Source organism: Cibotium barometz, chromosome 46 (assembly GCF_041138505.1).
Source record: "Cibotium barometz isolate CiBa-2024 chromosome 46, ASM4113850v1, whole genome shotgun sequence".
In the NCBI taxonomy this organism is placed as follows: domain Eukaryota; kingdom Viridiplantae; phylum Streptophyta; class Polypodiopsida; order Cyatheales; family Cibotiaceae; genus Cibotium; species Cibotium barometz.
The window spans coordinates 23243250-23315338 of NC_141091.1; the positions used below are offsets into that span (position 1 = coordinate 23243250).

Here is a 72089-nt window from a genome sequence, read left to right on the forward strand (position 1 = left end):
TCTAGGCCTACAGCCATCGGAGATCTCGGCTGGAATCCATACATTAACATGAATGGTGTAAATCCAATCGCTGAGTGTTTGGAGCTGTTATAGGCAAACTCCAATAAGGGCAAGTACTCTTCCCAATTAGATTGCTTCTTACTAACATAAGAACGCAACATATCCTCTAGAATTTGGTTAACTCTTTCAGTTTGACCATCGGACTCCGGATGATCTGCCGTACTCATACTCAGAGTAGTATCCAACTTTTTGAAGACTTCCCTCCAAAAATGACTATTGAACTTTCTATCTCTATCCGACACTATATCTGCGGGCAGGCCATATAGCTTGTAGAGATGTTCAATAAAGAGTTTTGCCAACTCTGGCATTTTTATAGTTTTCTCGTGGCAATAAACTTTGCCATTTTAGTTAACCTGTCCACTACCACCCACACCAAGTTTTCCTCGACTCGTCTTGGGTAAACCGGTAATGAAATCCATGGGAATGCTTTTCCATTTCCCTTGAGGAATCTCCAGCGGATGGAGTAGTCCTCCAACCTTAAGATGTTCATGTTTATTGACCTGGCACTTACTGCATTTTAGCACATAAGTCTGGATGTCCTTAAACAAACTAGGCCAATAAAACTATCTTTTTACTAGTGCATAGGTCTTCTGAATCCCAGGATGACCCGCACTTGGACTATCATGACTTTCTTTAAGAATTTGGGCCTGAAAGTCACCAATAGTTGGTACACATACTCTACCCTTGTAAAGTAAGTACCCGTCGTCAATGAAGTAATTAGCATATTTCTCCCCCTGACGAAGTTTAGCATCATGTTTTGAAACCGTGTAGGAAAACAAAGGTGATGAAGGGCCTACGTCTAAGCTCTTCGGCTCAAAACTATACCCCGAAGACTCGGCTAGCCTCTCCGGACTAACTCTCGCCTCGCTACCCGCCGCACCTACGGCCAGTCTCTCCGGACTAGCATTACGTGCCGGCGAGGAAGGTGGGCACGGCTGTGACAAAGTGCGTACGCGTACAGTGCGCCAGACCTCTGTAAAGACAGGATCATGCTCACACAAGCCATGATTTGGTATTTCAACCAAAACCTTAAGGCAAATTTCATGCCTTGATTTTGCATCATGTCATTAGCACAGAAGCTAATGTACTGGAGAGCATTTTAGTAGCGCAAGTTCTTAGACCATGCTACTAGATATTTGTAGACTACGCTACCATGTTGCATCACCAACTTGTTAAATCTTCTCCTTGGAAAGCTCTACGGTTATAGGAGAAATAAACTAGAGCCAATCTAATCATGCATCACAAGGATTAGTTCCAAAGTTGAGAGATACTTTCTCTTTTAGAGTAACATCTTTGCTCTAGAATCTTGTTGAGTTTCTAACTACCATCAATCTACGGATGGTTAAACTCCACTCTAACTCAGAGTAAATGTAACTTTTGAAAATTTCCCTTCAAATATAACAATCAAACTTCCTATCTCTTATGCAATACTATATCTGCGGGCAGATCATATAGTATGTGGAGATGTTTGATAAAGATTCTTGCACCACTACGGGTGTCTGGAGTTACATCCAATCACTTACAACTCTTTGTTGCTATTACCAGACACATCTTTTCAAGTATTGTCTGGACTCACACAACTATTCCAGTTTATGTGATATTTGAGGATATTTCTCCTTTCCCTTAAGAAAGGTTTTTGTCCTCAAAAACTCTACTCTCAAGCGGACTACGCGCTAGTGTCATAGGTCCAAGAACAAATCTAGACCGTGCTTAATATCATATGTTATATTCTTGAGTCCTTCCAAGAAACTTTTAGACATCTTGCAACGAAGATGTGGTATAGTGTCTACGCACATATGGTGGTACTATTGATAAACTGCTTTGCAACAGATCAGTGGTTTCACACTTGTAACAAAGTGCTTCATTGTTGCATATTATTACCCTTCATAAGCGGTTACACACTTATGAATCATTTGGGTGGGTTGCACCATCTATCAAGAAAATTTCAAACTACTAATAACCACATTATCAATCCACAGATAATGACTGAGCTTGCTGCGAAGCCATAGGTTGCTAGATAATTGATGGTAATTACACAAGCCCAATGTCTCATTACATCATACATTCAATATAAATGCAAACATCACAGTACTTCATGATGATAAACTTAGGAATTTCATCCTATCCCTGTTTGGTGTTGGTATGAAGTATAACTATGAGAACATTATTTGCTGCCTCCTCATTATAGCGGCAAAGCTACCTACCCATCACACAGGTGGCAATCTCTACCAAGCTATAATCAATGACAAGCAAATAAACGAGTACTCTTGTAAGAACTTCATAACCATATCTCACACCAAACTCATAATCACTACGGATTAAATGTCAGGGCTTGCAAAATTGAATGTTATCTGATAGGTAGAGGGGATCATCAAACTACGGATGACCTCAACAACTCACTAGGACTAGTGATGTGTAACTTTTAAGTTACTCCACTCTCCTTGCTTATTCTATACCATCGAACAAATCGGTCCCTCGATTTGAGCAACGTCAACATATTTATGAGTACCTCGATACTCATGGATTATGGTTCGGTAATTTAAAATGTTGATCTAGAGTATCTTTCACTCGAGGATCTTAATGTTATTAGCAGTTCTGTATTAGTAGTGAGTAACTACGTACCCACTATCATCACACTAGTAGCTCCATACTAGTCTATGAGTAACTCCGTACCCATGGCGTATCTCCCCCGAGTGGGAGTACCATATACAACCATCTATAACAAGATGATTAAGTCACTTGCTGCTAAGAAGTGACTACACAAATTGACCCCTCCATTGCACATTGCAGTACAATATCTGGTATTACAACACAAATGTTTGGACGTCCTTATCATAGAGGTCAACTTAAAAACTAGTGCATAGGTCTTGTGGAGTCTCGGCTGACCTAACCACACCACTGGTGACTTCCTACAAAAAATGTGGCGCCGAAGTCACCACCTATGTACTTTAACTCCGTAAAGTACATGGTCTTCATCTATCATCTATGGAAAGTTGTAAAACATTCCTGCGAGATGGATTTTTATCACCCTAAAATTATTGTGCACTATTTTAGTGTGAAGAGCTTTTTTCCTGGGTACCATGGTTTACCCCAAGCTCATCTTTTGCTAAATTCTCCGATTTAACAAAAGATGTGTCTGCCTCCAAACACTCCAGTTCAGCCCCAGACTTTGAGTTTACTTCTTAACACTCCGGTTAAGTCAAAACTCACCAGATATAGTAGGATTTACCACTAGGCTCTCCGGCTTAGCCTCCTATCCTAACTTAGCCTGAGTTTATGTACACTACATATGTCGGATCCGATACTAACAACAACCAGGCTCATCTGGAGTGAGATACTACTATCCTAACTTAGCCTCCTATCCTAACTTAGCCTGAGTTTATGTACACTACATATGTCGGATCCGATACTAACAACAACCAGGCTCATCTGGAGTGAGATACTACTCACTATTGCCATGTAAAACCTTATTAAATCCATGGAATGCTCCACTCATTCCCAAGGGGTCTTACGACTTATAGGGTTTACACGCACATGAACTTTGTAAGCAAAATAGTCTGTCATGCAATATTACAATTGCTTATGTAGGAAAGTAATATATTTCCCAAATTCATATGGTAGCAACTAAAATGTGCTCACAATCGCACACTTATGTTGAACATAGGCAAGACTACGCTTGCAAAATGTTATAGGGCGTCCCCCATGCATGAAACTGTCCAACCAAACTAGTCTTACTGCTAACCTCTAGATTTAGATCACTTCAGAACTAAATCACTCTGTTAGCACTAGTACACAATCATGGTCTTGCTACCTAGAGCTTCTCCGAACTCTGTAACTGGGTTTTATCCCAACTTATGGCTATATTTGGTAATTTTCAAAGTTCAAATTTTATCTTGCACACTTTATCACTGCAGACAAGTGTACATACAGACCTGCCAAAGAGTCAAGTTACATGCACAAGCCTTGGCGTCCCATTCCACCAAGACTACAATCAATTCCGTGAGAGCCACCACCATTATCTTACATCAAGGAGTCATGGTAGATACACCAAGGGTCATACATTCAAGATATGAAGCAATAGTGTCCAAAGCTACAACTTGGACGTGCGCCCATAATGGTATGATGGCGTATTTAAGGCGATTCTCGCTTTAAGAGCGTGTGGTGGCAAGTTAGGATGAAGTCATAAGTGATGTACTTTATGGATATATTATGAGAGTAGTCATTGTAATAGCATTAGGCCTCTTATGAGCTTAAAGTGCCCGGTTGGCCATAGTTTAAGTGAGTGTGAATACTTATGGTCATGTATATAAGTGAATTTCTCTCATAATACAACACGCTCTCCCATTGTGCAATTGAGTCTTGCTCTTGCTAATCCTCTTGCTAATATCTCTCCCTAATGCATGCTAGTGAGTGTGTGAGAATGAAGTGAGGTGGAGGAGGGACGAGGACCCGTAGTGCAATGTAGCAGTGTAACAACGTTCACGGGAGATGCAGTGGAATTGCTTCTCAAGGAGTTGTAGAGCTTGGAGACATCAAGGGTTACGAGCTCGGCCATTGGAAAGATTCTCAGTAGTTGCGGTTCACCATGTAATCTCTTTTTGGATGTGTTTCAAGGAGGGTTAGTGTGAGCCATAGCAGTTGGAAATAAGAATTGTGACATTTATGATCAGTTACTACTTCCGCAGAGATGGAGGAAGACTCATCCAGTCCACATAAGTGGGGGAGTATACAAAAATTATCATAGATGATGCAAACCCCAAGCTGGAGGATTTTGGCATACAGCTAGATTGGAGAAAAGAGTACCTCATAATCCGAGAATATAGCTAGATTTTGGCATACAGCTAGATTGGAGAAAAGAGTACCTCACAATCCGAGAATATAGGCATGAATATACGTGTGTGACACCAACTCAAAGAGTGGATGTAAGATTCCTCCTTGGGCTGAATATTGATTAAGCCTCTACTTCAATCCCCTGTAATCATTCTATGTTTCTGAATACAAGAAAATATTAATTTTCCTTGTTTTGGCCTAGTGAGATAAAAATTTCTAGAGAGTGGTGAATCAATAATGGGATATTTTTGGATAAATAAATTCTACAGATATCAAAAAAAGGTTTCCCTGAAACAGAAAATCAAAATAGATTTTCCAAGGTGCAATTGGAATTAATAAAAATTGATTTAGAAGACCTTAGTCTAAGGGTCAAGAATTTTGAATTTTTTTTATTATGGTCCAATTAAGGTTCCTATGGACCAATACGATTAATCCAAGTGTTGGGATAAGATAAATCCAAAGAATAAAAGAAAATACCCAAAAATGAGTAAATACCCACATAAGATGAAGAGTTGACTAAGTACTAGGTTTATTAGTTAAAAATTATGAAGTATTAATAAAAAAATGAGATATTTTGGAGTAATCATTCATTTTTGACACATGGGTAAGGAAATGGGAGCCCTTCAAGGAGGCGCCTATTTCACATGTGTGGAAGAGTTTTAAACTAAAAAATAATAGGATATTTAATCTCTCCTCTCTCCTAAATCAAACCAAAAGGGAGCCAAACTGGTCCAAAACTTGTCCAAATTCAGCCAAACTGAATTTGAAAAATTCTAGAACTCAGTTGGACTCAGTTAATGGCCTCCCTCACCTATAAATAGACCCTCATTCCTTTGTATTCTCATCTGTGAACTAAACTATGCCGGTATTACTCTAAGTTAAGCTTATTTTCTATTATCCTCTAAAAAACCTCTACAAATTGAAGAGATTGGAGCTTCTCTCTCTCTTCAATCTTCCTTGGAGACTCCAACAACATACCAAACCAATTGATTGGTTGGGGGCCTCTACTGTGAGTGATCAAAGAATCAAGAAATTTTGAAGGTAAAGTGTGGATTATTGTCTTCTTTTTCTTAAATCTCCAAATGTTTCTCTTCTCAACCCCTCTCAAGCCTGAGAAGCATTAATTTGAATATCTTTTGAATACTATTGAAGTTCTTTAATGTATTGTAATGAAGAAATACACAAATTTTCATTTATGCTTAATTTATAATGGTTTTTTAAGCATTTCTCTCTCCCCCCCAAAGAATGGTCATTCCTATGACCTATTCTCAATTCAAATGAAGCTTCTCCTCATGAAGCATTTCTCTAATCTAAAAGTAATTTCTATGCTTGTCTAATTGGAGGCCAAAATAATAGCTTTTTAATGCTTTTATGCTATTTAATTTATGATAAAATTAAGAATCAATCCATAATTGGATAATGATCCAATTAGTGGTTATTCTAGTCACATGAATAATACTAAACTTTATTCTTTCAAACTTATTGAGAATTATCAGTAATAGCAGCGGAACTATGGTAAAATTTTTGAAAAATAAACACATAAATCATTTTCATTTATATTATGAAAAGAGGACTTCCTACCATATTCTAGGATTAATCATCCTAGATTAGTTGAATGATTCTCATTGTAATCACTCACAAAAAAAAATTAATTTTTATGTTTATACATAAATAATAAATTAGAAAAAGAGGAATTTCTAGTAATCCATTTTTATGTTAAAAGAGTAATTCCCATGATAATGAAAATCCATGTATTCCAATGAATTAAGAGAAAAAATTGGAATGCTAAAATAATGTATATTTAATTTAAAAATTAAGGAAGGATTTTAGTTAAATTTATCTTTTTGCATAGATAAATTTTAAATGATGAAAGAGGAATTCCCACTATATTGGAATTCAAGTATTTAAATGAGGAAAGTGTAATTCCTAGTGTAAAGAAATTAATGGAGATTTTTATTTAAATTTTAAGAGAAATTTATCTTTTTGCATAGATAAGTTTAAATGATGAAAGAGGAATTCCCACCATATTGGAGTTCAAATATTTAAATGAGAAAAGTGTAATTCCTAGTGTAAAGGAATTAATGATGGGTAATCTATCCATCATTAATTTATCTTTTTGCATAGATAAGTTTAAATGATGAAAGAGGAATTCCCACCATATTGGAGTTCAAATATTTAAATGAGGAAAGTGTAATTCCTAGTGTAAAGGAATTAATGATGGGTAATCTACCCATCATTTTGTCATCTTTTTGCATAGATAAGTTTAAATGATGAAAGAGGAATTCCCACCATATTGGAGTTTAAATATTTAAATGAGGAAAGTGTAATTCCTAGTGTAAAGGAATTAATGCAAAAAGATAAATTTAGTGAAATTTATCTTTTTGCATAGATAAGTTTAAATGATGAAAGAGGAATTCCCACCATATTGGAGTTCAAATATTTAAATGAGGAAAGTGTAATTCCTAGTGTAAAGGAATTAATGATGGGTAATCTACCCATCATTTTGTCATTTGTCCTAGCACTTCACTCAGGGACCGCTTCATCGGTCCTCGCCCATCGTACCCTCATGAGAGATCAAGGATCCTCATTATGAAACTGGGAATTATGGAAAAAAGGGTTTTTGGAACCGATCTCAAACTGGAATTTTACTTGCATTGGAACCTCTGTTTTTTCATTCAAATAACTGTTTTACGCCAGAATGTTGGAGAAAGCATTTGGCTTATGTTTTTCTAAGAGAAGGTTCGTTGGAACAGCTGGCGGCGGGGAGTTGTCAAGGGACGTTGCTCGCGGCAAAGCATATCGAGGTCTTGACCAGCCTCGATACGGTTAAAATGGTGCACTTTCGGTACGATGGGTGAGGACCGACGAAGCGGTCCCTGAGTGAAGTGCTAGGACACCCAAGGAGGATCCTAGAGGGTTTTGACTAGGCGATGCACGAGCTCGCGGTTGCTAGGACACCCATGCGTACGTCGAGGAAGATTTTGTATGGACAAAAAGGAAAGATTTTTGGGAACCAAATTTTGATACTGGATCTCGTTGGTTGGCCAGCTGGTCTTCAACAGAGAGCTCAGAGGATACATTTTTGTAATACAATGGACTCGGAATTTTGGAAAATGATGATCAGAAATATTATGATTTCTATTGAAGGATTGTTTTAAAGCCAGTCGAATCTGGTAATCTCATATTGGGTGTGTACATGGTATGCCTACCTTCATTTTTACATGAATCGTCAGCTAGGGGGCCTGGGAACTCTTTTCCTCAGTACCCGGGCAAAATTGGGAACAAAATCTTTATAAAGGAATCCCACCAATTCAGTGGTCGGTCGGCGGGTGGTTGGCCAACCCATGGGCCGGATGGGGTTAGGCTGGATCGGAGGATTCCTGAGAAACAACTAGATATGATTAGTTACGTTATTTAGTTTTAAATCCTGAGAGAAGAACTCTTCCCCATCTTCATGCCAGCCACATTTACAGATATAGGAGAGCAAAGGAAGTAGATGCTGAATTGGATACATGCATGGCACTGTATCCCAGACCCGGCAATAGTAGCCATCATTTGATTCTTAAAATTGATCTTGGTCCTAATAGATCAACCCAGGGAAAGGTATGATGGATATGATGCTGAGTAGCTGTAGTTCGACATGAATCAAGGACCCTCTAATAACAGATGCATGATGTTGTAAGGTGTTTACCAGCCTATATGCATGTCACATTCGAAGACTTGGTCGTCCGGTTCTGGAGATCACACGACATTCAGAAGAACCCTAAAAAAGCTTCAGTCACATCGTAACTTCTATTGTCATGAGCTCGGCAACCAAGTCATTCGACCTCGGTAACAAGTTCTGACAAAACCTACATCAAGTAGGGGGGATGTTAATCCCATTTTGGATCAACAAATATGCTCCTCCATTTGAGGACATTAATAAGTGTCATGCAAAGGCATTATAAAAGTTGTGCATTATGAGATATTGGCCACCCCCAAGGCCTTAGTTAAGTAAGTTTTGGGTGCCCAAGTGTGAATAAGGGCCAATTGTATATAAGGCATTTTCTCATAATGAATGGACACAATCCCCCTTTGTGCTATTGAGAGCTCTTGCTTTTGTCTTGAGAGAGAGATTGAGAGAGAGCATTCTAGCACTTGTGCCTCTTCTATACTTGTATGTTGCATGCTTGTGTTGAGGAATGAGAGAGAGTGATTGCCTTATGTGGTGGTGTGAGCGACTCTACGCTGACAGTGTGGAGGTGGAGCTTCTCAAGTGAGGTTGGAGACCTCAAGGAACACAAGTTCGAAGCATTGGTAAGTGCCCTATGATAGTTGTGTTCTATTGCTCTTCCCTAAGGTGAATGCATTGAGTTCCCTCTTGGAGGTGTGGTAGCCCATAACAGATGTGGAGCCCTAGGAGGATGCTCAAGTGTTGAATCCAATCTAGGAAGTTCCTCCCTCTTTACCCATAGGAGAGACCAAAGTTAGTTGAGAGTCAATAGTAGTTAAAGACGGAGCTGATCTTGTCTGAATTGTGCGGTCTCATTTCAAAGGTATTATGGAAGCTACAATAATTGGTAACCTAATGGAAGATCCCCAACGGAGTAGAGGGTGAAAGAATGCCTTGTAAAGAACTAGAATCACACCAAAGTGTGCTAAAACTCACTATGAGTGGCATATCATTAAAGCCCTATAATAACACCCTTGGTTGGTGGGCGGCACCCCAAGATAACATCATATGCTAGAGGCCACTCAATGTGCTTTTTCACTTGTGGTTTTTGCCTTGTGCATCACCAACCCCACTCCTTTTGCCAATGAAAAGTCATGCCCTTGGGGACGGTAAGTCACATACGTGTCCTTGGGAGGCCTCACCTTTGAAATGAACTTTGTCATACTAGACTTGCTTTCTCTGGAAACTAAGCTTGTAGCATGCTAATTGGTAGGCCATGGCTAAGAACAACCAAGGTAGTACATGATCGGGGTCAATATATTTGTGAAAGGTACATTCACTCTACCCTCTATAGAAGGGCATATATACAACCTCTAGAGGAGTTAATCCCACCAAATAGGACCATGAGGGAAATAAGGTAAATGAAGTTGATGATGAGGATTTTTCTTGGCTCACTAAAGTGCATAGAATTGGTTGGATTTTTACTAAGGATTTGAATGCAGTAATATGGTTGATATTATGGAGATAGATCTAAACCCTCTTCGGGAGGGAGAAGAAGGAATTGTACTTATTTATCTTGGTTCACTCAAGGCTTTGAATGCAATATGGTGGATAGGTCCCTAGGTGGACTAGGCATCCTCATTGCACACTCTAGTCTACTTTTAGCTTTGGAGGAGCTAGTTAAGGTGATTTATCTTGGGGAGCTAGAGTTGGAGAGCTGCCATAGGAGCCGGTGGGGCCTAACCTACCATAAGAGATAGCCTCAAAGGTGGAGCACCAAAGCATTGTGGGATGTAGAATCCTTGAGTGTAATTGCTTCTTCTAGATTAGGATAACATATAGGTGCTCATAATGGTGACCATGATAATGCAAAAATCAAGGTAGAGCTTTGTGATGATGTTATGGGTCCTTTGTCAAACCCAAGGGAAGTTCAGTTAAAGGCCCTAAAGAGTGTGGAGGAGAAGAAGAAATCCACAACCACACCCAAACAAGCTCTCGTGGACATTTTCAATGATGAGGCAGTGAATTGTTTGGGTCTTAGAGGTCACATGCAAATCACCCAGTAAGGAGTCAAACTTATAGGTGATGGCTACTTTGAGAATGTGGTTGTTTTGGGAAAATTATATGAACGAAGAGATGCTCTCATGGACATTTTCAGTGATGAGTCAGTGGATAATTTGGGTCTTAGAGGTCACATTCAGATGATGGGTTATGAGAGCTAAAGTTATAAGAAAAACCATAGGTGGCCTACTCCCCTCCATCTCCTTAACACACGAGGAAGGAAAATTGTGTTGGTCAAAGGACTTCTTAAAGCTGTGGTGCTAATTTTATGGTTTATGCTACTGTTTGTGCAAGATTGCAAGCTTTCCACCATGATAGTAATGCATCCATGGGTGATGTTATCTTCGAGCATGTGGTTATTTTGGGTAGAGTATACAAAGGAAGAGATTCTCTCATAGAAATTTTGATATTGTGATGAGGTCGTGAATTTTTTGGGTCTTAGAGGTCACATGTAGATCATGGGTCGCATAAGCTAAACTTATAACAAGAACCATAGGTGGCCTACCCTCCTCCATCCTCTTGCCACACCGAGAAGAAAAATCGAGGCTTCAAATAAAGGAAGAAGCCCTTTTGGTGGAGTTTTGGTGGAGGCACTATCATTAGCTTGGTTGGAGAAGCTGATGAGTGACTTTCCCTTAGCTTATGATCCATGTGAGGTAGTATTTGGCATGAGTTATCTCCCTCTGATATTTTAATAGGATGAAGTTAGGGAGTTCAATTTAGGCTGCGAGGCCATCCATGATCTCATAACTACCCCAATCATGGAGCTTGGAAGGCCCTAGTACTATGGAAAAGATGCAGGGAACAACCCAATATCGTGGGGCTTTGTCTAAGTGCACTCGGGAGCACCAACAACTCAATTGAGAATCTAGAATGCCATGGTCTAGCTCACAAATGCAAAATCAAGATGTGTCACTCACCTCATAAAAGGAAGTTACTTGGGATTCTCTTAGGTAGCATTGTCACCACACAGAAGCACCCAAGAGCTTCACTCCACTATTGCTCCACCTGCACACCAAGGAAACTCGACCCTCCTCTCACTCAATCCCTCTCTCTCTCTCTCTCTCTCTCACACACACACACACACCCACCCACATGAAATGAGCATACAAGAGCTCCAATCATAAAATAGGCAAGAGGCAGGCAAGAGGCGAGAGAGTAAAGAAGAAGAGCACTCTTAGATTATGCATAAGAGAATGAGCAATTTTGGTTACAAGAGACCTTATCTAATTCATTTTTAGGGTTTACAAGTTTGGTTTGCCAAAACATAAAAATTAGGTGCTCGGGCATCTTAGGCCTGCAAAAACTTAGCCATTGATAGTAACCTCAACATAAAGTCCTCTGGTGTGCCTTTAATAGACAATTGGCAATACACATGTGCAAAATAATACATTACAATGCTCAACAATGAAAACTAGGCTTCCAAGTGCATGTGGTAAATATGAGGTAGTTATTGTTCTATGTGTCCGACATCAATGCCAAGAAATTACCTGGTAAGGGTTAACATACCCCCCCTTCCTGAATGTAGATTCCATCCTCAGAATATGTCGATGAAGATGCGTTGAGGTTGTACGCCAGATGGGTATTTTGTTGCATGTTGGCATTAGAGAAGGTTGTGAAAATGAGGTCTTGTAAGATCTGCAAGGTAACATGTTATAACTAGTTAGGTGTTCCAATAAAAAATAATTGAACTTTAACCACACAATGCAAACACCTAGTTAAGCAGTGAGGAAATTTTTATTGTGGTTGGTCAAATTTTCATAGTTGTTACAAGGGTAATAGTAAGGTCAGTCCAAATTCTATCTAAACTAAAACTGAGTTAAGAATATGCCTATGGTTATGACCTTAGTCTCTACACACTATCACTTTTGTGAAACCATCTCTAGCTATCATCTAGTCTCATAAACGAAAATGTTAAGTAATGTATTTACAAGATTTTCTTTATATATATATATATATATATATATATATATATATATATACACGCCCCGTTGAGATTAGTCAATCATACATCCTACAGCCTTCATCCATGTGCGACCAAGTATTACCGATTCAGGTAATGTTCTTGAAAACATAACCCCATGAAGTCTCCCCCAAGGTTCTTGTTATCATAATATGTTTCAATTCATAGTTTTCCTTGGCTACCTTAATCTATCATGTGCACCTTGCAAGGCTTCCTCTTGGTAAGAGGACCATAATACTTTTTGAATTTACTGCCATTAAGGAAGTCTATGGTTTCAAGCCCGTTAAGGGTTTCAACATGAATGGTACCTTGAGGTGTTATTTTGCAGACTTAAAATGGTCCTTTTTTAGTATACTTGAGTTTCTTTTTCTCATTTTGTGGAATTTGTACATAAGGAAAAGGCCTCCCTCATTGATTTCCTTATCCTTAAGATTGTCATCAAACCACTTTTTTTCGACAATGCTTTTTTGTCAAATGTTTTGCACAATAATTTGCCTTTCTTCTTGCAGTTGTTCAATAATGAACAACTGATTGGCCAACATGTTACCCTCAAGTATCTTAGCTAGTTACCCCTAAGATGGGTATCATGAATTCCTAGGGCATTACCACACATCAACCCCATATACCATCTTAAAGAGTGTGCAACCAACTGAAACTCTATAAGAGGTTTGGTAAGCCCATAAATCTATTGTGAGCTTGAATTCCCAATGGTTGTGTCAAGCCTCTCAAATTATTTTATCAATATGGAAATGAGGACTTTGCTCAGCTTGACAATAAGGCATGTCCCCACTATACAATGGAAACACCTTGAGTTGTACCCGAATCAATAGTCCCAATGGAAGAAGAAAATGCCAAATCTGTGGTTAAAATTCTACTTAATAAACTGGGACAATACTTTGAGGTGATGAGTCAAATGCATTACTCTACTAGTCATTCAAAGGGCATCATAGTAATGGGAGTCCTAGATGGTGGTGCGGGAGTGAGAATAAATACCAAGAAATGCTAGGAGAAGATGGCCAAGCCACGTCTAGAAGTCTCAGACATCATTATCAAGATGGCTCTGACGGAGCTGTCGCCAAACCTATTGGGATGCTACAAGATCTAAAGATCAAGCTTCTTAAACATCCGGTTAAACATACCTTCATTGTTAAGGACTTTTCCAAATAACTCAAGTCATACGAAATGATCTTAGGATGCCCATTCATGAGAGAGCTAAAGATGGTACATGATTCGAGAACCATATCTACCTCTAATTTGATGATTCCATCATCAAGGTTGATCTTGACTGGCTGGGTACATCCTATGGGTAGTGGAGGACTTTTTAAAAATCATTCAGACACCACCACTTATTCAGCTGCATTACAACACTGCTATACTTGTAGAGACGAGACCAATGTAGAGAAGAGACCAATGTAGGGAAGAACCCACCCTATAAGGATGTTAAAAAACAAGCTATTGAGCTTGTAGAGAAGAGACCAATGTAGAGAAGAGACCAATGTAGGGAAGAACCCACCCTATAAGGATGTTAAAAAACAAGCTATTGAGCTTGAAGATGATCTAAATTGGATACATATGATGGCTATAATCGATAGCTAGGGAGCTAGAGGATCTATATGGGTTACACTTGATGGTGAGGAGCTCCCTAAGGTTGTGCCCCTACGAATGATTCGGGATCTATCTTTTGATGCTGAGGGGATTGGTTATAGTGAACTTAAGTCCACATGGGATGACTCAAGCACAAGCACCAATGATGGTGAGGAGTCTGAAAAAAACAGGGATTGGAAGCAACACCAACTTCTTAGTTACTAACAAAATAGAGCTAACAACATCAAGAGAAACAATGGAAAGTGAAATGGACACAGCAGGGAGTAGCTCTGAAGCTGATATGGATTCCCACTAAAGAAAGGGATGAAATTCTTGAGCACACCAAGGAGCATCTCCGAAAATGGTGGAGACGTAAACGCTTTGTAGCCAATCATCATAGAAGGCTGTAGGAGAGGACAACTATTGCCCAATGGCTAGAATATGTTGGTGCATTTGATGCACATGACAAGTTTAATGACAATTGGGAAGGAGAATTACAAAAGGTTATATTACAACCCTCCTCCCACTGAGTTGAAAGCCGAAATCGACGTCGTGGATGAACCAAAGCTTAATTATTCCCACAAGGTAGAAGAAGAACAAAGAGTTGGCCTAGAAAGAGAGAGAAGCGGAAGCTACATGCTAAGGTAGCTAAAGAAAATCAGGAGCCAGAACCTAACTTATGCCCTGCCCCAGAACACTATAAATCTTTTAAAATTGGGGACTGCAAGTTAGTGTTTGATAATGCCACACAAAAACTAACAAGTGAGACAGAAGGAGTTTATGATGGTCTTGTTGAAGTAAAAGAAATAGGCTTGGTAGGGAAGACCCTAAGCTGGTCTTTATAGCAAAAGACCTCACTTCAAATTAGGAAGCTAAACTTATTGATCTCCTCAAGGAATATAAGGATTTCTTTGCATGGAAGTACCATGGTATGAAGGGAGTACATGCTGAGGTTGTGTAGCACACAATCCCCATGGTACCAAATGCTAAACCTATCCATCAGTGACCTTATGCCATGAATCCAAAGTATGCTAACATTGTTAAAGAAGAGATAGACAAGCTCATCAAATGTGGATTCATCTATGAAATTGAACATTTGGACTGGGTGTCATCCATTGTGGTTGTGCCTAAAATAATGGGAAATTACAAGTATGCGTTGATCTCAAAAAGGTCAATGCAGTAAACAAGATAAGATTATTACCCCTTGTTGTTGCTGTATTCAAAACATGTACTCAAATGAGTAGCTAGCAAGGTAGCATACAACTTCTTGGATGGGTATTCACGATATAACCAAATTTCCATTGCTCCGAAGGATCAAGAAAAAACAGCTTTTGTCACACAACACAGAGTTTATGCTCATAGAGTTATGCCATTTGGCTTAACAAATGCACCAGCCACATTCCAATGGCTTAGTACACTGCCTTAAAAAATTTTCTAAGGACATTTCTTGAAGCTTTCTTAGATGATTTATGCATCCATTTGTCATCATGAAAGGAGCATTTATCTTGCTTGTTGCGAAAGGTATTTGAACGATATGCAAACTTTATTACCTATCTCTAAACCCATTCAAAAGCCAATTCTAGGTTAAACACGGAGTTATCTTAGGATATATAGTGTCCAAACATGGGATTTCCATAGATGAAAGTAAAATAAAAATTATATCGAAATTACATCCACCAACGAATTATAAGGGAGTCGAAAGGTTTATGGGACATGTAGGCTACTTATAGGTGATTCATCCTCTTTTATGCTAAGATTGCACATACCTTTTGTACAAGCTTCTCATTATTTTTGAGTGGAGAGAAGAATTCCACCAAGCCTATGACATGTTAAAGCAAGCTTTGGCTAGTGCTCCCATACTACTTATGCCAAACTAGGATGTTATCTTCCGTGTGCATATTGATACTTCTAACTTTGTAATTGGATGCGTCCTGGCTTAACCAAGTGAACATAAACTGGACTATCCCATAAGTTTTGCGAGTTGACAGTTACGTGAGGCTGAGATGTTACAACAAGAAAAATACTCCAATTGGGGTATTGGTGGCCCACGCTCTTCAAGGATTGTACGCTATTTGCTAGAGGATGTGATGAGGGCCAACAATGTGCTAAACCACAAAAGAAGGACATGGTGCCCTTGCACCCTATTAAAGTTCTAGAACCCTTTTTATGAAATGGGGCATTGTTTTTGTGGGACCCATCAGTCTAGTTACACGTAGCACCCAAGCAAGGTACATTTTAATAGCTATGGACCCATCAGTCTAGCTACACATAGCACCCAATCAAGGTACATTTTAATAGCTATGGATTATGTCATGAAATGAGCTAAAGCAAGAGCTTTATGAAAAGCGGATGTTGTGGCAACAACTACGTTTCTTTATGAAAATATCATGAAATGAGCTAAAGCAAGAGCTTTATGAAAAGCGGATGTTGTGGCAACAACTATGTTTCTTTATGAAAATATCATTACCCGCTTTGGTTGTCCTTTTAAGCGGGTGAGTTACCAAGGGAAACACTTTATAAATGATGTAATCTAACATCTCACCACAACGTTCATGATCTTACACCGCAAGTTTACTCCATAGTACCCAAGCAAAGCCGAGAGCACCAACAAAGTCTCATTTTCATAATAACAAAAATTGTTGAAGCTCAATGTAATGATTAGGAATTCAAGCTCACAGTAGCTCTATGGGCTTAACAAACCTCTTACAAAGTTGCAATTGGTTACACACTATTTAAGATAGTATATGGGGTTGAGGTGGTAATGCCCTAGGAATTCATGATACCCAACTTAACGGTGGTAGTGAACTAAAAGACTTGAGGGTCACATGTTGGCCGACTGGTTGTTCACTCTTGAACGACTAGAGGAAGAAAGAAAAATTGCAGTGCAGAACATGTTAACAGAAAATGATGACAAAAAAGTGATTTGATAATAATCTGAAGGATAAGGAAATCAATGAGAGAGACCTTGTACTTAGGTATGGAGTCCGCAAATGAAAAAAAGAAACTAAAGTATACCAGTAAAGGAACATTTTGAGTTTGCAAAATAATACCTCAAGGTACTATGTGCGTTGAAACAACCCTTGACGAGATCAAAACCATTGGCTTCCTTAATGGTAATAAATTAAAAAAGTATTATAGTCCTCTTACCAAGGAAGCCTTGCGGGTCGCACATGACAAGAAGATAGCCAAGTAGAAAGTGGAACTAAAGAAAGCTCAAGCTCCACAAGAGGCTAAAGAAAGGCAAATCCAACAGCGGCAATGATGAGAAGCTATTCTGGGATCCACATAAGCCATTATGGGAGAAGTTGAAGGAGACGCAAAGCAGCACATAGCACCTCTACGAATATCCATTCAATTTCCTAGCCCTTATGGGGTAAAGTACTTTAAATGCATTTCTTGATATGGGGGCTAGTCACAATCTAATTTCCTTCAATGCATGGAACGAGTTGGGAAAACCCTAGCTCATAGATACATCTTTAAAGGTGTAGGGTATCCATGGTAGAAAGGGGCACTAGGTGCAATGGTTCTATCATGACACTCAGCAACATACAGTGCGAATCCTTATAATGGAAACATTGGAGAAGTGGCCTACGTGCCATATTATTGAGGTCCCTCACTCTTTGTTGCACCATGGCTGTGAACATAGAGATATAGTGTATGGCTCGAGGTTGCTTCAGATATTTATATGAATCATATGACTTAAATCTCTTCTATTGGTAAAGTAGACTCTCGAAATCCGTTGGGTGGTAAAGTCTTTGAGTCTTGTTGTACCGGTGTAGTTTCAGGAGGAACTAGTTGGGGTGGTAATACTAGAGGTGGGTATGGCATTGGTGGTGGTTTATATTGGTGCAGTTTCAGGAGAAACTAGTTGGGGTGGTAATACTAGAGGTGGGTATGGCATTTGTGACGGTTTGTACATACCTCTTGATATAGTGTTGTGATGTATGGGTACACAGTGCTCTGGCAATTGAGAAGTATTTGGTATTTGGAGTAGGACTACTGGTGGTTGCTTTGGCATCGAGAGCATAGGTTGTGGTACCAAGTTTCTGGCAACAATGAGTTATGTCATGATTCCCACGGCACTTGCAATGAGCACAAAATTGTTGTTATCTAAGCCTAAACATTGGACACTCTGTACTTGTATGATTTTTGTGGCAAATTGCATACTAAACCATATCTTATTGTGGGAATAGATGTGGGTGCCCTACTTGAGGTGCTGGATGTGGCTAGCCTTAAGGTTTGGTTCTTGGGCTACGTGGATTATGATTGACTAGTCAATAGGGCATGTCTCTATGGGTGAAGCCACGATTGTACATTCTACTCACCTCTCACTCTTATCTCGAGAGTCGCGAGGAAGCTTCAACATCCACAAAATCTAAGGAAACCCCCTCCACTTTAGTGTCCATTGTTCAAAGTACTCTCAATTCTGTTACCTCCATATGGCAAACACCTCCTTATTAGAAGGACGAGCAGATATGGTGGGCTAAAAAATGGCCCCATGACATTATAGCTTGCACCAATATGTACAACAATATAACACCCATACACATACTAAAAATTCGACTATCCATTTTTTAATTTAAAAAAAGATGATGAGAAAACGCACATATCAAAATAAGAGAATGAAGTATGATTGTGTTGTTACTACAAGCCATGAGCATGGACTTTTCGTGGATTGATACAAGTGGCCCTATCATGGATTATCTAGATTGGTACTATCAAGGGAAGCTAAGTATTCCTCCTTTCTAAGCTTACTCATGCTATTTTTATGTAGCACTAGGGGAGCGATGTTGTGGAGCCACCTTTGTGGACCTATTTTACCTATAGTTTCATCCTCTTGCACCATGTCTTAGCTGTGAGAATCGCATGTTGTCCATAGCGTCCTACTTATGTTGACATTGTAGAACTTATTTTAGGCACTATGGGACATGACTCTTGTAGTCCATGATAGGAGAGACACCACAATGACATGATGACGTGAGTGTACTTTACCCAATGGAAGGACCCCATCAAGTAAGGAATGCATAGGAAGAGCTTGTAGGGCAGGGGAGAAGGAAAAGAGCTTATGCACTTACACCACCATTCTATGAAATAATGTTGCCAATTCCTTGTCCCTTCTAGAGCATGGTGGGTCATTTCCTAGACAGCTTAGCAATAGCTACTTAGCTCACTTGCCTATAGTACCCATGCAATATCAAAGTGAGGGTGCACTTAGGCCGTTGCCTCGTACATCCGAGGAGGCATGAGATCGACTTGAAAGTATGCCAAGTTCTCCACCTTCTTTAGTGTGCTCTCTTTAGCTAGAATAGGGCCTTCTAAGTGAATTGTGAAAGTGGAAGTAGTTTAAACAAAAAATAAACAAAAAATACCAAAAAAAAAAGAAAGCCCAAGAAGATAACCATCACCATGTGCGATCAAGGTAGGACTTTTGGCTCTTAGTAGTGAGAGTCTTAGAACCGTAGCCTTGATCTCCATGGGATGGGACCTTGTGGCTAAAGACCTACCAATAGAGGGCTTTATTTATATATAAAAAAACATCACTGTCGAGGTACTTGGTGGTTCTTAGACTGAGAATCATTCCATCTCTTGAGGTAAAATCCAATTCTTTTGATTTATTTTATTGCACCCTTGTGTTTCGGGGTTTAAATTTTTATATGCATCTAGTTTATTCCTAAGCTTAGTGCATGTATGCCTAATCTTATACATAAAGTATAGAGCTTATATATGCATAAAACTTTAAGGTTAAATCTTATGCATAAAGATTTATGCATGATTAAGCTTATACATAAAGCAGCCATTTCTTGAGTCTCTGGAGGGTGGTGCTCTACTTTTACATTTTTATCTTCTTATTAAATTAAAAATAATAATTCAAGGGTAAAATCTTGTAATAATCACTTAGCAGTTTCATTTATGAGGCTATATAATAGCTAGAGATGGTTTCACCAAAGTGAGTGTGTGTAGAGACTAGGGTCATAACCCAAGGCATGGTCTTTGCTCTATATTAGTTTAGATCAAATTTGGACCAACCTTAATATTACCCGTCTAACTACACTAGCTCATCTGTCATGTCCTCACTCCACTGTCACACCGGAGTACTCCTTGCCAAAGAGGTAAAAGGAGATATCTCAATGCATAGATGAGGCAAGTAGAGATGGTTCTTTAGGATGGTTCTCTCTCACAAAAGGCAAGAAAAGAAGAAGGTAATGCAAAAGGAAAACCTACAATTACACTTATTCAAACAAGCATCCATCAAGCAAGTAAGAACGCAATAGCATGAAAGCAAGCAAGAAGAGGGAAGGAGGAGAGCTCAAAAGAAAACTATTGTCAAAAATGACTTATATACAAGTGACTAGTATTTACATTAGGCTATCCAAACTTAAAAATGGTGGGGCCTGTATTACTAGTCTTAAGAAACTATGTACACTAAGTCCGTAGACTTTTCCTATTTGACATTAAGCTCATGGTAAGGATGCTTTATGTGTTCCAGTGCCATCTTACAAAAGTTAAGTGTCCGTTCTCATGTGGGTAAGATGGCAAAGAGCCTTATGATAGGAGGTTGGGCGACGAAAGCATGTTAACCAATAGAGTGGTTAACATGAGACTAGAGTTTCTTGATTTTAAAGGTCAATAGGGTAGATTTTAACCATCTACCTCTTGTTAGAAAGGCATGGGTGTGCCACACTAGAAAAGATTGTGAAAGGAGTAGCTCACATAACCATTCCAAGAAGTTTCTTCCATGAGCCAACAATGCCATGCCTATTGTATTAGCATACACTTTGTTGAAAGGAGTTGAAAACATTACAATTCATTAGCTTATCAACACATATCCAATTGGGATGCAACACATTTCTCCTTCATTAGATATCCAGTTGGGATGCAACTCATAGTATTTCAAAGCCATAAATATTTATGAACTGATGGATTAATAGAAATCAGATCACATTTGATTCCATTCAAAGAGCAAGTAAAATATGACTTGCTTTAAATCAATGTGCCTTACGCCACTTGAAAAGCTTGGAAGAATCACTCTTCAAATGCCACCCTATCAGTGAAGCACAAACAATAAAATAGAATTTTATCCACTCTTGAAGGAGTATATAGGGTTAATTTGAGCAATGAAGTCTTGTACTAAAAGTGGGGTGAATCTCCACTTGAAAGAGTAGACTTAGTGATTAACGTAGCTAATCAAAAAAGCATGAAACCAGAAACCAATGGGATTAATGAGAGATGTACTAGTAAGGCTTGTACACCTTAGATTTACCACCCCCTTGATCATTACACCTACACCTAGCCTACACAACCACAAATGGAACCCAAGAATGTGCAAGTAACTCAAAATGCGATGTGCATGGTGATGAGTTCAGTATACAGCCCAACTATCTATTATCATGAAACATAAGAGTGATTAATCTAGTGGTTAATTATGAGCTTCATCCATGAAATCAAATGATACCACCACTAACGCCACAGGAAAAGGTAAATGTTTATTCAATCACTTGTTAATCAATGATAGGTAGTCTTAATTACCTATACAAACACTTGGTAGATGACTAAAAAAGTGGGTTGCTCCTCTCCAAGAACTAAGCCTTTTTTGAATGGACCATATTTTATGAATCTAAACTTTGACTCATTGAATCAAACAAAATACTAAACTTGAGGTTGAACGAATATTCTCCACCCAAACCAATAGAAAAAGAGATGCCCAAGAAGCCAAGCAAGAAGTGGAAAAGGATCAAGAGGGGCTCAGATGAGGATGAACTAGATTAGTAGAGGTTTGAATGGTCCCAATATATTAAATAGATGAACACACAAGGACCAAGTCTCAACCCTCTCAACAAGTGTGGAAGAGGTTGACTGCTTCCCAAGCAAAGTAGATAAGGCTCTGGAGGACATGCATATGGACATGCATTTTGTTCTCACATACAAATTCAATTAGCATAAAACCATTCAAACAATAATCTAAAGTAATAGCTAGACAACTAAGATAATTCTTACTAACCAAACACCCTTCTCCAATTTGAGATCAAGAAAGGATGAGGAAGCTGATCATAATGAGGACTATCTTGGAGTGACACATTTTTGGCTGACTTATATGGATTAACTTTCACCCAATGGACAAATCAGCACATATCATGAGTTCCCTTTTCATACCTCTTCAAATTACTATTCAGCCATTTCTTTTTATCCAATTTAAAAAGCTTCACATCTTCAAAATGAAAAAGCAATTATATACAAAGTATGTTTCTAAATTGCATCTACATATGCTCATCTTTATTGAAGTAGAAAGCAATTTTTTCTCTGTATGTTTGTTCTTGGTGGAGAGAGAGAGAGAGAGAGAGAGAGAGAGAGAGTAGACTTAATTGACACCCAGCCCAACCATCTCCAAAAGATCTTAAGTTTGCCAAAGCCTTTCTGCAAGCCCTGGATCGTCATCTCAAACAAGCGCATTGATTATCCTTTTACTCATGAGTAGGTGCCTTTTGCCATGATTGATCCATCACATGTCTTCTAAGATCAGAAGTGGTGACGGAGCACATGCACATTTACCCTTCAAACTACCAAAAAACCTTATAGATGTGTTAGATGTTACATACGCAACACAAGGAGGCTTTAATATATGCATCCTCCTTGACTTATAGACAGATAGCCTCGATAAAGATCCCTCCACATAGGCCATTAGTATAGATGAGTGTTGGTGAAAAAAATCTTATTCAACCCACACAATGTAACTCCAGGAATCAAAATTCACTATTGCAAGTTCTAAAATTTGTTGTGGTGGCTCATATCTTGTGATCCTGGTGGTTCCTCCACATAGTTGCCAGGTGTTCCATGAAACGCGTTTCATAAACGTTTCTTTCAAATCCCAGACGTTTCAAAACCGCTTCATGGGGGGGGGGGGGTGTACAGGCCCCAAAATTCATAGATAAGTTTATAATATGTAAAAAATATGTTGCCTTGCAAAACAATATTAAACATGCATCATTTACACATTAAAACATGTTTACAAGTTAAAACTAAAGAATCTGGGTAAAAAATGAAACGCATTTCATTTGTAGGCAACGTTTCGTTTCATTCAAACTGAATGAAATGCGTTTCATTGCAACTATGTTCCTCCAACACTGACCAATCTTGCTCCAGTCCAACATAAACCCATGTGGAAGCCTTCAGGTTAGAAGGAAACTCCGTTCCTCAGAACTTCATAGTATCACTAGAAGACTTCAACTAAGTTGGCTCCATTTATAATCTATATCTGGCCTTGTCTTCTCAAACATGAGAAGCATTTTATCACTTCCTTGAGAACCAATGTTTATCGGCTTCTAATGCCACTTGACATTGCCCTTCCCCGCAGGAGTCTACAAATCCTCTACATAGTTGTCAGCATGTGTGTTCTCCTTGTGCAAAGAATCCTATTCGATAGAAACTTAGTGGCTTTTGCTGCAAGCACTCTGGAGCCATATCTGACAGCCCAAAGTTAACAACTGGAGTCCCTTTATAATATAAAACAGAGAGCCTTGCTTTATTTCGATTAACTGCTTTCTTTGTTGTTCAATTTTTCTCATCACCTACATTAACCTAAGCCTTCATTATTCCTTTAGGCCTTCCATACCTGTCAGAACACAACAAACTGGAGGTCACTTCTGGAGCGCATAAAATTTCAACAAATCCAGCTTTGCCTTGTCAGTCTCAAACATGGCTTTCCTGGTCGCTTCAAAAATTGTTCGCAGTCCTTGCCAATTAGATGCAGTCATCACCAGCCTCTGTCTGCAAACTAGCATGTCCTTGAACGTAAGAGTCCACAGCAATGCACAAACTAGGCCAACAGAATTTTCTCTTCAAAGAATTTGTGGTCTCCTGGCCCAATGTCTATGTCATTTCTCTCCACAAAATGTGAAACAAAAACAAAAAGAGAGACTTGCTATCCAAATCCTGCAAAAGCAGCTGAAACTCGCAACCAACTAACTGCTACACTACACAAGGACAGCAAAACCAGTGCAAAAAAACAAAGTTAAGACTATGAAAAGTTTTAAAAAAAATCTTTACTGTGTTGCAAGGGCTACGTAAAGTTCATTGTAGAAACAGAACTCTTTGTCCAGTATGGCATAATCAGACTTGGTTTGACATCAAAAAAAACCAACAGAGTCATGTGACATACCCAAAATAATGGAGGCAGCCAAATAATGCCACATGGACAGCAGCAAATCCAGTGGCTAAAAAGAGCTGTAAGTGTTGCTGAGTGAACTTTCCACAAACATTGAAGTTTCTGTGGAACAGGAAAACACAATGACAAGCTCAAGATGTAACAAGCATCAAACCCTGTCTAAGATAGAAACTAAGTACCCAAGAAAAGTAACTGCATTCCCATTCATTCAAAGCAATAAGATCAAATGCAATCATAAATAAGAGCATACCTCAGCTGAAACTATGAGGAAAGCTCCATCCCTCAGTGCATACACATACTTGAGACAACTGAGGATGCTTCATTCCACCAGGAGAGGCTGAGGACAATGTCATTACATATGTATCTGGATACTTTCAGTGTATGCAGAACCTCTGGATCTATTCCACATGTTTTTGTATGAGCTTGATAACAAAGTGCAAATCAGAGCATACTCTTTCTAATATGAACAATCACTCAGAAATGTAACCTGCCCTTCTTATTTTCACCATTAACCTCTGAAACTTGGAATGTATAACGTCTTGTTGAGGATGCAAACAATCCTCCTCAGAAAGGAACTCGTGCACCTTGTTATTGACCTCAATCGAACAGCAACCAAGTTGTTTCCATGAATTTTTGTCCCTTACCCTACTGATCACAGAAGCTGCATCGTCTTCCCTTCCAGCTGCAGCATAGATGTTTGATAGCATTACATAGGGTGCTGGATCCTCAGAATCTAGCTCAAACACACGCATTGCGGCACGTTCACCTCTCTCAAAATCCCCCTGGTATCTGCAGGAGCCAAGCAATGACATAAGAGTTGCAGCTGTAGCTTTGAATGGCATATCACGTACTAATGTCTCGGCCTCATTCAACCGTCCTGCTCTTCCTAGTAGGTCAATCATGCAGACGTAGTGCTCCACATTGGGTGAAAAATTACCACCGTTGATCATGGTGGTGAAGAATAAGCATCCCTCATCAACCAAGCCAGAATGGCTACATGCAACAAGAAGACTAACCAGGGTCACGTCATCAGGTTTGAAGCCTTCATGCTCCATCTTCTCAAAGAGGCTGACTGCCTCTTCACCCTTGCCATGCTGTGCATATATTGCAACTATTGCAGTCCATGACAACACATTTCTCTTTGCCATTTTGTCAAAAACACAGCGGGCAGAACCTATATTCCCACACTTACCATACATGTTCACAAGGGCAGTGCCAATAACCACATCTGACTCAAATTTGTTCCGGAGAATAAGGCCATGCATATGCTCTCCAGTGGCAAGTGCAGCACAACTCGCACACGCGTCAAGAACACAGACAAAAGTGATCTTGTTTGGTTGAAATCCTTCATGTTGCATTTGATCAAAGAGCTGCAGGGCCTTTTTGCCCTTCCAATGCTGTGCATACACTGCAATAATGGCAGTCCATGAGACTACATCACGTTCAAGCATTCTATCAAACATCTTCCAGGCATCATCAACACTGTGACACTTTCCATACATCTTAATGAGAGCATTACCCACAGTAACATCTGATGCCAAGCCACTCTCTATAACGCGAGCATGCATCTGCTTCCCCCCAATTAATGCTGTCTCGCTAGCATAAGCATCAAGAATGCTAACAAAAGTAACCTTATTTGGCATCACTCCCTGCTGCTGCATTTCTGCAAAAAGTCGCAAGGCTTCACCAGTTCGCCCACACTGAGCATGAGCCCCAATCAACGCAGTCCATGAAATCACGTTGTGTTCAGGTGTTGAGTCAAACAATCTCAAGGCATCTTCTAAGCTGCCACACTTTCCATACATATTCACTAGAGCATTCACAACCTCAACATCAGTCTCAAATCCATCCTTGATGATGCAGAAATGAATCTGTTTACCTTCCACTAGCATTGCACTGCCTGTGCATGCATCGATAACACAGACAAAAGTGACTTTGTTTGCATCTACTTCCTGCTGCATTTTGCCAAATAGTTGGACTGCCTCCTTGCCCTGACTATGCTGAGCATAAACCCCAATCATGGCAGTCCATGACACAAAGTCACGTTGTGGCATTTTATCGAACACCTTCCAGGCATCCTCTATGCTGCCACACTTGCCGTACGTGCTGATAAGAGAATTACTTACAACGATGTCCAGTTCAAAACCACAATTCAAGATGCAGACATGCCCATACCTCCCCTTCACTAGTGCTGACAAATTAGCACATGCATCAAGCATGCATACAAAGGTAACCCTGTTTGGTTTTGTTCCTTCTTGCTGCATTTGGTGAAAGTAATGGAGTGCCTCCATGCTTTGCCCCTGCCGGGCAAATACTGCAATTATAGTAGTCCATGAAACCACATTATGCTCTTGCATCTTCTCAAACAATCTTTGTGCATCCTCTAGTCTTCCACACTTGCCATACATCTTCACAAGCTTGGTTGCCATCATAATATCTTTATCAAAACCAGCAGCCACAATATAGCCATGCATTTGCTTTCCTTCAGCTTCGGCAGCTGCACTCACGCAAGCATCAAGAATACAGATATAGGTTACCTTATTTGGCATGGTACCTTCCCTCAGCAATTGATCAAAAACATGGAGTGCTTCCTTGGCCTGCCCATGTTGAGCATACGCCAAAATCAAAGTATTTGATGACACTAAATCTCTGTGTTGCATATTATCATATAGATGCTGTGCATCATCCAAGCTCCCACATACACCATACAACTTGACAAAAGAATTTTCCAACATCGTATCTTGGTTAATATCATATTCTATCATGCAAGTATGCATCAGCTTGCCTTCAGCTAATGCTACAGAGTTAGCACACGCATCAACAGCACATGCAAACGCGACCTTGCTTGGCCCAAAACCTTCCTGCAGCATCAGGTCAAAGAGATGAAGGGCTCGCTCACTCTGGCCGTGCTGCACATAAGCAGCAATAATGGCTGTCCATGAAACTTCATCTGGTTGGGAAATCTTCTCGAAAGTGTTCCAGGCATTCTCTAGACTACTGCACTTGTGATACATGGTTATGAGGGCAGTTGCCAGGACAACATTATGATGAAGGCCACAGTTGAGGATGAGAGCATGCAAACGCTTGCCTTTGTCTAAATTTTCCTTACTAGTACAGACAGATAGGATGGAGATGAAAGAGAACTTATCTGGAAGGACGCCTTGGTGCCGCATGAGGTCAAAGAGCTGTAGGGCATCCTCGTACTGCTCATGATGAGAGAGGGTGCCGATGAGATGGTTCCAGATGAAAGATTGATGGTGGTGATGTTGCGATGTAACAAAAATGGCCATGGCATCATTGAGGGCATCAAAGGCAGCATACATCTGCACGAGGAGGCTTTGGAGGTAAGGGTGTTGATCAAGAGCGAGTCTGAGGATATGGTCATGACACATTCTTCCCACAGGGAGGGCTCTGAACTTCGCACACCATTGCAACACGGAAGCAACAGCATCAGGATCAATGTGAGACTCCTTATTCCAGACAGTAGCATCCTCCACTGCCACTGCAGATGAAGTCCCAAAGCTTCTTCTTCTCCGCACCGACCAACACAACCTTTGCAGCATAATAATACCTGCAGCCCAATCATCCTTGCAGAGATCATCTCCACGCTGCGCTGTCGTGCAGCCAGGGCAGCATGTCCAAAATTCAGAAAAACTCCACTCTCTGTTTCAAACGGAGCAGAAGCTGAAGCCTGTTCTCAGTGAGCGCGGCCGCCCACTTGAAGCGTCAGTCTGAAAACAGGCACAAGAAAGTTTGAGAGAGGTATTAATGTCGGTAGAATGCAACACGGGGGTATATACGACCAACAGTGGGACTTGAACTCGGGTGGATCATGGCCTATACAAGGGCCCTCGCACTAGCCAATCTGCCCCACTTGTGGGTGGCAGAAAGGTAGTGCAAGGGTCCTCTTTTATTACACACACTACGAGAGAGAGAGGGGTATTAACGTCGGTAGAATGCAACACGAGGGCATATACGACCAACTGTGGGACTTGAACTCGGGTGGATCATGGCCTTTATAAGGGCCCTCGCACTAGCCAATCTGCCCCACTTGTGGATGGCAGAAAGGTAGTGCGAGAGAGAGAGAGAGAGAGAGAGAGAGATTAACCTCTTTCAAAGGTCAAAATGAAGTAGGGAAAGGACACCTTTCCCTGGAAGAAAGGGATGTCCCTTTCCTCCAAACAAGGAGACTTGATTTCCTTTCCTGGACGTTATGGATGGGGTTGCGGATCGTGCCCATCCATTTGGGTGGCATTAGTAGAGTGAGTAGGTCAATGAAGCAACATAACCTCGACAACTCAACAGTCAGAATTTTATCAATTCTGAACCTATGAAATCTTGAGCTGGAACCTACGAGATCCTGATAACTCAGAATGCCACAAACAAAATCCTAACAGCTCAACACTTGAATGCAACAAGAGTTCGACACATCAATTGCTGTGTTGTTGCTTTGCAATGTCATACAACTCACCCACTCCCCCCCTCCATGACGACCGAGAAAGGCCATCATTCTCCTTTCCCTACTTCGTATAACAGAAGTGTGGAGTCAGAGTGTTGTCCAATAATAATTATATAATGCCTAGTCGACAATTGCAAAAATGATTCCCAATGAGAAAATGACAGGCACCTTGACCAAATTAATAGTCAGCATTTAGGTGAAAATATTTTGACGAGTCAGGCCAATTGGAAGTCTAGAGTATGCTGAATTAAAGAAAAAAATTGATGATCGTTTACAGAAGAGATTCATTAGACCTAATCTATCACCATGGGGAGATTCATTAGACCTAATCTATCACCATGGGGAGCTTATGTTCTTTTTCAAAAAAGAAAATGGATGGGACTTTCAAATTGTGCATAGACTATACCATCAATAATAAACTATCCCCTACCTCAAAGGTAAAGTCTTTTCAAAGATTAACCTTAGATCAGGATATCACTAGATAAAATTGAAATATGAAGACATCATTAAGGCGTGGATGGTCACCGAGCTTTGGAAGGAGCTTTTCTTGGCTACCTTCTCTCTCTACTTTGAACACTCTCTCTCTCTAACTATTCCCACCACCATCTCTACCCACCACCTCCCAACCTAGCCCATCTCTACCCACCACCTCCCAACCTAGCCTAGCCCCCTCCACCACCAAACTTGCTCCTCCCTTTCTCTCTCTATCTATTACCATCTTCCCTTCCTCTCCTCTCCTCTCTCCAACCATCTCACATCTTTCCATTGCTTCTCTCCCTCTCTCCCTTATCTCACTCCCTTGTCTCACTCTCCCCTCTCTCTCTTTCTCTCTCTCTCTATATATATATCTTTCTCTTTGCTCTCTCTCTCTCTCTCTCTCTCTCTCTCTCTCTCTCTCTCTCTCTCCTTCTCTTTGCTCACTCTCTCTTTCCTCCCTCCCTCTCTTTCTATCCTTCTCTTCTCTCTCTCTCTCTCTCTCTCTCTCTCTCTCTTTGCTCACTCTCTCTATCCTCCCTCCCTCTCTCTCTCTATATCTTTCTCATTTCTCAACACAGTACACTTAACTCATGTTTTGCGTACAGATCCTTCGAGTCTACAAACTTAACACTACCTTATTCATCCACACAATACAAAAAATGTCAATTCTTTATTGCTTTGTATGACATGTTGAGCACAAACATTGTTGAAACTGATATCTTACTACAAAACCCCAACATGCCCTCTCTCTCTCTCTCTCTCTCTCTCTCTCTCTCTCTCTCTCTCTCTCTCTCTCTCTCTCTCTCTCTGTTTTCATATGTAAAATAAGATCATGACATAATCATAAACAAATTTTAAACCCAACCTTCGTAAAGAAATATGTTCATTGCACTATAATGACACTACAATGTCCTCTTCGGGATCAATACAAACTACCATAGCATAATCTCTACATCCTGTATAATCTCTACATCCTGCATAATCTCTACATCCTGCATAATCTCTATGTAGTATTTCTCTTTTTAGAAGTCCTTATAATCTTTTTATGTTACCTTAGCTAGTAATTATTTTTAAATTTACAAAACTTAACATGCCACACACACTAGTGAGCACTTATCTCATGTTTTACCCCACATCTATGCCTAATCTTTAGAGTTTGTTTCCAAATATAAACTTTTAATTTTATAGCTCAAGAACTTCTTCATTATGACCCCTAATTTGTAATATGTATCTCATTGAATCCCCTCTTCACTAGCACACATACTAGTGATGATGAGCACTTGTCTCATGTTTTACCCCACGTTTATGCCTAATTTCTAGATTTTGTTTCCAAATCTAAACCTTTAATTTTATAGCTCAAGAACCTCTTTATTATGATTCCAAAAGATAGGGCTTCGTTATCTTGAATCCTTTATGATTATATTAGTTTTACAATAGGCCTTGGTTCTGGCCCTATCTACCACTTAATACCCTTCAAAAACCTCCAAAATAAAGCATATGAAAAACCATCTCCAGACTCTCTATATATGCTCTCATGAGTTTCCCTAATCTTACTGTTTTGTCTTTCTCTCTCCCCATTTCTACACATTTTGTCACAAACTTCCACATGTCCATTAATAGACTAGGGTTTTCTCTCTCCCCATTTCTACAGATTTCGACACAAACTTCCACATGCTCATTTATAGGCTAGGGTTTTCTCCCCTTAATCCCACATGCATGGGGAAAAAAAGAGAGTGTACATAGCAAACTTGGCTTACCTCCTTACTTGTAAGTGAGAGAGAGGTAATTGGGGTTTTCCTCTTTCTTTCTCCTTGGGATTTTCTACACATGTATGCAAAAACAAAACAAAAAATTAGAGTATAGAAAACTTGGCTTACCTCTTTACTTGTAAGCGTGAGAGAGAAGTTGGGGTTTTCCTCTTTCTTTCTCCTTTAGGTGTGGGCTTTTTTACACAGATCCTAGATGTCATGCAACCTCAAGAAGCGTTTTGGCCACCTACTCCATGTGCTTAAGGTTCTACTTGGATCTTAGGCTCCTCCCTTGTTGTCTAGGCCTAGTTGATTGGCCCCAAGCTCTAACCAACCTTTTTGGGTGGCCTCTAAAATCCACAAAATTTCTTGCCTCATTTTTTATGCCAAGACACTCACGAAAATTTCCCTGTCATTCCCCATCAAGTCTCCCCTTCCTTTGCTCCAGTGGAGTTGAGTGGTTGAGTTACAAGGGGGAAAATATTCCACTTTTCTTGCATGTGAGTTACTTTTCTCCAATTGCACCTTTACTCCCAAACCTTAGAGATTCAACCCATTCAATTCAATTAATCCAACCATGCAATTATATTAAGACCTTGGCAAAAAAATGTGCACACACATAATGTGTTCTCCTCACATCTTTTTTGTTGGGACTTTGAATCATGCTCTGGCTGGCCCACTTTTTCCACAGTGGATTCAAGGATAATTTTACCCCTTATTTAAGACCAATAAATATTTAAGGATAATTTTACCCCTTATTTAAGACCAATAAATATTATTCCAAAAATAATCATACATGTTCCATTTAAACACATTCGCACATTTGCACCCCTTAATTTAAAACTTTGTTTATATGATAAATTGAGACCTTACACCCAACCCTCCTTCAAAGGGGCCTTCACTCACATAAGGGTTTTGTTCTCATAATACAAGACATATACTATGATTGAAGTTTATTTACATCTCCCCATGTTGCATCTTCCACCAAGATTGTCTCATAGATATGCATGTCCATTTATGGTATAGCGAGGAGATATGAAAGACTAGATTACCACTTGGAACTATCAATAATACAAGACATATACTATGATTGAAGTTTATTTACATCTCCCCATGTTGCATCTTCCACCAAGATTGTCTCATAGATATGCATGTCCATTTATGGTATAGCGAGGAGATATGAAAGACTAGATTACCACTTGGAACTATCAATAATATTAAAATACACATCGTATTCCATGATAGCTTATTGAAAAGGTATTTTGCTAACCTAGATCATGTGTTATAGGACATGCATAGACTTCATGAAGATGGGACCGTATATATTAAGCTAGAGTATTCTATCTAGGAAAGAAAGGAGGCTTAGGACTATAATAATACATGAAGTATTAGTTATCTTGAAGTTACTAGTGTGGGCTCCCTATCACATTCCAAAGAGCTTGGCACATCTCTATACTTCTAGTAACAGCTCACCCCTTGTTCACATCATGACTCCTAGGGGAAATTTGTAGCCATATTTGGTAGTGATGTGTGTGAACACATATCTATACTTCTAGTACCAGCTCACCCCTTGTTCACATCATCACTCCCAGGGGGGATTTGTACCCATATTTGGTAGTGATGTGTATGAACACACTAGGACTAGCTGAGGCACTTTTTCCCTCTTTAGGAGGTTTTTTCCCCGTGCTAGTATACACCCATCTTGGGGTATACTTATCTTTTTTGTATAGCCCACATTCATTATCTATTAGAGTCACATGTAGCATCATAATGTAAAATCTCTAACCCAAAAGATGTATTTTTAATTTTTTGCTTGCTCAAGGCCATAAATTTAAATTGCTCTAGAACTTTTCAAAGCAAACATTTTTTGAATAACCTATCTCTACCTCCACTAGCTAATCTCAACTATTATATGGAGTAGTCACATGCCTATTGTCCTTTATTTTGTTTTCACTTTAATACATCTCCTCTTTCCCTTTCTCTCTAGTTCTCTTCTCTATTTCTCTCAAGGAAAGTTGTGTAAGCTAATTTCATTTTACTTTTAAGTTGGCAATGTTTATTTGTTTTAAATTATTTATAGATTCTTCAAATTCTTTGAGGTAAGGCTACTAAAGCTCTAAATGTTTTTAAAAAATTAAATGATAAGCGAACATTTTATTTCTTTCTAAATTTCATCTTTTCAAGGATAATGCTTTCGTATCTCTATGCAACAGACTTCACATACCCTAACTTCATGGATAATTCAAATTTTCATCTTCTAATAGATTTCATCTTTTCAAGGATAATTCAAGTTTCATTTTTCTAGCTCTATGCATTAGACTTCTCATACCCTAACTTCATGTTGCTCTTCAAACTAATAATTCTTATTTTAAAAAATTATTTTTTAGTTTCTTCAAATCCCTTTAAGGTAAGCTCAAAAAAAAATTCAAAAATTATTTCTTTCTGCTCCTTTTATAAGGATATCTTTAAAATTTTATTTCTTTCTAGCTCTATGCATAGAGTCCTCTACATAATAGTGCTATGCATAATAGCTCTATGCATAGAGTCCTCTACATAATAGTCCTCTACATAATAGTGCTATGCATAGAGATATATGCATATAGATCTATGTATTTAGCTTATGCATAGAGGTATATGCATATAGATCTATGCATAGAGCTATATACATATAGCTCTATGCATCTATCTTATGCATAGAGATATATGTTTATAGCCATGCAAAAGCTTATGCATAGAGCTATGTGCTCACCTCTATGCATATTGCTTATGCATTGAGTTCTATATGCATAAGCTCATGCATATATCTATGCATAGAACTTTAACATACATTTATGCTTATGTACCATATGCATAGAGCTATGTAGAAGCTTATGCAAAAATAGAGCTATGCATAGAGCTTATTTGTAGCTCTATACATGCATAAAGGTTGTGAAAACATCTATTCATTTAGTTAAAGGATGCGCAAGGCTCTATTCATTTAGTTAAAGGATGCGCAAGGCTCTATTCATTTGGTTATGCGTAGAGCTTATGCATAAGCTCCATAAGTTCTATGCATAGCTATGCATAGGGCTTATACATAAGCTCCATAAGTTCTATGCATAGCTATGCATAGAGCTTATACATAGCTCTATACATTTGGTTATGCATAGATCTTATGCATAAGCTCCATAATTTCTATATAGCTCTATACATTTGGTTATGCATAGATCTTATGCATAAGCTCCATAATTTCTATATAGCTATGGAGAGAGCTTATACATAGCTCTATGCATTTGTTATACATAGATCTTATGCATAAGCTCCATAAGTTCTACATAGCTATGCAGAGAGCTTATACATAGCTCTATGCATGCATAAATGTTGTGCAAATCTCTATTCATTTAGTTATGCATAGAGTTATTTACATAGAGCTATATGTATTTAGATATGTGCATACACCTTATGCATAGAGTATATACTCTTATAGGTTTATGCATAGATCTATACATGCATAGAGGTTGTGGAAAGATCTATTCATTTAATTATCCGTAGAGGTTGTGCAAAGCTCTATTCATTTGATAATCCATAAAGGTTGTGGAAAGCTTTATTCATTTAGTTATGCATAGAGATATTTACACAGAGCTATATGCATTTAGATATGTGCATACACCTTATGTATAGAGATATACTCTTATAACTCTATTCATAGCTATGCATAGAGCTTATGCATAGCTCTATACATGCATAAAGGTTGTGTAAAACTCTATTCATTTAGTTATCCATAAAGGTTGTGCAAATCTCGATTCAGAGTTTTTCATAAGAGTAGAATAGATATCACAATGCTATGGGAGTTTTTCATAAGAGTAGAAGAGATATCACAATGCAAGAGAGTTCTATGCATAGAGCTTATGTAAAGAACTCTCTTACATAAGAACTCTCAAAATGCAAGAGAGCTCTATGTATAGGAGCTCTCATTTGCATAGAGTGTAAGAGCTCTCATGCATAGGAGCTCTCAATGATAGATCTATTTCTAAGAGAGATCATTATGGATCAGAGATCTCTCTACATGAGAGATCTTTATACATGAGAGCTTTCTATGCATGAGACCTCTCATTTATTGAGAGAAATGCGAGCTCTTTTGCATGAGAGATCTCATTTGAATAGAGTGTAAGAGCTACATGAGAGCTCTTTATGCATGTAAGAGCTCTCGTGCATGTGCATGATGGCTCTATATGCATGAGAGATCTCATTTCTTGAGTGCTCTTTTGCATGAGAGATCTCATTTAGTGTAAGAGCTCTCATGATCCATGAGAGACCTTAAGGGAGACTTTATTTGCATATAGTGCAAGAGCTCTCATGAGCTCTCTATGCATAAGAGTTTGCAAATAAAATTCTCTTACTTTGTTATCTTTTTAACTCTCCAAGGTCCCCTACCATAACCGTGCTTCAGTTAGGTCCTCTCTATTCTCTTGTGGGTGGTAAGTTCTAAACCCAACCAAGCTCTATATGCGTGAATGCATGAGAGCTCTCATTGCTTGAGAGATATTTTGTATGAGAGCTCTCATTTTCATAGAGAGAGTGTAAGAACTCTCATGCATGAGATCTTGTAGAGGTACTCACTGTCGTACTCAATGTCTTCTTGCTAATAAGATGTGTATGCACTCCCCACTTCATGTGATGGTTGAAGAGTAATTAAATAGAACCTATAGTCATCATTACCCCCTATTCCCCGACTTGAGAATCCCTAGGTAGCCTTCATCTTAGTAGTATGCTCCTTCTGCTTGAGGACATTACCTTTGGCTTTAGTACTACTGATCAGGAAGTCCGAGGGCCTCGTCTTAGTAGTATGCTGCAAAAAGACCTAGGGCCTCATTTTACTACTAGCCTTACTACTATAGTTGTGTGTAACTAGGGCATTGTTGATGATAGGTTCTCTCTACTTGAACACTAGAGTGGGACGTATCCCCTTATGCATGCTTTTTGTGGTTTTTAATCACTATATTGGTTTTTTTATCACTTGTGATTTTTGTAGGTCCTCATCGTTCCTTACTAGTATACCAGCTCTCCATTCTCTTACAATAAGCTCTAAACCCAACACTCTTTTTTTTTAAATTTCATGCTATGGGAGTTCTTTTATTATTTATTTGACAAGCTAAGAGCATCTGTTTATGCATCACATCTCTTTTTGTTTTTAATGCCACACCCATGGGGATGCTATGGGAGCTCTTTTATTATTACTTTCATAAGCTACGAGCACCTATTTAAGGCTATCGTTTGCGTAGAGTGTAAGAAGATCGTACATAAGAGCTCTTACACTCTATGAATTATGCATGAAGCTCTCATAATGGCTTGGACTCTTTATGCATTGAGCTTGCTATGTATAAAGCTCTCATAATGCACAAGAGTTGCATAAGAGTTCTTACATGCACAAAACTCTCACATGCATAGAGTTCACATGAGCTCTTATGCATGTGGCAGTTCTCACATGCATGAGCTCAATGCATAAGAGATCAAGGCATGGAGCTCTCATATGCCCATCCCACCTAGTTTCTTCTCCCTATCTTTGCCTAGCCACACCCCCCATAGATATGCCCATCCCACCTAGTTTCTTCTCCCTATCTTTGCCTAGCTCTTATGCATGAGCTCAATGCATAAGAGCTCTCACATGCATGAGCTCAATGCATAAGAGATCAAGGCATGGAGCTCTCATATGCCCATCCCACCTAGTTTCTTCTCCCTATCTTTGCCTAGCCACACCCCCCATAGATATTTTTTAAAAATCATGAATAAAATGCCTATGGATTGAAAATTTAAGGTACCATCTCTCAAGCTACAATCTAAGAAAATATCACTCCATTTGTTGCTTCCATTAATGAATTTGAATCTTAGCAAATTCTATCATGGTTTTCAATTATAATATATCATGAGAAAGGTGTATCACACTGTTAATGTCTTTGCAAGATGTATCACATTGTTAATACTTTTGCTATATTGGAAATTAAGGAAAAAATAAAAAATAATATTACAAGGAAAATAGAAGCACAAATATGTGACCATTATTTTTGTGAGAAAGATCTATGCGCATACATTACAATTCTATGAGCCTGCTCATAGCACTGACATTCATTTAATTATTGTAGCTTTGGTAGAGGCGACCCAAATTTTCACCAAAATGCTTGGCAAACATTGGCACACACGTTCTATCAACAAGGAGATTTTTGGGGTTCTGTAAAGGAGGTGGCTGCTAGTCTACAGGTGAGGGTTACCCAATTAAGGCTAGAAATTAAGCTTTATGAACATTTGAAAAGAAGCCAAACTTAAATGCTTAGAATCTTTTTAATAATTTGAATATATTTTTTGGGATGACATCAGCCCCCCTCAGGGATTTCATTAACGTCTTCACAATTTCGTGATCACGTTAACAAAACCTGTTGTTAACATATTAAAACTTGTGATCACATTGTATATTCACATGACCTGAGCAATGACCTGCCAGAACCCACTAGTCCCGTAGTAACACTTCCGGGCTTCTTGTTTTCCTGGCAGGTGTCGGGCAATGTTTATAAACATTTCCCGACACCCATCATGCAACTTTTGGGGAGATAGTCCTTGTTTTGGGGGCGTGATATCTCTCCTCAAAGTACTTGTAGAGCTCTCGAGTTGCTAGAAGTGTCCTCTTGGGAAGAACGTCCTTATCTTAGGGGCTGTCGTCTTTCCTTGTAGGCACTCCTAACGCTATTGAGCCACTCGTCCTAGTTCTTTGAATTGGGGGCAGGGTGTGGTTCATAGCTAATACTTGCGGAGATTTAAGGACAAAGTTGGAGTCATTCAGCTTTGCATTTGAGCTACGTAGGTAATCTACCTCATTCTGCTTTATGAATGGTTTGATGGAGCCAAGAGTCCTGCTTAGGGGCTTGTATTGGTTCTTGATACTTGATATAGTTTAGAGTAGACAAGGGTCTATTGTCCTATACTAGAGTATTGGGCAAGCATAGATCTTTGATTTTCTTTGTGAATGTTAGAGAAGGTCTATTGTCCTATACTAGAGTATTGGGCAAGCATAGATCTTTGATTGTGTAAAGTATCCTTAATTGGGTACAAAAGGCATCCTTCATTGGGGGTGCAATGTGCATGATAGTTTGGAAGTAGTTTTGTAGTCAGACCTTGCAAGATAGTTTTGAAGGAGTTTTGTGTTATGTGATGATCTTTTGTGTTTGTCAAGATAGTTTCGAAGTAGTTTGTCTACTAATGTATGTTTTGTAATACGTGAGTGACTTTGTTATTTTTTCATTTGTGTATTCATTGTTATATGCTTGGTTGAATAGGTTATTTGAGATGGAGGACAATGTTGGATCCAGTGATACCTCCAATAGAGTCCAAATTCCAAATAGTAGGAAAAAAAAGGCACCTGGGATAGAGTGGCAATATGCAATTAACGTTGGTGATCGATTCATAGATTGGGAGTGTAAGCTATGCCACGCAGTAAAATCAGGTGGGGCGCCTCGACTAAGAGAACACTTTTTAAGCGGAGCGAAGAAAAAGTCATGTACCCACCCCTCTGCACCAGCAGTGGCCAAATGCATAAGAGAAGAAATTCAAAAGAAAGATTCAAGAAAACATTACACTCCTACCGTTAATGTATCAAGGCAGCCAAGAACACTGTTGTTCTAATCATCAAACTCCCGCTACATCGCCTGCTTGTACTCCGAACGTCAATGTGCAACCAGAAAGTAATCTACCCAGTGCATCTTCCTGCAAGCGGAACTTTGACGTAGGAAATATACCCATGCGTCAAACTTCATTGCAAGAAAGCCTACGTCAAGGTCAGCTCGATGATGCACAACTCGCCCTTGTGCTGAAGCGATTTACTTTTCTGGGAGTGCTATGATGATGGTGGACAGTGAGCATTGGAAGAGAGCATGGAAGAAAATTGGTGAGTTTGGACCAGGGTTTTCACCACCTACGTACCATGCTATGCGAAATGATCTATTAGAGAAATGTTATGCGCAAGTAAAAGAACGTATACAAAGAATAATTCTTAGCAATATAGAGCTTTCTGGATGTAGTATAGTAAGTGATGGATGGTCTAATGTACAAAGAAAACCATTAATTAATATAATGGTTATTTCACCTAGAGGTGAGACTTTCATCCGTGCTGTGGATTCTGCTGGTTCAATCAAAACTGGGGCTTACATTGCTCAAGTCATTGGCTCTGTGAGATAGAGGAAGTGGGTGCCAAAAATGTAGTCCAAATCGTCATGGACAATGCAAAGAATTGCAAGAATGCATCCAAAATCCTAAAGCGACACTATCCACATGTTTTTCCAGTAGGCTGTAATACTCACAGTTTGAATCTTGTATTAAAAGATTGGTATAAAAGTGATGATACCAAATGGTTTGCCTCAATCGTCGACACTGCTCACCAGCTTGTGAGATTCATGCTCAAGAGACAGAGAGTGTTAGATATTTTTCGACCTCGCATGTCAGTTATGTTAAAGCTTCCAGCGGAGATTAGGTTTTGCACTCACTTTTACACTTTTGAGTCTCTTCTTCGAAATAAAGATGCAGTTTGCGAAACATTTACATGCATTTCATGACTGGGAGAGCACTCAACTTGAAAAAGTGAAAGAGAAAATCAAAGTCTTGAAAGCAGCGCTTATTACAAGAAGAAGTTGGTGGAATAGTGTGATGGATACATACCATGTAATGATGCCTGTTATGTATGCCGTACGAAGTCTTGATCAAAGAGCACCTAATCTCGGGAAAGCATGGATGCAATGGTGGACTGCCCAGCAGAGTTTGGAGTGTCCTGAGAAATTAGAGCATTCAGTGGTGGAAAAGCAATGGCGTGTACCATTCTCCAGTAGACAAAGAAAAGTCCTATTGAAGTACTTTCATGCTAGATGGATTAGAGCGCATTCACCACTACACAGTGCTACTTACATGTTAGATCCTGAATATTGGAATATGGATTTGATGTCCAACTTGAGGTGGTGCAAGATTTTTATAAAGTGGTAAACACTTTTTATAATAATGTTGATGATCGTGTAAAGTGCATAAAGGAGATGACCTCATTTCGATTGAAAGAGGGTTTATTTTCCAACTCCCTTGTTCAACAAATGGCTAAAGAGAGCAACCTGCATGGAAGTGGTGGATGATGAATGGTGGTGAGCATTATGCTTTATTGCGCAACCTTGCGATGAAGGTTCTAAGTCAGTGCTCTTCAAACTTAGGCTCAGAAAGAAACTGGAGCATGTACAAATATATTCACAGTACTATTCGCAATCGACTTCTTGCAGATATAGCAGATAAACTTGTTTACATGTATTGCAATGAAAAGATCTTACGAGACATTGAAAGCGAAGAGTATGAAGAAGATATGCCCAGATGGATGTACAATTGTGATGATGTAGTAGACGAGAACTTTGATGTTGGACGTACGTCGTGCACTACCCTTGAGATAGAAGACAATTTGGACATTGACTTAGATGAGCTTAATTTAGCAGACGAGAGGGTAAACAGTGAAAGACTTTTGGAGCAAGATACTGACATAGAGGAAGAAGTCATTTCATTAATTTCATAAAAAGTACTTGTACAAATGATTGTATTTGGAGAAATTATCAATACAAAAGTAGGATTTATGTCTTTCTTAGCTTTCATCTTGAAATAAATTGCGAATTGCACTAGGAGTTGCATCTAAAGGTCCTGGTGGTTTATATTCGCTAGCCATGCCGAACACTGTATAAATACCTTGATTTATTGGGACACTGTACAATGCACATGTGGAAATATTTTGCATTTGCCTCACTAAACATATTAAGTGGTAGTAGTGTCCACAGGGTAGTATATACTGGCCGCTCCACCCATCGAATACTTTGTAACATACAGGACATTGGGGGGTGGAGGAACTAGTAGCCTCAGCAGAAACTCCCACAAGGTCAGGATGTATAAAAAAATGAGAGATGTGGTTCCCTTGGCGCACAGGAGCTATATGTGAAGAGATGGTCTGTACATCTTGGCTGATCTCTTTGTGAGCTGCTCTTGAATCCCTCTATTGGCCAGGGAGGAGTTGACGCTTGAGATAATCGTACAGCTTCTTTCTCCTTCTCTGCTAGCTGTGCCCCTAAGCTTTCTTTGACCTTGTTTAACTCCAATCCAGCGCCCTCCACCATGAGCTCGCAAGTTCCTCCCTTGTGAATGTCACTGTCTCTTCACGCATGTCGTGGGTGTTGACAGTGGCCTCTCTGGAGGCGAAGTCCACTGGAGTTTCTAGGATAAATTGTGCATGTAGCATCTTAGCAAAATAGAGTGGAGCGTCGGCGTTATGGAGAGGACGACCGTACACCTCCAAGAAAATACGCTCGACATTAATTTTGATATCATTATGAGTGCAACGTGAAACCTTCCATCTTCCCTTCTTAATCTCGCCATCTGGACATGGCCATATTTCCTTTATCATCTCTGTGGTTACGCGTTTATTTATGTCTTTCCATTGGGCATAAGTAGGATTTGTCCATTTCGACAACCTGCATGCTGTTCTCGTAGCTTCGTGGGCTGTCAGTCCATGTGCAAGGGCCTTCATTTGCTCATATGCCTTCTTGGCTAACTCTTGATGCTCGTTTGCTTGCGCTTCTGCCATATCTGCATGAACGTAAATGACTTTAGGATTTTAATGAACTGTAAAGATCAACGTAAGATAAATTGACCATTACCCTCAAAAACTTAAAGTTTAACACCACGAGATGAGATATGTATTGCAAAGACTCAATGAGAAATATCCACTTGATTCAAAAAATACTTCAAACAATGCGCGCACATCAAATTTTGAAGAGAAAACATAAACTTAAACACCACAAGAGGAGAGAGATATTGCAAAGACTCAATGAGAAAATATTTCAAACAATGGGCACATATCAAGTTTTGAAGAGAGACAAACAAAGAGCCATTTTTGAAACTTAATCTCCTGATACTGTATCATTATAAAATTGGGGTGAATGACACCGATAGCTCTACAAGAGGACGTTGTGCCCTCGTTGGGTCAGTATTTAGTGATCTAAAAAATTTCACTACTTGCTGCAAATAGATTTTCGCTCGTCCCGCGATTAGGCAGACACATCCAATTTTTGACTCTATAAATAATAGTATCCATGGTAACTTTGTCATAGGAACTATTGTCTATCCACAACTCTTGTACTTTCTGCCAAAAGTCATATAAAATTTGTAATAAATACCCTAAAGCAAAAACATCAGATGCAGGAGTGTATGCATCTGCCAAAAACGGATCATAAATTTTCGAGGCTATCCACGGCTGTTTATTTCGCTCTCTGTCTGCGTAGGAGATCGCCTGTACCACCTTCTCAGGGTTCTTGTCTGCTTCAAATACAAAATTGAGAGACACCCGTTTTTTGGGCACTCTCAGCAGTAACCCCCAATCGATAATACCTTCGCGTGGCTTCAACTCTTTTGTAAAATCCAACACTACATTGAATGGATGTAAGTCGGTATGTACAATTCCTGCCAAATGTGCTGCCGCTAGGCCTTCCACCAGGGCATGCATAATATGTGGCATGGTTATTACTATTTGTTTTATTTTAGAAAGTTCTAGATGACTTAAAGGAATATTATCGGGTGGGGGTTTTCTCCATCCTCGATCCAAACGAAAAATTGCTCTAGTGAACTCACTGAATCTGAAGGGGACCTTCAGAAGAGTATCACCAAGCGAGCCGCCATTATAGTATGAAAAAATAGTGATCCAAGGAGATTCTTTCATTAGGGCCAAAAATGACTCAAAAAGGGCTGTGTAAGGAAGTGATTAATTTGCTAATTAGCGGAGCCGTTGACGGTCAAAATGACTCCAAATTTAGCGATTTTCCTAAATAAAAGCACATCCAAGTTATTTAAAGCGCATTCAAGTACATACCTTTTAAAATTAAAAAAACAATTTCACGATTCCCGGGATAGTTAATGCCGACATGACCACGATTCTTATTTTTGAATTTTTGCCGCCCCTCTCTCACTGTTTCTTTGCCATTCTCTCCCTTTTTTGTCACTCTCGGATATGGCTCTGTTCTTCACGAGCTTTCTCTACTAACTTTTTATGCTTATTGCTCTGTTCCATCTTTTATCAAACTTAATAAAGAGTATTAAGTTTCAATAAAGAGTATGCGACTACACGAAGTTCTTTTCAATGAAGTTTAACGACTTCGGAAGGGAAGTTTATATCCACCAGACCCTGAAACAGGAAGGTATCCTTCTTTTCATACTCCTCATGATTTGATGAGATTTGTTGGAGATGGGGTTAATGGCTTACTGGGTTATAGTTTAAGGCTTTCTTACTCTTCAATAAACTATTTATCATACATTCAAAATCTCTTTCCTTGGCTGCAGCAGCATAGCTAGCATAGCAAAGAAGGTAACCTGCTCTAGAGGCATTAAAGCCTGCAGCATAACCAAAAATCCTAAGGGCAGCAGCTCTCTCAAGAACCAATATCTTGTAAGCATTTATTTGAAGGGGTGTGTAACCAAGAAACCTTGACAATACCTTTAGTGCAAATAAAGGTAGCTCAGGCTCTTCAGAATATTGACTATGAAAGGCACAAAAGGTTGCCTTGTCCAACAAAGGAAGATAGTGCAAAAGAGAGGATGAATCTTTCTTAAAGGTTCCTTCTGTTGCCTTTCCTCGTGAACCTTTGGCTCTTCCAAGAAAATTATCATTGTCAAGAAGTTCAAGCTGCAGAAAAAAAATAATTGATTAAAAAAAGCTTTAAAAGACAGAAAAAATATCAAGGGTCGTTAATGAAACAACCTTCTGCAATTCATCATCTGCGAAAACAAACTTCTCCTGTGCGAGGTTGAATAAACCAAATTTTTCCTTCTTTGCAACCTCTTTTTCTAATTCTCTCAGCTTGATATCTCTCCCAAAAGATTGAATACCAAGCTCCTGGAGCCTGTTTTCAAAATCCTCATCCTTCAAAGAAGGTGCTTCCTCCTCAACTCTCTTCATGCAAACAGCAAGTGCATCAGGAGCAGTAACAAAAGAATCATTTGAAGTCTGGAGATCAAGAGATAAAAACTCCTCCTTGGACTCTTCCTCTGTGTCAATAAAGTCCAAGGCAACCTCAGAAGCCTCAGCTACTATAGCTGCAATGCAGTAGTCCTCCCTTATATTGAGAAGAAATTGAATCTGATGAAGAGGGATGAAATCTTTGTCATTAATAAGAAAGGAGGGGAGGCTTCGTATAGTAAGGGAAGCCTCAGACACCTCCACATCTTCAATGGGTTCAGGGATGAGGGTGCTTGCTTTAAACTCTGCAACATCCAAACCTGCACGTTCTTTTTCCTCTGAAGCAAAATCAATCTTTTCCATCTCCAAGGTCTCAGATTTCTCTATGTTCAAAACAGTGGAGACATTCAAGTTTAATTCATCCTTGGATGGAACATCTTCACCTGGAACTTGAGCACTTTTCTCATCTTTGAGAAAAAGAAAGAAAAGAAAACCAATGTCCTTTGAAACAAGGTTGCAACTTTTAACATGGAGTTGACAGGATATGGATTCTGGGATTGGAACATTGGACTTCTTTGAAAACCTGCCAAACCTTCTTAAAACTTTATTTTTTTCAAGAGAATTTTGAGTGAAATCAGTGAGATGAATGTAATCTTTTCCTTCCAGAATCAAACACCGACCAAGAACTGCATCCTCAAATTCCTTTAATTCATCTGAAATAAACTCTCTAAATTTATCCAAGATTTCACCAAGGACAAATTTGGGATTGAAAATTTTCAATGCCTCTGAGTAGACTTGCATGTCTCCACCAACCTCCAAAACGGCCTCCAGCAACCTTTCACTTGGGTCATCGAAAATTTGTTCTCTTCCCTCAAGATTAGTACTCATATCTTCGGTGCAATCTGCAAAAGAAATGGAAAAGAAGCACCAAAACATAGTGGAAAACCTGCCTTAGAACCAATTCAACGTCTTAATTCAAGCCTCTAGGTTGTTTAAAGGTTCAAGAAGCACTTACCAATACGGCGCGATACAAGGGCTTTGGAACACCTCGGAGGGCCTCCTATCGCGTCGTGTTGGATAAGCTGAGGGAAAGAAGTGAAGCACCTGAATGGAGCAAAACGAGGTCTTTGGAACAAATGCAAGGGCCTCCTCTCGCGTATTGTACCTGTCAGTTAAGAAACTTGGGTAGAAAATATTTCATCCCGTCGTGCTGATTACATTGGGGTATAAAAAAGATGAGATCAAAAAATACGCGTTGGTTACATGTAGCTTAGTGCATGGTGGTCCACATGGCTTAGTGCATGGTGGTACACTTGTCACCAACGGTCACTACCCCACTCGGCCAGACATTTTGTCCAATTCTCCTTCACGATGCGATAGGGGCTATCCAACATCCTCTGACCCTTGACTATCGCGTCGTTCCGGCTAGCTCATCTCCTTCACGGCGCTCTAACGCCCCTTCAGTCAAAGTCCAATTCTCCTTCACGACGCGATAGGGCTCTTCCCACATCCTCTGACCCTCCACTATCGCGTCGTTCCGGCTTGCTCACCTCCTTCACGGCGCGATAACGCCCTTTCAGTCAAAGTCTAAGCCTCGTCCATCGCGTCGTTTCGGATACAAATTTAATGGCGCGGCGGCTATAGTCACAAGGGACATTCATCCTTTTAAAGGCTGCCCGGCGCCCACGATGGCTTTTTGGTGCTGGTTGTTGACTGCGAAGCATGGGGGACACGTAAGGAGCGCCGGTGTAGCTGGCGGGTGTAGCTGGCGGGTGGACACGTAAGGAGCGCTGGTGTAGGCAAAATCAGTCGCCAGCCGCCTTCAGCCAGCAGCTAGCGTTGCTGCCTTCAGTCGCCTTCAGCCCCGCAAGAGAAGAGAACCACTCTCTCTCTCTTACGTTTGCTTGACTGTGGTCACAGTCAGCCACGTCTCGACCGGCGCACAGGCCACTCCTTGCCAACATCCATATAATCCTCCTACACGACGCGATAAGCCACCTCAGTCAAAGTCCGTTCGTATCTATCGCGTCGTTTTGGATATCCTTTTTCATATCATATATACTGACGTAGGCGGACAAAAGCAGCCACAAACGACGCCTGTGCAGCCGTTGTATGTCGCCAACAACAAACTACCTTCAGACGTTGCAGAACATTGGCCGCGATCACGTCCGTTTCTGGCTATCATTTTCCAGCGCAAAGGAGTGGATATCAGATCTAAGTAATCTTTGAGAACCTACCAGCAAGAGGCGGCGCTTTTGGGGCGACGTTTAATCAAGGCTGGGTTACATAAGCTACCTTGGGAGGAGAAGAAAACTCGAATTGCCATATAATACTGGGCTTTGTAAAAGCAAAGGTGAGCGTAACCCAACACATATTTCCCTGCATGCAATGCCTTTATATAACCACGGGCCACTTTGAGACCTTAGGTCCCACAACGCATATATTCCTTACACACATCATGATCTCTAAGTGTGTACTAGAAAAAAAAATCACCCATATATATGCTTTGTTTGAAATGACATTTTGCTATGTTATTAAGTGACCAAGAGTTTAATCCTAACTCATCATTTTATCACTAATTCAATCCTCCTACACAATGCGATTAGCCACCTCAGTCAAAGTCCATTCATATCTATCGCGTCGTTTTGGATATCATTTTTACAACTTAAAAAAGTCTGTTTTTTCAATCTAAAAGCCTTCTGTATCGCATGCTCAATCACCGAAGCCTCCTATGCCAACACCCATGCCTCCAAAATCATCTTCCAAGTCTCCCAAATTATCACCTAAAAAATCTCCCAAGCCTTTTGAAGAGCCACAGTTCTCAGAACCCCCCAAGGTTTTATCAAGAGAGCAACCTGAAGACTCTTCACAGCCCCCTGTCCAGTCTCCTAAGCCAGCAACCCCCCCAAGGCCAAGTTCAACAAAGAAGGCTAGTGAGCCTTTCTTTTCACCTAGATTCATCAAACAAAAAAGAAAGAGGGACTCTGAAGCTCCTGGGTCCTCGAATGTAAAGAGGAAGATGGATTTTGATAAATGTTCATTTCTAGCCTCATTTATGTAAAAAATTGTTTATTTTTACTTTGTAATGAAGCACCCAGTTTGTGTCAAATAGATGTACTCCTCAACTGAGAAAAATCTTTGATGATGATTTTGCAGTAAAAAATATCATAAGTACCAGCATATTGAGTCAGACAACAAGATCAAAACAAAATCTTTATTTGAAAAGTATTGTGATTACAATTTCATGATCTTGCATTTGGCTCAAATACAACTCTTTTGGGTGGAAGACATGTGATACAAGATGTTACATTCTCCATCCTTTTGCTTACAACAATTCCATCTACTTTAAATTTATATTCAGAGGATGTTTCATCAAGAAACTCAAGTGACTCTCTGACATCTTTCAGCATCCAATTAGCTATAACTATAAGTTCTCTAGGCTCAGTTAGTTGATGTACATATATTTTTAATTCAAACTCTGGACAGTTCTCTTCTGAATCTAGGGATACCCAGAAACCTAGCTTGCTTCTCCATCTTCTATAATCATAACCTAAAACTAATGATTGACGACATAATTGATATGAAATTGACAGAGAATTGGGACTTATTCTGCAACTAATATTGTCACCAATGTGGTAAGTTTCTTTGGTTCTCCATCCTTCTCCAAGCACAATGTCGAGTTCAGCCATAGAAAGTCTTCTGTTGAGCCACATTGTCTTTGATCGTTGTAAATCCATGGTTTTGAAACATGCCACAAAGACATGTAAAGGTAAGAACTATTGAACCTTTATCCTTCTTGATATTCTACCCGGAGACATAGCTTTCAAAATGTCTTCTTTGATTTTGAATTTGAAGCTCGATAAAGTAAGTGAGTCTGGAGATTTCCAATCTAGCGAGTTGATGGTAGGAACAGGCACTTCACGAAGTTGTCCTTTCTCACCTTCTCTTGATGGAACCATATATTCTGCAAAATAGACAAACAAATCCATCGATTTGAAAAAAGATGGTGGTTTATCAGCATACAAAACATCTGCAATTCCTTTGTGAATTGCATTGAAGGTTCCACTCAGACTTTCAATAGGTTGCCACTCCACAGCTGTCGATGGAAAGATAACTGTTGTTGCCCAGTCATTTATTTGAAAAGACATGGGTTTCCAAAGTCCTTCCTCCCTGATATTATTAAAAACACAAGAAGTGATACTATGAGATGGACGACGTGCAGAGTTTGCCATGAAAACTTAGAAACAGAGAAAAGCCGCAAAAATTCTACAAAGAGAGAGAGAGAGAGAGAGGATGTGAAAGAAAGGATAGTGTAAACGTTCGAGACTAACTTGTCATGTCATAAATGTCGTTATTCTCAAAATTTGAAATGCCAAAATGAAGGGAAGGTGGAAAGTAGACGTCTGAAAAATTTGGTGTTTTGTCATTAATAGCGTTGTTTTCAAGGCCTGAAAAGAGGATTTCGTATCTTCATGCTTGATTTTTTGAAATAAAAAATGGAACAAGATGTCACTATTTTGGACCCAAACTTTAATGTTAGCCATCGTAAACGTCTAAATTTAGCCGTTTTAGCCGTTCGCCACTAAAATAGAACCGTTAAGAAGACATTTGGAGGAGACAAGAATGCCATACTTTTGTATACGTGTCAATTCACAATTGGACAATTTCTTAATCCTTAGATTAACAAACAGCCCTTTTCTAGCCGTTTTTGGCCCTAATGTGTGAAGGCAATACACCTGACAATTGATGGGTGTAGAACCTGCATGCCCTGCTCTGCCTGGAAGCTCTCAAACTTGGCGCTACCTTCTCCTTTGTAGTGCTTTTCGCAAAAAGTAATGTGCTCTGGCAAAAATGATATACCTCTAACTGTATACTCTTTTACTGTGCCAAAAACACCAGAGCCTATTGTTCGCCCTTCGAGCAGAGCCTCGTGCGGGACGCCAATGAGGTGTGTGCACATAGAATTATAGATTGTACGATTAATGGCACCTGTCCCACTCGCATCTGCCTGGCTGGACGTTGCAGCGACGTCCTGGGCAATGCGCACTCTTTTGGGGAGTGACTCTGCATCCAGCGCGTTCATGCGCTTACTCTTGGCTCTTTGCTCGCTCCATACAGCGTCCCATAACTGTAGACGATGCATATTAGCTTCAGGCGGGGCAGCATCTCTAAGATCATTGCATGCTACACGCATGCTCCCCAAAATAGTTCGTGTTATATGTTGATGGTTGAAGTCTGCTATCTTTTGTCTATCAAGCAACTCAACATTGCCTCCGACGTTGTGCATTTTTCCATATCTGCTCTAATAGATCTCGCATGAGTATCTCAGACTCATTGATCTTTTTGACGACGTCATCTGCACATTGTGACACTGTGATGACTGCTTCAATGCGAATTGCTCGTAGAACGATTTTACGCTCTTCAGGGGAAAGCATGTTGGTCATCTTCGTAAATCTAGCAAATATCACTAAACACAACAAAAACAGAATATTAAACAACATTATTGAAATCAACATCAAGCAATACATCATCAAACGTGAGAGAATAGCAAGTGTATCATTACTTATCAATGATCAAACAAAAACGGAATATCAAATAATATTACTGAAATCAACATCATCCAATACATCATCAAACGTGAGACAACCGCAACAAGTGTATCATTACTTATCAATGATCAAACAAAAACGGAATATCAAACAATATTACTGAACTCAACATCATGCAATACATTATCGAACGTGAGACAACCGCAACAAGTGCATCATTACTTATCATTACTTATCAAGTGTATACATGTTGCACTCCTCATCTACACACCTACCGTGAGACAGAGAGAGAGAGAGAGAGAGTTGTGAAGTGTATCATGAGAGAGAGAGAGAGAGGGGGGGGGGGAGGAAGAGAGAGAGGTGTGACAGATAGAGAGAGAGAGAACATTAGATGACATTTTAAACAGTTTTGTGAGTTCCTAAAAAGAGGAAAATAATGTTTTGTATTCCTAAAGCACTCCTCATCTACACACCTATCGTGACAGAGAGAGAGAGAGAGAGAGAGAGAGAGAGAGAGAGAGAGAGAGTTGTGAAGTGTATCATGAGAGAGAGAGAGAGAGAGAGAGAGAGAGAGAGAGGGGGGGGGAGGAAGAGAGAGAGTTGTGACAGATAGAGAGAGAAGAAACATTAGATGATATTTTCAATAGTTTTGTGAGTTCCTAAAGAGAGGAAAATAATGTACTGTTTTATATTTTAAGAAAATAGAGAGAGAAAAAGGAATTTATTAGGGATTATGTATATTTTAAGAGAAAAAAAAAGAACTCCTCATCTACACATCTATCGTGTTGTGAAGTGTATCATGAGAGAGAGAGAGAGAGAGAGGGAGTTGTGAAGTGTATCATGAGAGAGAGAGAGGGGGGGAGGAAGAGAGAGAGAGAGATATTCATTTTTTTGAGTTACGATATTATGAAATTAAACTTAAAGACAATATGATGTAAACTTTGATCCATGAAATACTCATGCCGCGTTACCAACCAAGTATCGCATGGATCACACACAATAAAAACAATACAAGTCAAATCAAGCAAATTTACAACATTTTTCCGACCGCGTTAACGATCAAGTACCGCAATATGCAAAAAACAATATATGCACTAGCGGACGACACCAACTTGCCACGTTAACGACAAAATGCCACCCGATTCTATGGAAATACGAATAGGATATGGACATACACTGGCCGCGTTACCGACCATATGCCCGCATTTGACAAAGGGAAGGGAAGGGAGGGTGACATCGCCATAACGATACTATGCTTGCCGGCGCGGCTGCATTACCGACTAGTACCGCTACGGCGTGCCATACTTACCATAGGACACAGACCAGTCGCGTTACCGACTAAGTGCCCCAGGATAAGCACCATTCCGAAGAATGGCCTTACACACACACCCCTCGTGTGGCGGACCATCCACATCCTGTCGCGCATTGCGACAATGGGCGGCTGCCCGCACGAACATACACCCACACAAACACACACACCCACAACTATCATTACCTGTGTATACTGTCAGCAATGAACTCCCAAAGGGCCCCCCGGGCCCATATATATACAAAATTGTAGCCCGCCGGGTTAGATGACGACCCCGGCGGGATCCGCCGGGGTTTTAGTTTTCCCGGCGGGGCTGCCGGGTATTGCAAAATAACGGCGGGATTTTAGCCGATTATCAGGGAACCTCCCTCCCACCGGCTTTTTTGGGAACATGTTAACATGTTAACATGTTAATAACACATGTTATTAACAAAAAAAAAATTTGTAATCACGTGAATATAAAATCATTGGCCCCCTTATAGCCCCTATTAGGATGATCTTAGTTGAGAAACTTAACCCTAGCTAAGCATGGCTCTATTTAATGATAGTCCTAGTTGAGGCCCTTTTTTTATAATGCGAGTTTTATATTACTGAAAGAAAGGAAAGAATCAGAAAAATACAACAGCTGTTGAAAGGCAACGAAGCATCAAACCACATCTACAATGTTTCTAGACAAGATTACAACTAATGCCAGGTTACATTTCTGGGATTTGATTGCCAACAGCACCGAATCAAAAAGTATACCAAAATCCGTGAAGGCCGTCTCTAAAGCGCCCATTCCTGCAACGCATCTAGTAGCCCGAATTTGCTTTAGCACCATCACCCAAGCAATGTTTCATGGGCTCCTCACAGGTTCAAGGATACTTCTTGATAGTCCAAGAATCGATGTGCTCCAACCCACCCTAAAGGGAAAAAAGTCCTTAAAGACAAAAAAAAAACTTTCATCCAAAAAAACTCTAATCGCTTGCAAGGCATTCCCATAAAGCATGAAGGAGTGTTTCCTTGCCAGTCTTGCACCTCGGGCATTTATCAAAAGAAATTCCGAACTTTTCAAGACTCTCCCTAGACAACAGGGCTTGTGTACACACCCTCCAAAGCATAAGATTCAAGGAGAATGAGTGTGTTGCTTTCCACAACCTTTGTACCCACTTACCCCATTGCCTCTACAAATGAACATCCCATTTACATTGAATGGGGTGTCTTTCTCCTCTGAGAGGACTGCAGTCCAATTTTTGGAGGTCAGCAAAGCCAGAGGCCTTCTGCGCTTATCCCTCCAGCTGTGCCACCATCTCCTAGCTGAGACCTTGTCCAGGCTTCACCACAACGTGGTAATTGCTCAAGCAATTATTGTTGCTTATCATCAAAAAGACATTTGTGTGCTGTTGATGTATTTGGAGTACACGCTTGAGCATATATCTTTAATGTTACTTGTGATGTATTTGAAGTACATAATTCATATATCGTTAATGTTATTTGTTTTTATTTGCATTCACTCTTTTGACATCCTTGAGGGTTTTAAAAATTGGGCCTTAGCTTATAAAAATCTAAAGCTACACTAAGGTTCCCACCTCATCAGCCCTATTCCTTATTCACAGGATAGAGATGATAATTATATTCCTCTCCTTGGTCATAATGAAAGCAAGTCAATAAAGCACAATTTTTGCTCTTTAAAAATTGTGTGAAGGCAATTAAAAGCCATGGTTACCAAGATAGGTTTAATAAGATTATTAAATCTATATTGTGTGAAGAAAATCAAATGCAATCGCAACAAACATAGGTTTAATAAGATTATTACAACACGGAGCAAGAAAGATTAAGTGGGAGAAGAAAGATTAAGTGGGAGGCATGAACTGATCATCGGAAGCATGTTGTCCGAGAAACTCAAAGTGGACTAAATTGGCCAGTGTGATTATGGCGATGGGGATCACGCAGGCGGTGCTGCGGAGGAGGAGGCTGCTGCATGGAGCTGCGTATCTACCCCTGATGATATGCGAAAGCCCTTCATTCTGCGCATCAATTCCTGCAGGTTCGGATGATGATGGTGGTGGAGTTTTTCGCTTCTTGGCCACCGCCGCCGTCAGCTCGTCGTCGTCGTCTGTTTCTAGGATTTCCTCTTCCTCGCAGCTTTCTAGGATTTCCTCTTCCTCGCAGCTTTCTAGGGCTTCCTCTTCATCTCCTTCTTCCTCGTAGGCTGTTGTTAGGGCTTCCTCTCTGCTGCAGCTTCTTAATGCCAGGGCCTCTTGGTCGCTCTGATCATTTACAGATGCTTGAGTATTATAACCTGTTGCATTTTCCATTGATGGGCGCTCCATTAATGCAATGCCATCGGCACCCACCTCCAGTGCATGCCGCCGCACAGAATTGCTTACCACTTCTTGAGCATTGCTGTCTAATCGCAGCTTGTCGAAGGGATCTGCAGATCCAGGCTGCTCTATATTCTGTGTGTCCGCTATAGGGTTGTCTCGCACACTCCACTCTCCACTCGAGGTTTCTGCTGCTTCTTCTTCTTCTTTGTCGGCCGCCAGCAGCTCGCCTGTAAGATCCTCCTTAGCTTCATTACTACCCTCTTCTTTGACGCCCTCGAGATGATCACAACGTGGAAGCTTGTCTGATTCAGAGGTCTGCAACAAAAAAAGAAACAGATGTGAGTGTCGGTCTTTATTCAGTAGGCCATATTCGACCTGTGTAGTTAACGGTAGCATGACTCTCTCTCTCTCTCTCTCTCTCTCACATCTCTCTCGTTGCATTTACCTTGGTATCCAACGCTTGCTGCAGAGATTTAGACTGTTCGTTCAGGGCTTCAGTACTGTCCAACCTAGAATCTGCTGCAGCAAGGTTTCCAGTCTCGTCTTCTTCTTCGTCAACCTGCCCTTCTTCTGACGTGCAGCTTGGCTGCACTACTTCGACCGCTTCTTCGTTTCCCTTCTCCTCCTCCGCCTCTCCTCTCATCTCCAACAGCCTGTCGCAAATGGCTTCGAGATCCTCCATGGCTAGCATGTGCTGCTCTGCAGAGATCTGTTCGTTCCGACTCTTCGAAAACTTGTCCATGAAGTTGAGGTTGTGTGCTTCTGCTTTCGGATCAACGCTCGCCATGCTCCTCTGATCATCGCCATCATCGCCCATCTTGGGTATTGTCTGTGCAGGAGCTGGAGCTTGATAAGCTCCGTCGTCTTCCGCAGCAGTCGACTGCAAAGCCCTTTCGCATGATGCCAGCAGCTCCTCATGGGAGTCTAGCACCGTTACATGCCTTGTGACTGACGATGGCGTGCATACAGCACTATGGCCCTGCACATACAGACCATCTGTACTACTCTTCTTTGCTTGCGCTGAGCTATGAACCACCCCTGAGAGCGAAAGCGGCGGCACTGTAACCTTACGGGCGTTTCTCGGCGGAGAAGCAGGCGGCGTTCCTGTGGCGGTGGTTGTCGTGGGAGTGTCGTGAATGTGGTGGACGATTTTCCGGCAGGATACCTTCTCCTTGGTGTCGTAGAAGTAGGCGCAGAAGTAGTCGGAGTCGTCGGCGGCGCGGCCAGGAGAGAGGTCGGACGGCGGGGTTTGCAGGCCGAGCTGCTTGCTGGAGGGAGGGCTAGTGGCATGCAGCTGAAGGTCGCTTGATCTGAGGTCGGCGAAGGTGCGAGGGGAAAGGAAGAGGGTGTGGGAGTTTTGAATCCTGGGAGATGAGACAGCCGGCTTGAAGAGGTCCTGGATGGCGGCGATGGAATCTAAGCTATGTCGGAGAGGGGAGTTGGGCTCTGTTTGCGGCTGCAGCTGCGACTCTTGTTGGGGAAGATCTTCTGCTAGCCTCCGCTTGATGTCTTCATCACTGGCGAGGGCCTCTGCCGTGCGGAGGGCGTTCATTGCCGCTTTCCGCACATGCGGCATCTTATCCAAGCGGCACTTGCCGAGGGTTTGCAAAGATGGGCGGAGTTGGGAGGCAAGCGTTGCCTGCTCCGCCGCTCTGAGAAGCGATTCCAAGAGGTGGATCGCTGCAAGGCGGAGCTGCCAGGAGGCCGAGGTTGACAGAAGAATGTCCTGAGTGAGGAGGCGTAAGAGCGGTACGCTGAACTGCGCCAGAGCGCTAGCATTCGCAGAGGCCAGCGAACGTAAGAGGCTCATATGCGGCACTGTCTGAGCGGACCTATTGGCCAGCGCCATAGCCGCCCTCAAACAAAGCTTCGAAACCAGCGGTGCCGCCGCGAACTTCCAAGTCTCCGACTCCACTAGCGCACCCAAGCAAGCGGCCGCTCCGGCCGACAGAAGCTCTACCTTGTGCGGAAGCAGAGCAATAAGCGGCAGGCACAGGCGGCGGAGAACTTCTTCTGCAGAGGCGAGACTCGTAGCCGAATGCTTGGCAATGGCGGCCACAGCTTTGGCGCAGTCGGCCTGCAGGCCCGGGGTGGCCGCACTGGCCAGAAGCGTATGTGCTAGGATCTGAACGAGGCGGTTGATGTGGGGCGAGAGGCGGTCTCCGTGAACGCGCGCTAAGTCCGCCACTAGAGCCGCGGCGTGGCGCCGCCCCTCCGCCGACTCTTCAACCTGGTGGAGGAAGCGAGGCAGAGCAGAGCCCTGCAGGTGCTCTTCGACGACGGCCCGCAGAGAAACGAGAGCCGCTCGCCGGCTTTCCGCGTCCTTGCCGAGCTTAGCGAGGTCCTGCTTCACGAGGGGGCTGGGGTATCGCCGCCCGTCAGCGCCGCCACTGCCAGCCATAACCATGGTGGATGGCGGGGCTAACAGCCGGACGCCCATCACAATGGCGTTTGCTTGGAGTGCATCTCTGTGTAGCTGCTGCAAGGGTCATGGGATCGCAGCGGGTGCGACCACATTGAGAGGAGACAGTTGGGCTGCCCACCAACGGCTTCCATTTCATGTGAAACCACCATGGCACACCATGTGATGTTTTGGGAAGAACCACTTCATGTACATGTAAAGCATTAATTAATGTACATGCTAGTCATTAATTAATGTACATGCTAGTCATTAATTAATAGATCCCAAGCTCCCCTCTTTGTCCTCTTGACACTTCCCTTGGGCCCACATCCACCATGCATCTTTTTAAGGCATCCAAATTTTCTTGCCCCACACACAAGTTTACACATCTCTCACAATTACAATTATAAAATTTTTAAAGTGCAAGTGCAACTTGTGTGTATGCAATCCATAGGATTCAAACTCACAACCTCCAGCAACACAGAATAGTACACCAACCAATGTACTTGAGCTTACCAAGGCCGTAGAAGTTCATCTACATCACATCTAATCACAAATCATCACTGTTGAATACATCACATCTAATCACAAATCATCACTGTTCAAAATGTTGCAACTCTCCGTCAATAAGTATTTAGCAGCCAAACCCCCACATAGTGTGGCTCCATCTAAGCACCTAGTCACTCACATAGGTTCAACGAGCTTTTGATGACCCTGCTTTTATGGGAATACTAACTAACTCTCTAATAGTAACTAACCCTCTAGCGGCCATTCACTAACTAACTCATATAGGTCTCACAAGCTATCGATGGCCTTGCTTTTATGGGATTACTAACTAACTCTCCAGTAGCCAATTGCTAACCCATGTTACTCATTATCTAGCCCATACAATATTAACCTTACCTCATAGCTAGTCCATGTCAACATGTTACTGTCTGACCCATATAATATTAACCTTACCCCATAGCCAATCCATGCTGACATGGATGTAAAATGCTTCCCCCTTTAAGAGCTTGGACAAAGCTAAATGACTAATCGGTCTTCTAGGTTATCTCTAACATGTCCAAGATTCATAGTCTCAAATTCATCTCTTGAATAGGTCTCTCCAATTTATCTCTCGAACAAATACCAAAACCACCTAAGAGATTGAAACAAAATCCATATCTCCAAGTCTGATGGGACTTGTTACATCAACCGAGTGAGATGTCTTGTAAAAGCTTGAATTAGCCTTAGTATTTACTGCTTGACTTATGGATGTCTTGAGGATTTCAAAGGACATGAATTGAATCATCATTGGAATATATAATGTCATGGGATATTCATATGATGCTTTTAAGACATCATATAAATATGAAATTTCCAATATATTCCAAGACTTTTGCATATTATGACCACCACCTATGAGATGTTTAGCACAAGCAACAATACAAGAAAGCATTTGAGGCCTTGTAATACTATTAGGACTTAGCTATCATCTTTCTCTGTCTATCTTCCCTCAATTTACTACAATTTCATTGTTACTTTTTTACAAAGACACCATAGAAAGATGAAACTTCCATAGTATATTCCAAAGCATCTTCTTGGTTTGAGCCAGAACGAGAATATGTTCATCCATCAGCCTATCCTTTCGGACTTAGATCTCTGCAATGCCTTGTCTTGTAGGAGAACCTACCCTAATTTAGACCATTGAATGCATGGAATTTCACATGCCAAATTTCTCATTTCATGTCTTATAGTATTTTGAGAATTCTATAACCTCATTGGAAGAAACCTCATTGTAGATTATGCAATATCTTTCTCTCTCCCCCTCCCTCTCTCTCCCTTCTTTCTCTCTCTCTCTCTCTCTCTCTCTCTCTCTCTCTCTCTCTCTCTCTCTCGATGGAGGTATCGTGTATGAAATTTGCAATCCTTCTTTCAAACAAAGTTTTTAAGCTTCTCATATTGCATTATGAGACTAAAGTTGAGTTTTGTTGAATACTATTAGTCCATTTCATTTTCAAGTAGGTATTGTATTGCAGAATGTGGTTTTCTATTGATGAATGGTAATCACACTACAAGAATAATTGTTTAGAGATCTTAGGGAAATGAGAGGGGAAGAATGAAAGAGTGAGAGAGAGAGAAGTAAGGTGGGCCACAAATCACATGAAGCCTTTAAGCAGGCAAGAAATTTTCTAACATTGCATGAACAAAAAGAAAAGATACGTGACTCCCTCTTCCCCATAAATATGGAAAGATGACTTTATTATTATGATCTAGAAAATAAGTGAAGATACCTTTATTATTGTCATTAAAAAACAAGAAATGTGTTTTTGGTTGTTGCAAAATTACAAGGAATATCTCTTTATACACTCTCCCACTCCTATAAATATAGAGACAAGATCCATAGCACTTTCTCAATTACCATTTAGCTAAGCATTATTAGTAGAGTACACCACCCATAACCCTCCTACATATTTCTTGTGATGGCCTCATTAAATGTTGGCATTGAAGTTGTTGATGGGCGTATTCACGAGGGAGGCCACCAATGCGGAGGTCAAGCAAAAGACCGTAGATGGTGCACAAGCATGGAAAGGTCACACATCCTTACCACTTGCTGGTAGTGATGGTGATATTTCTCAAGTGAAGAACAAAGTGGTGGGCTTAATTGTGATATGGCAAGCCCATGGTTTTATTGATGATGCGTCTGAGCGTCTCTTGCTTAAGGAAGTGCAGAAGGGAAGGAACATCGTTTGCTTACTTTGTTGCATTCACCCTAGAGGACAAGCGAAGCCCATGGAAGTAAACAAGATTGTGTACTTCTTTTTAGTATCTTGCATACCAAGACTGAACAACAGTTCTAACTGAAGAGTTGTATTTGGAATTTGTATGTGAATGAACTTGTTTTTATCTTCACTTGGTAGCAATAACCTCAATTTAGAGGATGTAATGCTGACATGTTTTCTTCTCTCTCTCTCCCTATCCCTCTCACTTAATGTTGACATCTCTCTCTCTCTCTCTCACACACACACACACACTCTCTCTCTCTCTCTCTTCCTCCCTCTCTCTCTCTTGATGATGGAGCTATTGAGTTTTCTTATCACATATGACCACATGAGAGGAGAAATTTATACACCTAGGGGAGTGATGACATCTTATAATAGCACACTTGACCTTGAGTAGCATGTTGCACTAAGGGGAAGTGATGGATCTTTTTTAACTCACATCCATGTAGTAGCCTATACATCATGGAACCAAGGGGGTGTGTTCAAATGTGTGGTGCCATTAAGGGCAAGGTATAAGTAGAGAACCAGGATCAGGAAAATGCAGCCACATCACACTTGGACATTATCCCACATGAGCACATTAGTAAGAGGTGTATCCTCCTCATATAAAAAGGGGCATTTTCAAGCAATGAACATAAGCATGCTCTCAAGTACAAGTCTCAATCTAACCTAATTGTGCTTGAGTCTTAATCTTAGTTAGTATAATATTTTCATCATCATTATGTTGTTAATTAGGCTACACCCACCACAGGATTGGTGTTCCTAAATCACAATGATTAAGGTTAAGCACACGATAGCCATGCATGCTTAAGGGCCCATCTTTTAACAATTAAGTCCAGTCTATTGTGTATGTACGAGAGTGTAATGTTTGGTTTCTCTATTTGTGTAGAAAGAGCAAGTTAGTTCAAATAATTTCTAAAGGAGAGAATGCCATGAAGACTACACGACATATTCTAGAGTGAACAGCTTTGTACCCTATGTGGCTATCTTTATAACTCCATTCTTATGCACCTCCAGCTACTCTAACACATCTACGCTTTGTACCCTATGTGGCTATCTTCATAACTCCATTCTTCGCCACCTCCAGCTACTCTAACACATCTATGTTGAGTGTTTGAGGATTCCATGGGAGAGAGGCAAACTGCAATAAGCCCACCTTCTCCAACCAGGCACGGTTGAAGGTGATGTTCACATCTAAGACAACAGCACTGAGCTTCTCAAATTCCACCATGGTTGTAGGCAAAAACATAGAGCTATGAGACTGATTACAAGAATGAGAGAAAAAGAGCGAATGAGAGAACAATAAACTTTGTGAAAGCACTTGTGATGAAGAATGGAAGTTTTGCTAATACGGATTTAGAGTTTGGCATAAATCACATGAACCTCCAAAAAATCAACACAAGAATCCATGATGTATGGATTTAAGGTGCACACAAGTCAATGTGACAGAGGGGCTAAGATAGATGAAATGCATGTCACCCCATGATATAATAATAATAATCCAACAGCTTTGCACACTTCCCAATGCATGAATAATATGTGGACAAGGACACGTGTCATGCCAGTGCTGCGCGTGATAAAAATAGTGCACACTAGCACAAGCACTCGTTCTAGTAGCCTTCCAAAATAGGGCTTCAGTCTAAATCCCTTCATAGGTTTCACAACAATCTCACACCATCCAATGATTTTAATTCAAATGTGTCAGTGCCAGGCTTTGCAGATATCCGGTACTAGCCTGTCCATCTTAACTTAAGCTTACTCAGATGTGGACACATTCTAGAATTAAACAATAATACTAGGTCACATGTATCAAAAATTTTTAATTTAGTATTTTTTTCAACAAAAAACTTCCACCCTTTCTAGATGACATCAGAATTCTAGCTACTCTAGAAACCTTTCTCACCCAATGCCAGTAGCTACTCTAGCCGGTATGTGACTAATTCCTTCGAAGATAATCTATGAGTCCCTACCACTTGGAAACTAGGGATTATGAATTGCATTGGCACCACTACTTTCATACCATATACCAATGAGAAGGGAGTTCTCCTAGTTGTTGCTACCTTATATACTATCCGGAATGCCCATATTGTCAACCAAATACAGCCTGTTGCTACCTTATATACTATCCGGAATGCCCAAATACAGCCTGTTGATCCCAATCTGTTCTATTCTAATTCACAATCTTCTTCAGTATTCATTGTAATACTTGATTCTACCTAACCATTGGTTTGCAGATAACACACTATAGAATTTTTGTGAATGATAATATGATATTTAGTAAGGTTCCAAATCACTTGATTTAGTAAGTGTCCACCCTGATCAGTAACTTGGATAGCCGAACCTGGTTATGACCATTTCATATATAAAAATTGCTATAGACAAAATGGTGTTGTCTCTGCAAGCCTTTGCTTCTACCAATTTGGTATAATAATTAGTGGCCCACCAATATATATTTGTTGCCAGTTCTTTGAGCTAGTGGTTGGAATGGACCCTCAAAATCCAATCCCCACTTTTGAAATGGTTCCAAAGGTAACACTAGGTTGTGCCACTGTATGTTGTTGCCCTAATCTCTGAAAGAAATTGCAAGCTTTGGGGAATTGCAATTGCAATTGCATCTTTCAACACTATCATCTTCTATGATTACTACTATCTTCTCGTGAACTAGAATGCACCACCTCAAGATTTGATTCACTCACATCTTGTATAGTTGTCCTGCCACAACTGTGTAAGCCTCTTTCAATGATCTCTACTCATAACTTCTATCCAAAAACTAATCTTCTAGAATGCCATTCATAGGTTCTTTGGATTCTATCCAAGATAGATAATCAATGACTACATCCTCATTTCTGGGTCTACGTTTGATGGTGAACTCGAACTCTTGTTACAGCAGCACAGCATCCATCTTGTCAATTTGCCTTTAATATTAGGCTTGCTCACCAAATAAATTAGTGCATGGTGATCATTCATGAAAAACACATCAATTACCCAAAAGATAATGCCTAAACATGTTTATAGAATAAACCATACCCAGAGCTTCTCTCTCTATCATCGTGGAGTAATTCTTCTCAGTTGTTTGCAGATAATATTCGACTACCTAGCATAGTACATCGGACAAAATCACCCAGCCTTGTTGCATTAAAGTACTACTGATGATACATCTACAAAGTCATGAGACAACCTCTCCCAATCCAGATGTTGCATGATTGGTGATGTGGATAACATCATCATTAAGTGTCAAAATGCTTGTTCACACTTCTCATTTTAGATATACTTAGCATTTTTCTTTATAAACAGGTATAGTGGGTATGCCACATGTGTCAGATACTTGAGAAACCTTGTATGCCATTTAATCTATCCCAAGGATCTACTCAATTCTTTAGTATTATGCAAAGCTTGTAATAGAATGATAACGATCACCTTCCAGGGATCCACTGCTAACTCATCTTCTAAAACAATGCGGCCAAGCAAAGCTCCACTACTTAATGCAAAAGCATATTTTGCTGGATTGAGACTCAATCTAGTTTTATGGCACTACTGCAGACACAATGTCAAGTGTTGGAGATGCTGCGAATGCCTCCTAAAGACACTGAAGACACTGGAGATGCTGCGAATGCCTCCTAAAGACACTGAAGCCATGCACAAAGACCCTCATGAATTTTGTGAGGCACTCATAAAAGATTTCCTAAATCATCCTTTGAAATGTGGCTAGTGCATTCTTTAGCCCAAAAGTCTACATTATTGGAGACAAACACCCCCTACTCCATTTAACAAGGTTGTCTTTTCTTTGTCCTCTCATAACATCCTTACTTGATTGTATCTACTAAATCCATCTAAGAATGAATACATCTCATGGTGGCCACCAACTGCATCTAGTAGTGAGTCTATACGATATTGAAAAAGGATCTATGATTGTGGCCGCATTCAACTTTTTGTAGTTTACACATACTCTCAACTTGCCATTCTTCTTAAGAACAATGACAATCGGAGACACTAATTGGCTCTATCAATTGGATAAATGAAACCCACTTCGAGCAATTTGTCAATATATTATTTTACTTGCCAGCCGGCATAATTCGGATTCATTTGGTACCTTTGCCTGCGGCGGCGGATAGGAACTGCATCTTCCTTGAGATTAATTTTATGTTGATAAAAGCTAGATTAAATGCTCTTTATATCTGTATAACTCCAAGAAAACACATCTTTGTCAGCAATTCCTACAATTTTTGTCTCCATTCCTCTATAAATTTGGTACTTACTCAGACCATTCGAGCGTTCTGATCATCTCCTAAGTTCATTTTAAACAATTCATCTTCTTGCACCCGACTACTCTTCCTCTTATGGGCTTTTTTGGTAGATATGAATGCCTTGATTTCAAGAACCTCATCCTTTTTGCTTCCGGATAGAATTCTTGGATTTTCTACTTTGAATTGGCTAGGATCCCTTCCTCCATGGTTGTCCCCAAGATTGGTTGCACTGCCATAACTTTCGGCTCATATTGTGACATTGTCCGATCAAAATCCACCTCAAATAACGAAACTCAGTCAGGATTTTCCTTTAAAGTTTTCTCTTCCTCATCATCTTCCACTCCTTCTAGCAACTGATCTATCTCCTAGTTGTGTTGGATCCTTCCATGATGGAGCCATGGTCACCCAAGTAACATCGAGGTATGCTCAAGAGTTCTCCTTCATCCAGAGTATCACAAAGGATGGTTAATATTTACAGTCAGCCACACTAATTTCTTGATTTTGGACAATGCCCACAGGCATCACTCTCTATTGATTCACCCCATTTTAACAACCAAGGGTGTCAGTTAGATGTATGTGATGCCTAAGTTATAGACCATTTCTCTTGATAACACATTAACAGGGGATCCTCTCCATTAATGAGAACACCACAAGTACAATCCGTCATTTAAATGTCATTGTAACTTCCGAAACTACTTCATCATAGTGTGACACAAAGTTGGGGTTTTGACTTCGGTCACTTCTTAGAATCAAAACACACTTGTATGAAACCTCACAGCCTCCTCACCTCCCTTTCTCTCCCTAGGTTAAGATAAAGATAAACACATCAAATGTGAGATCATAATTCATGGAAGGAAAGATGAAAGGCTCAGGAGGAGAAGCAAGAATTTTTGCCAGTCTTGCAGCTCCAAACAAGAGGGCAATTCTTTGTTGGAAGAAAATCTTTCGACTCACGATTATGTGAATGGAAACATACGGGGAATGTTGGTAAGGTTCATCCGTTCGAATTGGGCGATTTGGACAGAACATCTTAAAGTAAAAGAATATAGCAATCACTTACAAGAGGATAAGATACATGGGATTTGCTTTTTGATAAGAGATAAAGAGGAATTAATCATTATTAAGAAGAAATAATGGCCAAAAGTCTATAAAAATAGAGATACACAAATAATTACAGTTTTAAATCCATATAGATTATACAAAAGAGGGTTACATACATATGTAGAGCTTGAAGAGAGCTTTGTGCCTATATGAAAACTTTCAAAAACCGGCAACTGAGCAAAAAGCTATGAGCATTTTACTACAAGACTATAAAACTACCAATTCGCCTAAAAGCTAGCAACTTTGGGAGAAATTCTGATTATCAATTAAGTAAAGGATTAAGAAATTAGTTACATGAGTGGAAAGAGCATATAAAGAGCTTCCTAGCCATATGATCAATTTTAGAAACTAATGCCCGAGTGATGAGTAATTACCTATTGAAATTTAGGTATTAGACCACAAAAACTGCACTTCCCTCTCTTTGAATGAAACCTCAATTTTCACATAGCCTCTTGCCTTTCATCTCCTTCATGATTCAAGCTAGAGGGTAAGGGTTAACATTGCTCAGCGTACAATCATAAAGATTTACCTATGGTCCCCAAAGTCTTTCCACATGCTCATTACCGCGCTAAAACCATTGGTACCTCCAAAGGAGGGCAGCAATAGGGCAAGGGCTACCTTGAGAAGTCACAGGCCCACCAAGATAATAACTCCTTATCATGAATCATCAAAGAGGTCCAAAATTGGGTTAAGCATGAGGAGCTAATGGTAAATGAGACATTCACATATAAAGAGAGTGTTTAAATAAGGGTTTGAAGATAAGAGAATGGCAATGACACAAAATGCTCAATTGAGGAGGCTTTATTCATTGATTTGAAAGGGGGAGGAGGGCTCCTTTTATAGGTGGAGAATCACCCTCTCTTCCATTGTTACAAATTACAACATAAAAATCTTCAACCCTTCAGTGACATAAGGGTAGATGTCACCATCAATTGTCCTCTCAAGCTAAGTCTTCTATTGATTATTAAATTGAAGACTTTTTTACTTTGAAAGTGTGATGAGATAATAGCCAAGTCTAAGTGGCATGTAGGTGGAGATCCCACTTACACATGGCAGAATTCTCCTCTTCCATGTAGGAATTCTAGAAGAATCTTTCCCAATTATGCACCTACACACACTCCTCCACATGCCTTTCACACTCCCCAACTTGTAGCCTACTTATGGTGAATACTATATTAATAATACAATTAAAATCCATGTGAGCATGAAGGCCCACTTTTATTTTCCACATCACTAGCCTATCTACCACACCAAAGTATTTATCAAGCATATTTGTGGCATTTACAATGGGTGCACCCTAAATCAAGTAAAATCATTATATTTGAAGATAGAATGCTGTTATCAGCAGGGTAGCCGCCAAACCACCACATCACCACACCGTTATTCCGTTGTGGGCACTGCAATCTTCTTGGACAAGCTTCCACCTTATTACCATTGAGAAACCATCAAAATATGTACAAAATTGAAAATGGAAGATATCAATTTTTCATGTCACATCTTCCTCCCCACCAGCAGATCCTCCATGCTTGTCTTAGGGGTCTGCTGGCCATGGTGCTCAAGGGTAAAATATCTTTAGCTGTCTCAGTACTCATTGGTTGGCACGTGCGGGAACCTCCTGGGCCACTTGCTTCCTCTAGAAGATAGGTGTTATTTTTGAACTTTTGCTTTATCCTGAAGGGGCCTTCCCAGTGTCGAAGAAGCTTCTTATCTAGCCGTTTCTCCACACACGGACATCATACCTCTAAGCTTCCTTACTTGAGTTCTAGCTTCTTCTTCTTCTTCGTGAGAGTGTCATGCCTTGCCTTGCGCCGTTGTTGTGTAGCCTCCAAATTTTGAAGTGCCTGAAGTCGCCTCTCATCCAAGATCTCCAGTTGTACTAGGCATTGGGCATGTGTTTCTTCTTCATTATTCAAGCGTGCACAAAAGACGTGCACAAAAGATGTGCGAAGGCTTGTAATTTCCAATTCTATTGGCAAAATAGCCTCCATTCCATAAACTAACTGAAAAGGTGTGAAACCGAGAGAGAGTTCGTGAATTGTCCTATAGGCCCATAGAACCTCTGGCAAATGCACATCCCACTTTCTCTTCATAGTATCCACTAGCTTAGACAAAGATCCACAAAGCAGTCCATTAGTTTTTTCTACTAAACCATTACATTGGTGGGGATAATAGGGAGTTGACATAGCATGCTTTATTTTTAATTTCTGCACCAAAGCTTCAATCAAGTCATTCCTGAAAGGCCTCCCCCCATCCGTAAGGATTTCTAATAGGCACCCAAATCGGGCACATATGTATTCTCTAAGAAAGGATGCCACAGCCACTGCTTTATTATTGACCATGGCCTTTGCTTCTGCCCACCTTGTTGCATAATCTATGGCCACCAATATGTAATACTTCCCATATGAGGAACGAGGAAGTGGGCCCACAAAATCTAATCCCCACCTTTCAAATGGACCATATGCTTATGCCCATATGCCTGGCATACTTCACAGCTTCTACACCACTCATAGACATCTTTGCTGAGTCAAGGCCAATAATAACCTGTGTTAAGGATCCTCCGAGTTGTGCTGGCTGAGGCAAAGTGACCTGAACATTCATGACATAATTTCATAATCCTTTTAGATTCTTCTAGGCTCACTACCCTCCCAAGAATCTTATCCTTACCTTGCTTGTAAAGAACATCCCCTAGAATTGTGTAAGGATGAGCTTTCCTTGTAAGCCTTTGCTTCTGTTGAGGATTCAATCCAGGAGGAAAGTATCATGTATCTAAATAGTGTTGAACATCTTGGAGCTCAGGCCAACCTATATCCATTAATGCAAGAATAGCTACTTTGAAAGAAGCCAAAGTTTTAGTAGCCAATTCATCAACCTTTTGATTATCCTTCCTGTTTAACATGCACAAATTTACAAAACTCAAAAGCTTCTTTTAACTCCATTGCCCTTTTATACAATTCTTGGAGATTAGGACTCCTTGCCTTATATTATCCTTTCATTTATCAGATGACCAATTACGAATCCCCTTTAACCTCTACTTCTTTAATTCCATCTTTTATGCAATCTTCTAATCCCCAAATTAATGCATTGTACTCAGCCACATTATTTGATACAGCCTTTGGAAATTCCCTACCCTTAGCCCATACCTCTTTTCCTTCTGGATCAAATAAAACTATCCCCCCAGTCCCACATTGCCTGGAAGGGCTAAAGGCTCCATCAAAATGCATAGTGAAAGCAGTTGGTGGTGTCTCCAAATCTTCATATACTTCTTCCTTTGCTCCTGTTCCTCCTTCCTCTTCCTTCCTTGTAAGCAAATCTGCAAGAGAGGCCCTAGTGGTGTTTTCTGTAATAAAAGTGAAAGAGAATTCTTGAAGCTCACAAATCCACTTTGCAAACTTCCCTCCTGCAATAGCAGGATTGGGTTTGCGGACCAAGAATTGTAAAGAAGATTGAGATGTGAGGAAGAAAAAAGGGTGAGGTAACAAGTATGACCTGAACTTCTTTACTACAAAAACAAGAGACAAACCACCTTTCTTCATTTCACCATACCTCTCCTCGGCGGCGGCGGGCGTCAGTGAGTTGTCGGCTTGCATAATACACTGGTTGCATACGCCCTTGCTCTCCCTTTTGCAAGAGTATAGCACCCACTGAATGTGATGAGACACTTGGGTTCACATAAAAATCCTCCCCCCACCTAGGAGGCTGCACAATTGGACTTTGACTCATGCATTCCTTGAGCAAACAAAAAGATTGAATTTAATCGGGCCCCCATTGGAAAGAAACATTCTTCTTTGTCAATAGGATACATCTTCTCAGAGAACATGTCAACAAAGCTTTGGTAATACTTTGTTTTACCCAAAATCCTCCTTACCTCCCTTACATTGGTAGGTGATGGGAGGGCCACAATTACCTGCACCTTCTTAGGATCCATCTCTATGCCTTCTTCTGAGACATGTCCCAAGACAACCACCTTCCTTCGTGCCAAGCGGCATTTTCCAGAATTAAGACACCCTTTTGCAACATCAATACTTTGCAAGGCCAACCTCAACTTTTCCAAGTGATCCATGCGGCTTGAATAAATACAAAAATCATCCAAAAAGACCCTTATAAACTTTCCCAAGTAAGGTGCAAATACCTGACTCATGAAGCGTTGAAAAGTTGCTGGTGCATTGGTCAAGCCAAATAGCATCACCCTATAGGCATACACTCCCTAAGGGGTGATAAATGAGGTTTTTCTTTGATCTTCTTCACAAATCCGGATTTGAAAATATCCAGAGTATCCATCATACATTGAATACACTGAATATCCCTAAGGGGTGATAAATGAGGTTTTTCTTTAATCTTCTTCACAAATCCGGATTTGAAAATATCCATCATACACTGAATACAACTCATGACCTGCAACTTGATCCAAAATCTCATCTTGAAAGGGTAGAGAATAATAATCCCTCTTTGTGCATGCATTCATAGGGCGAAAGTCCACACACACGAGCCATTTTTCACCCTTTTTGGGAGTGACTACAACAGGGGAAATCCACTCTAAATTCTCTACTTGAAAAATAAATCCAGCTTCAAGCATAATTACCTCATTCTTAAGCACCTCCGCTTGCACTACTCTCCCAAACGCCTTAGCCTCTGTACCACTAGCTTACTTTGGGGCTGGAGATCAATCTTGTGCTCTACTAGGGTAACTTGGCATACTTGTGAGTAGCTGTTTGAAAAAAGGTTAGGAAATCCATCCAACATTTTAAGTAATTCTCCCTTTCAGTACTACCTGCTATGGACTCATCAAGAAGAAGTTCATTCTGTTGTTGGTGAAGACTAGTGAGGTCCACATCTCCTTTCTTGAACATGGTTGAAGAAGCTTCCCCTTCCAAGGCTCCATTGTCTTCAGCATCCCCTCAATCCCTTCCCAGGGAAAGACCAAATGCAACTCCCTCCACCTCCCCTTCTGAGATGGAATCCTCGGAGCTACCACTTGTCTCCTCTTCATTAGATGAACTCTGACTCTGAACTTTCAGCAGATGACTCTGACTCTGAACTTTCAGAAGTTAAAGGTTCACCTCTTACCACTTTCTTACGATGACTCTTGATGTTGTAGTGGACCTTCTTATTCTCACCTTGTAGAATAAGATCACATGTTCAGAGTCAGAGTGAGATGACTCTGACTCTGAACTTTCAGAAGTTGAAGGTTCACCTCTTACCACTTTCTTGCAATGACTCTTGATGTTGTAGTGAATGGAGAGACGGAAAACTCTCTCACTTGTAGCAAGAGTAGTATGATCCACATGTAGCTCAATCCAATGGGATTCGCATCCCTTTCGGAGCTAGGGATTCAACCCGTACCGGTGCACAAAAGCTTATCCACAAATGGAGAGAATGCTAAGAATACTACTACTATTGACATAGACTTAACACACACACAAGCTCAATCTTGCCATTGATCACTCACTCATCATCCCACTCATTCATGCATCCAACACAAGAAGAAAGCTAAGCTATTGCATACACAAGCTCAAAGCATTCTTCATTCTCATGCACTTACTTCACTAGCATGCACACAAACCTTGAAGCTATCAACAAAGAAACATGCATACTAGAGAATAGACATGAGAAGAGAGACAAACATCACTCATTGCATTGAATTAAAAAAAAGAACATTGCTCATACCATAATGGGGAGAGAGAAGAGCTTGCAACTCTATGGAAAAAGAGGGAGAGCTAGTCTAAAGAGAGCTCAAACATGAGTTTAGCCCAATGTGTCTATAAGCTCTCAAATGAGCTACTTTTTATACAAAAACTCTAAAACTCCCAAAAGTTTCCATGTGAGATTATTCTTAAGCCCAATCCCACACTCATCTACAACTTGGAACTCTTTGCAAGAGCCCTAAATAAGCCCGTCAACGCAACACTCTCCCCTTCCTATTTTGGTAGAAGCAAAAGCTGCAAAAAACAATGGATACAAGTAAAGCCTTTTATTGAAAAAAAACCAGCAATGACAATTTCACACGTGAGCATACAAGTGAAAGGCTGATTAGAGTTTTAAAGAGTGCTAAAAGAGGTGAGTAAAGACTAGTCAAAGTGAGACTAAGTGGTAGATAGTGCTATGCAAAGGCAAGTGTGCTTGCACACCATAGGTTATGACCGCAGTCTCAATATCCTACAAGTATTTAAGTTATTCCTAAGTGGCAAACCTACTCCTAAATATGAGCAAAGGTGATTGGATAACTTTTTTTTTTGGTGTGTGTGTAAAAGGTGATAAAGAGGAAGGTTCCATCCCAATGAGACCCAAGCAATGGCCAAGAGACCTCCACCAAGAGAATCTAATGGCCGCTAAGTATCTCAAGGGCGACAGACCCTTTTCTTTCTTTTTGACATAAGGAGTACCCCATGAAGATGAGGGCATCGATCTCGAGGGCCCATAATGTACCCCAGAGTCCTACCAACATCTATCAAGGCGATAGAGTCCTTGAAGGTCTTTTTTCTGAATCTGTTAGACGTCAGTGTTCACCCCATGGAAACCAAGGCATCAACCCCAAGGTGCTAAGACAACCCCAGGTCCTACCAAGCATTCCACATGGCTATAGACACGTCATGTCTTGATTCACTTATATATATTTTTTAGGTCATGATTTTTGTGAATTTTTTATATATCCTAGCACCTAGCCCATACCTAAGAGGTAGCTACCACTAGGGATAACTAATATACTTCAAGAGCATAAGAACTTGGCATACTCCGTTGGTATATATCCTACACTGTCTTCAAATAGAAATACCTTCTACTAAGTCTTCTAAGAATCTAGAAATCACTCACCACATTTTAACAACTAATTTAAAACTTAAACCAGCCAACTGTGTGTGAACATGCAAACAATATATCCAAAAGTTAAAAGCATATAAAGAACAAAAGATTAAGATTTGAATACAACTATTGTAGTGCTCGTTGATGTTGTTCATTTGCATTGATGCATTGCTGATGTTGTGCAGATTGCTTCTCTTTGCTCTTTGTAGGAATTGCATGTCTCCCCCCTTCCTAATTTGTTTGCACGGTAGGTGGACTACTGGGGCGTGGTTGTATGCTCTTGTTTAGCTGAGATCTCTGCAAAATATTTATTAACAAACAAGAAAAGAAAAGAAAGGAATAAAATTTGTTATTGGTGCCAATCACCGAATATAGCCGAGGGGAAAAACCCAGTGGGAGAAAAGTGCCCTGGCTTGTTGATCTTATTGTGAAGTCGCTGAGCTTACCCTGGTGGTGGATCCGTGTCCACTTCTGCTAGAAAGATGGTATCAATCACCTCAAGATGCAACCCTGAACAAAAACCGGCCTCTGGAGAAGGTGGTAGAGGAAGGAGCGCTTCCTCACTAAAATACGGCATTGGTTCTATGGGAAGGTTAAGCAAACAATTCAGATTTTGGAACTGCTCAATGTAGGTACTCATAGTGATCCAAAATTGACATGTTGAGGCTTGGGGAAGGAGGGCTTGCAAGATAGGTGGTTGCAAGTCATTTATGCATGTATCCCTCCATTGTTGTGCTTGAACCTCCTCAGGTAATCTACATTGATTTGGTCCTCTCTCTGGTATTCTCACATTAAGAAGGTTATGGCGTTGGGGTGTAATTCCCATAATTTGTTTCATTAAGCCCATGCCATATCGTCTAAAGTAAGAGTAGCATATCCAACAAATGTGTAAAGCTTCTCCTAATATGAGTCGTGCACACTCTTGACAATGTGGAAATGGGTGATGCTGTTGATAGAATAACGTGACAAAGTGATGCCCACAGCAATTTTCACCTAAGGGAGCATAAAAGTACCTAGAATGAGTTTGAAAAGGAGGAGCACTATAACCCCCGCGATGTTCAGGTCGAGTACTATCAGGGTCAATGCATGGTGGACATGTATCTCGCCAAGTATCCATCAGGAGTTATCTGGATGTAGAACAATGAAATTTAGAAACACTCATATCCATCATTACAATTCCAATCAAAAACATTTTAGATAAGATCATCTCAAAAAGAACACAATCCTCTAAAGGCATAAGGAACCACACTATTTAAACATTGATCTACTAAAGAGCTTCAATTGTAGTGTTAATGCCTTATCGTTGGTTTTGGGTATGTCCTTCTTAAGAGGTGGGAATTTTAGCAATTGTCGAGGAATTTGAGCAAGATAAGAGGATTTAGGCATTGAAGTGCTAGAATCTATGCTCAAAGGAGCCTCATGGAAAGTTGGATTTGTCTTAGGTACACAAGTTGATGATGGAATTGTGTAACAAGGAGAAATTGGAACGACTGGTGATTCAATACATGTTTTGGGTAGGTCAACACAAGGAGATTTGTAGGTGCTATCACAACCACCTATCCTATCTTGAAGAGGTTGTGTTGATTTCCTTTGCACCCACTGATATGGAAAACCAAGGGTGGCTTTTGGAATCTTTCTGATACACTC

The 72089-nt window shown here is 40.4% G+C and overlaps 3 protein-coding genes across 5 annotated transcripts; all 3 read right to left on the reverse strand.

The window, feature by feature from the left end:
* Window positions 1–23179: 23179 nt before the first annotated feature.
* LOC147612033 (putative pentatricopeptide repeat-containing protein At3g47840) lies at window positions 23180–28055 on the reverse strand. Of its 3 annotated transcripts, none has more exons than XM_086783867.1 (3): window positions 24560–28055; window positions 24304–24411; window positions 23180–24118 (listed from the first exon to the last, which is right to left on the reverse strand). In XM_086783867.1, exon 1 carries the CDS (start codon window positions 27870–27872, stop codon window positions 24780–24782), a length of 3093 nt encoding a protein of 1030 aa, XP_086639993.1. In that variant the 5' UTR covers window positions 27873–28055; the 3' UTR covers window positions 23180–24118; window positions 24304–24411; window positions 24560–24779. The 3 variants fall into 3 exon arrangements, with proteins under 3 accessions (XP_086639993.1, XP_086639995.1, XP_086639994.1); XM_086783869.1 differs by having other exon boundaries at window positions 23180–23757; window positions 24560–28054; XM_086783868.1 differs by having other exon boundaries at window positions 23180–24113; window positions 24560–28054.
* Window positions 28056–43166: 15111 nt separating this feature from the next.
* On the reverse strand, window positions 43167–48123 carry LOC147612034 (uncharacterized). The gene is made up of 5 exons (XM_086784160.1): window positions 47784–48123; window positions 46696–46926; window positions 43778–44877; window positions 43333–43702; window positions 43167–43204 (listed from the first exon to the last, which is right to left on the reverse strand). Exons 1-5 carry the CDS (start codon window positions 48121–48123, stop codon window positions 43167–43169), a joined length of 2079 nt encoding a protein of 692 aa, XP_086640286.1.
* Window positions 48124–52658: 4535 nt separating this feature from the next.
* On the reverse strand, window positions 52659–55563 carry LOC147612035 (uncharacterized). The gene is made up of 2 exons (XM_086784245.1): window positions 53585–55563; window positions 52659–53454 (listed from the first exon to the last, which is right to left on the reverse strand). Exons 1-2 carry the CDS (start codon window positions 55544–55546, stop codon window positions 52666–52668), a joined length of 2751 nt encoding a protein of 916 aa, XP_086640371.1. The 5' UTR covers window positions 55547–55563; the 3' UTR covers window positions 52659–52665.
* Between the last annotated feature and the right edge of the window lie 16526 nt (window positions 55564–72089).

Bases quoted from the DNA above. Each gene is read 5' to 3' on its own strand.
- LOC147612033 (XM_086783867.1), bottom strand. From the start codon at position 27,872: ATGCTGCAAAGGTTGTGTTGGTCGGTGCGGAGAAGAAGAAGCTTTGGG.
- LOC147612035 (XM_086784245.1), bottom strand. From the start codon at position 55,546: ATGGTTATGGCTGGCAGTGGCGGCGCTGACGGGCGGCGATACCCCAGC. The intron at 53,455-53,584 runs GTAAATGCAACG...TTTTTGTTGCAG, and splicing joins AGCAAGCGTTGGATACCAAG to ACCTCTGAATCAGACAAGCT.
- LOC147612034 (XM_086784160.1), bottom strand. From the start codon at position 48,123: ATGTCTTTTCAAATAAATGACTGGGCAACAACAGTTATCTTTCCATCG. The intron at 44,878-46,695 runs GTGATTGAGCAT...TTTCTTTTGCAG, and splicing joins TGTTGGCATAGGAGGCTTCG to ATTGCACCGAAGATATGAGT. The intron at 43,205-43,332 runs GTATGATAAATA...TTCCTGTTTCAG, and splicing joins CAAGGAAAGAGATTTTGAAT to GGTCTGGTGGATATAAACTT.